Source organism: Patagioenas fasciata, chromosome 19, assembly GCF_037038585.1.
Source record: "Patagioenas fasciata isolate bPatFas1 chromosome 19, bPatFas1.hap1, whole genome shotgun sequence".
In the NCBI taxonomy this organism is placed as follows: domain Eukaryota; kingdom Metazoa; phylum Chordata; class Aves; order Columbiformes; family Columbidae; genus Patagioenas; species Patagioenas fasciata.
The window spans coordinates 3,317,165-3,386,949 of NC_092538.1; the positions used below are offsets into that span (position 1 = coordinate 3,317,165).

General features: G+C 53.2%; 3 protein-coding genes and 1 pseudogene across 3 annotated transcripts; all 4 read left to right on the forward strand.

The window, feature by feature from the left end:
- Positions 1–16,592: 16,592 nt before the first annotated feature.
- On the forward strand, positions 16,593–17,764 carry LOC139829466 (F-box/WD repeat-containing protein 10-like). Its single transcript, XM_071817040.1, has one exon. It carries the CDS (start codon positions 16,763–16,765, stop codon positions 17,672–17,674), a length of 912 nt encoding a protein of 303 aa, XP_071673141.1. The 5' UTR covers positions 16,593–16,762; the 3' UTR covers positions 17,675–17,764.
- A 134-nt stretch (positions 17,765–17,898) lies between these two features.
- On the forward strand, positions 17,899–46,687 carry LOC136110225 (F-box/WD repeat-containing protein 10-like). Its single transcript, XM_071817149.1, has 10 exons — positions 17,899–18,034; positions 38,995–39,122; positions 40,113–40,229; positions 40,738–40,865; positions 41,770–41,970; positions 42,921–43,042; positions 43,389–43,537; positions 44,465–44,607; positions 45,305–45,463; positions 46,446–46,687. Exons 1-10 carry the CDS (start codon positions 17,899–17,901, stop codon positions 46,684–46,686), a joined length of 1,524 nt encoding a protein of 507 aa, XP_071673250.1. The 3' UTR covers position 46,687.
- Positions 46,688–47,777: 1,090 nt separating this feature from the next.
- Positions 47,778–48,726, forward strand: LOC139829433 (F-box/WD repeat-containing protein 10-like). Its single transcript, XM_071816934.1, has one exon. It carries the CDS (start codon positions 47,795–47,797, stop codon positions 48,704–48,706), a length of 912 nt encoding a protein of 303 aa, XP_071673035.1. The 5' UTR covers positions 47,778–47,794; the 3' UTR covers positions 48,707–48,726.
- Positions 48,727–69,710: 20,984 nt separating this feature from the next.
- Positions 69,711–69,785, forward strand: part of LOC136110227 (F-box/WD repeat-containing protein 10-like) — a 10,016-nt pseudogene continuing 9,941 nt past the window's right edge.

Consider the following 69,785-nt stretch of genomic DNA (forward strand, 5'->3'; position numbering starts at 1 on the left):
AAAGAACCTGAGAAAGCTGAGAATGCTAAAGTCGCAAACAATTTTGCCAATTTGTATCTTTTTTTATCGCCTTTTAACCCTCCAGCTTCCACGAGAGAGCAGAAGGAGTCGCTGGAATCCAGCAGTCGGCAATGCGGTCACGCTGATCGTGACGGGAAAGGGGGTGCGCCTGGGGACTCAGGTTATACGAATAGCTATGATGCTAGAAAGTATTGGCGAGAATGTGCACTGTTCCGAACCCCCATGTTCCTAACGATTCTGCAGCACCGCCCGAGTCCGCGTTATCTGATGACTCGGATGAGGACGGGGGTTTGCAGCATTTTCTTCAAAAGTTAACAGGAAAAAGAGTTCGTGTATGTGTTGCCTCGAGATCAGATAAAAACCATGAAAGACTCAAGCAAAATTAGACCTATGCAGTGTAACAGCTGTGGATCATTTAGGACGGAACGATGGGGACTCGTTGAAAGGAGTGGGTATCCCCCAACTCCTGGGACAGACACTAATTGGCACACCACAATTACAGGAGCGATTAGTTCTGAAATCCTGAGGCAGTCAACGGACTTTGCATATCAAGCTATAGTAGAGGTGTCTGAAACCAACAAAGCAGCCAAATCGTTTATAACTATTATCAGGGTCCCAATGAGAATTACATGCAATTTATCGACCATCTTCAAGAGGCCATCAATAAGTAGGTTGAAAACTTAGAAGTTAAGGAAGCGCTGGTGTTGAAATTAGCAGCAGAGAATGCTAATGTTTGCTATCGACGTGTTATCTGCGGGTTTTACAGTACATATTGCATGCTTCTGTGCATTGCCCCGCTGAAAATCAAGCAGCTTGTCAGGAACGCGAGTTCATTGTTTTACTGGTTGTTGTCAGAATTGTTTCTTTGTGCTATAAGTGCACCGTAAGACTTTCTCCCCACTTTTCCCACTCGCGCTGCCAGCAGCCCTGTGCTTCCCCCCTCCCTCTTCTCATGGTCTTTACTTACGAGATGGGGTCGGGAACGGCTGTTTTCATTCGTGTTCCTAAGAAATCGGTATTGGGAGGTGTTTTAAAACATAGGAAAGCACTTGGAAATATGAGGAAGGAAGATCTTGTGAAATATTGTAATTAATGGTGGCTCCTGTATAAGTTAAATGATTGGGAAAAGTGGCCGGAGAATAGAATCTTGAAGTATAACACTTTGTTGCAATTAATGTTGTTTTTAAGGTGAGAAGAGCAGGACAAAAGAAATCTCTACAAGAGATCATTAAATCATTTCAGACAGTTTTACAGATGGAACGGTTTGAACTTCAACAAGCTGAGAGAGTTAACTGATAATACACAGGTCACAGTAAACTTGCTGAACTCCGCAAGATGCTTTCTTTATTAACCTGTTTCCTTTGTAGGTATCTGTTTAAGCATATTACCGTTTAATAGGTCTTTGTCTGTTATATGGTACAGTAAGTTCACAGACTGTTAAATCATGAGAATCCGTTGACTCAAAATGTGCGTTTTGTGATAATACAGAAGATGGTGAGTAAGATCACGGAGCGGGCAGAGCAAACGGCGACCACAGCAAGGGACCACCCTTCTCCGCAGACCCCAGCAGCTGCCAGCCATGGTGGGGGGTGCTGGAGGGGTGTCAGAGGTTCCCTCCCCAACCCACAGCACTCGCGGATCCCAATTTGCTTGGGATGCTCAACCCCACTATGGTTTGCAAGGGGGCTGGGGGGTGCGAGCCCCCGCCACGCTCCCTGCTCTGCTCCCCTCCAGCTGCGGCAGATGCAGGAGATGCTGCAGAAGATCCAGAAGCAGATGAAGGACTCGCACTAGCCCCCTCCTCCTCCTCCTCCTCCTCCTGTTCCTTGCCACCCCCCCAGATCAGAAATGTTTACATCGCGCTCCATCCTGCCCCGGTACCAACGCCGCACCCGCCACCCTGCGCTGCTGCGGTATCGCCTTCGCCAACCGGCCAGCGCCCAGCCCGCGGGGACAGCGAGGGGACAGGCCACCCAGGGGGACAGGCCCCTTGTCTCGGCCAGATGCTGCCCCAGCCACCCCCCGGCGGGCTGGGGACAGCTCTGATCCCCAAGCTTTGGCTTTCTCTGTGCCCCTTGCCGCTCGGGGCAGGGCCACTGGCCAATCTGCTCGCCAATCGTGTCCCTTGTCCCCGTGTCACCTCGAGCTGCCTGCTTTCCACTGTTACGCTCAGCTTGGCCCTGGCTTAAGTGGGGGAGCGATCCCAGCCCCTCCATCTGCCCTGCTGCTGGGGACACAGTTTTGTGTCCCTGTGTCCCCCCAGGATGTCCCCATCCGTGTTGCTGCCCTGCAGAACACTGTGCCGTGTCCCCCGCAGGGGTGTCCCTGGCTATGGGGAGAGATGATGGGACAGCAAAGCTGCAGGGTGGAGGCAGAACTGGGAGCAATGGGATCACTGGGAGCTCCCTAGCGCGGGGACGTGTCCCCTCCCTATCAGAGCCACCTGAGCCGTGGTCCCCGGGGGGTTCACCCCTGAGCGAAGGGGTTTGCACACCAAGGGCTCTGCTGACGGGGGCTGTACTGGGGGTGGGTGCTGCAGGGTGCTGGAGCAGCGTCCGCGTGCGTCACCCATGTCCCCGTGCCAGCCAGAGGGTCCCTTGGCCCCCGCGGGCAGGGACCCCCCTGACACGGCAGGGCCCTGCAGGGTGTATTAGCGCTTTCCTTTTTTTAACGTTGCTATTTTCTTACAGAAGTACCTCCCTTTGCATGACGGTCAGAGAGGCATTTATTCAGGGAGAAGCAGAGTATAGGTTTATACATTCTCACAGAGCTAGTGGAAATATTTTTAATCCCTCCACAACCATTCTCAATAAACACGGCTGACCCGGCTTGACTGCAACCCCAAGTGGCTTCCGTGCGGGCAGGGGCTGACAGTGACCGCTCAGCGGCTTCTGGCTCCTATTTCCTGGAAAAAGGCTTAAAATGGATGTTGGGGGGGGTTCTGCTGCACCCACAGGGGCACCCAGCTTGGAGGGGGGTGGGAGAGCCCTGTGGGACCCCACCTGGGGGCTGAGGCAGCAGCCAAGGGTGAGGGTCCCCCCATGCACTGCCCTGGGGTCCCGCTGGTGTGAGGACCATGATGGGACCTGGGGGAGCAGAGCAGGGATCCTGGCCTGGGGATGCGATTGCTCTTCATGAGTTGCCCCCCAACATCCTTGTGCCCCCCCCATGATGTGGTGAGCCCTGCTGGGATACACCGTGGGCGCTCGCTATGGTTGGTCCCCCACCATGAGCACCAATGCCCAGTTACCGCAGGTTGGCTTCACCAGGAGCTGGTGGGGTGGTGCTGGGATCCATGGACTGTGTTTCTACCTGCCCTCCAGTGGGCGTCATCCATCTGCACCATGCTATTTCTCCCTGCACCCCACTATCCTGTCCTGTACCCCACTATCCTGCCCCTTCACCCTGCAAGCCCCCTCCCAGCCCACCTGCACCCCAATGTCCTCCACATGGTGCTGGTGGATGGATCCAGCTCAGCACGGGGTGGGGTGCCTGACTACTCTTCCAGGTCCCCCCCAAATCCTGCTGTGAACCAGCAGGTCCCAGTACAGCCCAGCACCGCTGTGCCTTCCCAGGGGTGGCAGCCAGTGGGGGGGGTGCCCAGGAGTGGGTGCTGGCAGTTTGGGGGAGCACCCGCCTGGGCCCAGCCCAGGGCAGCGTGTAGGGGCGATCCTGGGTCTCCACACCGTGACACCCAGCAGCAGCCACTACGTGTGTATCACAGGGCTGTGCTTGTCCCCCTGACCCCTGCACGGCTGGGGACACACACACATCCCCAGGCACCTCAGAGCCCCCACCACCCCCTCCCACGGGCATCCCCACCCTGATGCCTTCATTACCCTGAACATCCTCACCTGCACCCCTCTGCTCCTGGACACCAATTTAAGCCCAGCAGCCCCAGTGCTGGGATGTGTCCTGCTCAGCCCTGTTCTCTGTGCCCACTGTGGGGGTTTCTTGCTTTGCCTGCCCCCACTCAGGTCTTTTATTTCCCCTTGATGGGTACTGGATGTGTTGTGGGATCTGCTGCTGCCATGGTTCCCCCTTTGCTGCCTGGGGTGGGGGTGCTGGGGCCACCCGCAGCCCCAGCTTGTTTGCTGTGCTGAGCACCCCACAGGTAGGAAGTCATGTGCAGCTAGGAAGGTAACTCTGGGTTTTCTGAACAGAGCTGGCAGGGTGGGATGTGCTCCTGGTCCCCCTGGCAGGGCTCAGGTTTGGTGTGGAGAGTGACATCTCAGCGCTGGGGCTGGGGGTCTCTGTGAAAGCCAGGAGGCCATGGGTGGTTGTATGAGGGTCTCAGTGCTGGTTTTAGTAGGAGCTGCCCTATCAGGGTGCTTGCACCTTCTTGTGAACATGGAGAAGGGGACAGAATGCAATCTGGCCCAGGGAGAGGTGGCTGCTCCCTCCAGAGCCCTCCTGGAGGTCTGGGGTCTGAGAGCTTCTCTCACCTGGGACAGCAGTGTCTCGGTGCTGGGCGCTGTAATCCCAAATAGACTGTTTTGCTAGAAAATATTATTTATGAGATACCATTAGATATGCAGGAAGGTAGGTAAGAGAAGCATTTTTGTGCGTAGGGAGTAAAACGCATTTCTGGAGGGGTTTGTGATCTGGGCAGAGCTCCAAACTTTGATCTAGTTGAACAAGCACCCAGAGAGACCCCGTAGCAGTGCTTGGTACTGGTGAAAAGGGGTGGATTTGTTCTGAGTAGCTCTTTGGGGCAGGAAAACAACCCAGCGCTGGAGCAATAGCTGAGGCTGGAGCATTGCATTTCTCTGCTTGCTCAGCCCGAGGGCTGTGTTAAAATCCTGCACGGCGAATGTGACCATGGGGATGTGCATGGGATGGTGCCTCGAGTGCTTTGCACAGCGCTGAGATCTCCGCAGGGCAGAGACTGTTGTGCTCCCATCCAGCACCATCGTTTCCACTCCTGCCTAACAGGCACAGCGATAACTCCGAACTTGCTGTGAACAGAGCATGACCCAGGTACGTGTCACTGCTGTCCTGATGCATCTGGGCCTGTCCCTGCAAGGCTGAGGGGAGTCCCTGGGGAGGTACGAGTTCATCCTGGCCTTTGCAGGCTGTTCTGCAGAACTTGATCTTCTTTTCAAAAGGTTTTTTCTAATAATCTAATTAATCCCCCTACCTTCTTCCAAATGATAGATGAACAGGTCTTTAATCTTAATCTACATGCATTTTTGAATCATTAGATGGCTAAGGAAGTGTGGTTTGTTGGTTGTTGTTTTGGAGTGTGTGTGGTGTTTGGCTGTTTTATCTCTCTCTTGTCTCCCACTTCCCTGAGGTCTTTTTACAGCCCCTCTGCTTCACTTTCCAGCTGCCTTGTGCTCCGGGGGCTCTGTGCCCCCTGCCCCGCCGCGGGTTCCCGTGCTCGGCACGGAACGCCGGGCGCTGGCGGGCGGGCGCGGCTGTCGGCAGAACACGGGCGGCGCTCGGAGGTTTCCGTTAAGCGGTTGCCTCCTGGCAACGGGACGCGGCGGGGGCATCGGGGCGGGTGAGCGGGCCCGGGGCCGGTGGGCGCGGGTGGGACCCGGGGACAAAGGGGTTTGTCTGAACCTGGGCCTGGGGGCACCGCTTGATGCTTCATGTGCTGCTTGGAGGGGACCGAAACCTCGCACCGAGGGCAACCAGGCCGGCGCGGTTCGGTGTTCTGGGTGCTGATGCCGTGCTGGTTTTCCCTGTAGTGTTTTTGAGGGTTAAGGGTGTAGGAAAAGCAAATGCTGCTTTGCTGGGGCTTGTGCTGGATTCCCCTGAGCTGCGAAAATCCTCTTGATTTCTCCCAGCTGAGACTTAAAGTGGCTGAATTTAACACAAACTGCAAGCAACTGTGCCCAGGCAGGAAGATGTCGCCTGTCAGCAGCCTGGGTGGCTGTCAGCAGAGCCCCTCCCTGCAGGGCCGGCGGTGGGGAGGAGCAGCACACAGCCCTCCCTCCTCTGGGGAGGGAGCTTTTGTTTGCAGACTAGAACTGGGATTCCGGGCTGTTCGGGAGCCCCTGCCTGCTCCTCGGGACAAAGGGGGGTGGGAAGAGTTGTCATCCCACACACCTCTGCCCCCCAGCCTTGCTGGGTTGAATTGTCCTGCAAGACACTGAGTGTCCAGTGTTTTCCTTTCAACAGTACAATAGTGAAGGGTTTAAGGAAAATCAACCAGCTCTTGCGGTGCACTGCTAACAACAGCATCATTAATAGCCACTGAAGCTCAAGTGCTTACAAAACTGTCAATTCCTCTGTTTCCTAGGTGGTCACCCACCAGCAGTGAGCTGCTGGCCCCACGGCATCAAGTGCCTACCCCGGGAGGGTCCTGATGCAGAGGAGAACTCGCCTGCTGTGCCCCTTAACTGGTCGAGATGAGGCTGTGGGTCCTGCCGCCCACCGGTCACCCTCTAATGTCTTTGGGTGCAAGAACTTAATTAGCTGCCTGCCATCTCACCTGTCCCTGTACATCTTTGGTAAAGCTGCCCTCGTTTTTCCAAGGGTGGTTTCCCCCGAGGGCCGTGGATGGCCTGTAGTGTGGATCTTGGTTGACCATTCTGTCCTTTTAATTCCTCAGGACTTTTGGATGAGAAATCCCTCGAAGCATGTGCGTCTGTGAATAGATTCTGGGCTCATCTGGTTGAAGAAGTCAATAAGGAACGTGAATGTCAAAAAACAATCCAGGAGAGTATCCTATATTTGCAGGTATGATGTCTGGGCTTCTGCCATGATGATGTGCTTTAAAAAGAGGGTTTTTCTGCTACTGCCCAAACCCTTAGATGGAAATGCTTTTACTAGAGGCCGCCTCCCACCTTTGTCCTGTTCTTCCATCTGCAGAGTTAAGCCAGGTTAGATGTTCATACTATCACCAGTAAGCACAACGTAAGAGCCTTTACTGACCTTCAGGGAGCCTGCGACTCTAAAAATGGATCAAAACACTCTTGTAACAAAGAAAACAGGGTTTGGTCAGGAATGCAAATCCTGTATGTCCAGGAGCTGGTGACAATTTGGCAGACCTGCAACAGCTCCCTGAGCTTTATTTGCTCCACCAAGGAAGATGGAAAGATGAGATGACTTTGTGAGAAGTCACAGCTGGCGGTTGGGACACAGTAAAGCAGAACTGCTAGGAAATGCCTGTCCTGCTTAGGACAGACTTGCCATAGAGCAAGCTAAGTGTAAAGGTAAATCCCCAAAGAGAGAAAGTAGGAGATCTTTGTGTGCTTTGATTTGTGAAGAGAGCATTGAAATCTCAGCTCTGGGCCAGCATTTAAAGGCTGTTTCATGTCAGGCTTTGCGCATTACATATGAAACTTAGATATTGCTGAAGATGTTTTGAGAGCCTCTCATCTCAGCGGGTTTGGATTCTGAACCAAGTGAGCGCTCACCAGAGATGAGATGCACTTTCCAACTTTTTTCTGTTGAAATGGAAAAGTTTTGGAGGCTCTTAGAAGCTCAAGACTGGATTTTGGAGGAAAAAAAGAAAGGGCAATGATTTTTCACAACAAGTCAAGTCATATAGCAACAAGGTGGTAAATGCAAGTCAGGTCTCTTAAGGAACAGTAAACCAGTGTGTGCAGTTCAGATTTGCGTGTGGCTTCAGCGTCCCATGGAGATGCTGGAGCACCACCCGTGAGCAGCGTCCTCTGTGTGCTCGGGCTCTGCGGTGACTGTGGTGCCTCTGCCGGTTCATTCCAGGGGTTGTGCCCCAGAAGAGCAGTTCCAACCTATGCCAAAAGAGTCGATGTGACAGTTCCAGTGTTAAACGAAGAGGGGGATGTCATTGAAGGCCATGACTGCGAAAGTAAACCGCAGGTATGTTGAAAGGTGTTTGCCTTCCATGGATCCTGCATTTCAGCATTTGAGGAAGAAGGAGGACACATCTTGGAAGATGTGACAGTGAATTTGGAGTTGCTTTGCTCTTCTGGTTTGTACCATCGTGAGCAACTCCTAAGGACCAGAGCTTGCTCAGCACCTTCTGTCACGAGCAGGAGCCTGCATCCCTAAATCCTGCCTTGTCCTACTGCATCTCGCAGGCGTAGCCTTGGGGCCAGGGCTGCGAGCAGGGTCGGGCAGCATCCCGAGGGCACAGCATTTTCCCCAGAAATCAAGGGTGCAGATGTCAGGCCTTGCATTTTTGCCAAGGAACAACCCTTGTTTCTGCACCAAGCAGGAAGCTCCTGCACTCTGGGTGTTCCTTACCAACACATTCTGTCTCTGGTCTCATCACTATAGTAGGGACCAAGCCTTGATGTTTAATACTGTGGAATAATGCTACCTTCCTCCCTCCATGAGTTACTTTTCCCTGTTTCTCTTTGGACAGAGAGGAGAAAGACGGGAGGAGAAAGACAATCTGCAGGAAGCCTATCGCGATCTGAAAACCGACACAATCCAACTAGAAGAGAGAAATGTCTTCTGTGGCTCCTACAGTGTTCGTGTCCTCATGGACCAGTGAGTAGATTGCCTGGCTGCTCTCTGCACTAACCCTGTAGGGCCCAACTGCAGCTTCTGCAAACCCGTTCTGTTCCCTGTGGTCCTTCTGTGGGAATGTGTGGCTGGAGGGGAGAGTCCCTCAGCATCAGTGTTGAAAAATCCTCAGTGTCAAATCCAGTTTTTAATAAAGATAGCAGGGGAATTTTTGAAGGCTTAAGGGTTGGTGATCCCCAGTGTATCACAAAAGGATACAGAGCACTCTCCCTGTTTTAGAATTACAGAATTGTGTTGATTGGAAAAGACCCTCAAGATCATGGAGTCCAAACATTAACCCACCCCTAGCACTGACCCATGTCCTGAGAACCTCATGTCCGTCTGTCCAGCCCTCCAGGGATGGTGACTCCAGCACTGCCCTGGGCAGCCTGTTTCAATGCCCCACAGCCCTTTGGGGAAGAAATTGTTCCCCACATCCAACCTCAACCTCCCCTGGTGCAACTTGAGGCCGTTTCCTCTGCTCCTGGCGCTTGTTCCTGGGGAGCAGAGCCCGACCCCCCTGGCTCCAAGCTCCTTTCAGGCAGTTCAGAGATCAGAAGGTCTCCCCTCAGCTCCTGTTCTCCAGCTGAACCCCCCAGGTCCCTCAGCCGCTCCCATCACACTTGTGCTCCAGCCCCTCACCAGCTCTGTTCCCTTCTCTCAACTCACTCCAGCACCTATTGAGCTTATTCTCCAGATACAACCTTAAATATGCAGAATTAGGGACCTTGGCTGTGGTGCCCTGCAAAGGATTCACCCATTTAAGTGTGTTGTGTGTCAGGTTGCTCAGTGAAGACCATTAAGCATCAGAGAAATCCCTGTCACAACCTTAGACATGTTGTACCTTGTCACCTGGCTAAAGCTCATCTCAGTCGCTGTTTCTTATCCAGATCAGACCAGAGCAGAATAATCCACTACAGTGGTGGTGACCTGGTAGCCGTTGGCTCTGCAAGCCGAAAAGTGCGGTTCCTTGGCATGCCGGGGACGAAAGAAGTGCCGCCTCTGCTCTCTGGTAGTGCTGGGAGCAAAGCTCTGCTCCTCGATGAGAACAAAGGCTTGGTCCTCAGCACAGGCTTTGATCTCAGCATCAGGTGAGCAGCACAGGGACCGTGCCACGGGATTACCAGCCTCTTGGAATATCCAGGAAAACATTCATCTTTAGTCCTTCCAGCCCATCTTCGGAATCTTCCTTCCCTCACTTTCGTTATAGTAACGAGGAAAGGACAGTAGATAAGGAAACAACCCCCACTCACATAGGACAGCTTCTCTTTTCCGGTTTCACCTGGTGATGCACAGGTCTTCCTAAAGTGCCTCAAAACACCAGATGTTTCCCAAAGGCACTTGCTGTGAGATTCTGGCCTTGCTAAGGTCAGCACTGAGTTCAGCAAGGCTGGGTTTATCTGTGACAGTTTGGCTGAGCAGGTTTAACAGCCTGGTACCCGCTGCACAGCTGCTCCTTTGCAGACACTGCCCCCTCAGACAAGGAGATGCTCAGCTCTTCCGTGTTATTTATCTCTACATCTCAAGAGTATCACAAGGAGGGGTAAAAGCTGAACAGCAGGCTGTCTGGCTCTGGCACAGCAATACCAGAAATTCATGAAAGGCAGCACTTAAAAAGGGAAAGAGTTTACAGTGACTCAGGCTCTGACCCCCCTGCTCTTCCCTGCTCCAAAATGTTGGTTTGAACAGGTTCTGGTGTTCTCCGAGGCCAACAGGAATCACATTGACACCAGCCACTAAAGAAACAATTTTATCTGCAAAGCTCTACATTTTAAGGTTAATTGGAGGTAGCTGTGCCTAAGGTGGAATCTAGACATGTGTTTCCAGGTAGTCTGCAGGTAGAACAAATGATATTGGTAAAAAATTACTACTAATCCTGACTTGATCATTCCAAATACTCTGACACCTTAGTGGAATGACTCCTGGCTTTAGCCTAGTGTGTAGAGGAGAAACGCTGGGCCTGTTAAGTAGGAAATAATAAAATGAATAAGCCATCAATTAAGTTAATCGCTGTATTCCTGTTTTGGTTGGTCCTTTGTAGGTGCTGGAATATCTACAGTGGTGCTTGTGTGAAAGTCTTCGATGGTCACCGTGGGACAGTCACCTGCTTGGATTTACACGAAGAGCAGCTCGTGTCGGGAGCCAGGGATGGGATGGTAAAAGGTGAGACCAGGAGCTTCCAGACAAAGGCCGGGAGTAGCGAGATGGGCAGAGTGCTGGAGGTGTGACGGGTGACACGGGCAGCGTCTGAATAGAGCAAGGGCATCAATTGGAGGGTGGAGTTTAGCATCTCATTTCGATTCCAGAGCAGCCGAAGCTGTGGCCACGTGCACATGCAAGGTCTCTGTGTCACTGCATAAATTCTCGTTACTTCTGCTTTTATTCACTTTTAAAGGTTTTGTGGCTCTAAGGCCACACCAGCTCTCGGGGAAAATGGTATCAGCTTGCAGCTTTGCCAGAAGTTTCTTTACTATTAATTTGTGACCTTTCTCCCCCTTGCTCCCAACAGTGTGGAATCTGAGGAGTGGGCGATGTCTCCAGACCCTGCAGCACAGCAGCGCTGTCTGGGTGGTCAGAACCGACGGTGCCCGCGTTGTCAGCGGGTGCGAGCGAGGGCTGGTCAGAGTCTGGGCTGCGGATACGGGCGCTCTGATCAAAGTGAGTTTCTTCTTAGGTGGATCGTTTTGTGCTAAATGTTTAAAAATCTGTGCTAGTTCATCACAGCCTTTGGTTCTTGCCAAAAATTTTCTGAAGAAAAAAAAAAAGCCCCAAACCAAAGGCAGCCTAAACTGGTAAAAGAAACCACAGATTTATTTGTAAGCAAATAATATAAAACTTGTTTGCAAACAACTGTCAATTTTAATGCAGGGTTTGATGTGCTGTGCCTGACCCCTTCATTCCTGTAGAAACGTTCACCTCTGCTCCTGCAGGAACATTCAGACCCTGGGAAGAGGTTGGGGTCTGACCAACAGCTCTTGGGGTTGGGTCTCACCTGTCAGCCTAAAATATGAAACCTTCACAACTGGTAACAGTTGATGCAGCTGAAGCAGCTGGATGGCTGCTCTGCATTTTAAAGGTCGAGGCTGGAGACTGCTAATTACCTTAGCAGGTGTCCAGAATCAGTGTTAGTCCACATTTGAGAGGAGTGAAGCTCTTTCTGTCTGCAAATTGACAGCAATCTAGCTGCAAATTGAGAGCATCTCAGATGCAGGATTTCCCAGCTCCAGCTGAGCTACATTTGCGATTGTCCCTTTCATTACAGTCAGGGCCATTGGGTCTCTTCTCTCCTGGGTGAGTATTCAATGGATGATAAAGGTCTTGGTGTGGTGACATCTATTGAGCACATAAATAAAGATGGAAAATTAATGTTAATTCCACACCAGCAGCTCTTTATCAGCAGCGAGCCCGAAATATTTCTGGTGACTATAAACCCAACAGTTATCCACAGAGTATATTGGTACATTAGAATAATACCTGATAAAAGTACAATATAGTACATGAGGCTGGTATTGGGAATGCCATAGGATACCTTGGCGTATTTACATCTAGATTACTGAGGGTTACACCTATTTCTTTTACTTTGCAGACATTAGAGGAGCACCAAGGCCCAGTGAAGTGCTTGTCCTTTGACCAGTGGCACCTTGTCACAGGCAGCACCGATGGGAGCGCCCTGGGATGGAGCATGTTGGGAAAGCTGAGCAGATGCCTCATAGCTTTCCACCACCCAAAGTAGGAATCGGATGCGTTTCGAGTTGTATTCAGCAATCTACTAAGTCTGTAAAGAAAACATCTTCCTTATAGAAACACAGAATGCCTCAATTATCAAGCTTAGTATCTGAAATATCCCCACATTCAACAGTCTTCATCTTTAAAAGTGTCAGGCACTATGTGATCATAACCAGTGTTTGTCAGTTAAGACCTATAACAACCTCAAATGCAAATATTGCAACCACTTGTTCAGGAGCAGGGATGGCAGGGCATAGTCTAATAATCCAAGGATCATAACCTGTATGCAAGAGGGTGTCATGCTACCTGGTCAAGAGAAGACACGGTCTATGTCAGAGGTGGCCAAGTTATATGCTGAACCCTGCCAACTGTGTACTATGTTATTTTCTAATACTCATTACAACTGTACCATCAGATTATTTTCTTTTACTTTCCTGGACATAAAAATGCAATTCAAAACACGGCAGATGGCCACAGCCACAGTGGCTGCTCTGAGGATGCGCTGGGTTGGTTGGTTTGGGCAGGGAGGGATTATGAAGGACTTCGCTACCAGGCCTTTGAAATATCTCCATGAGCTTCTTTATTCAGGCTGTTGATGGAGGCAGAGCTCTGCATCTCCTCCGGGACAAAAGAGGGAGCTGATCGCGTCTCCTCGGGAAAGCACGGTGGATGTCCCAGCGCTGCGTGTTGTGTTTCCAGGGAAGTCGTGTCTCTGCAGCTCCTCTATCTCCGGGTCATCAGCGGCTGCGCTGACGGGAACATCCGTATATTTAACTACCTGACTGGGACCTGCCTGAAAGTGCTGACGGCCGATACCAGCGGGGGCCCCATCTCTTCTGTCCATGTGTCAGAAAACAGGTTGGTGAGGGCAGCTGTCGTCTCTGAACTAAACTAGGTAGATAACTTGGTAATTGAAGGAATTAAGCATTTTTCCTTCTCACAAATAAGCTGTAAAGGGCTCTACTGCTTGTTGACTGCTTTAATAACTTGGTTTTGTTAGCAGTGGCTAAAAATAGATTTGCTTACTCCATCCAGCAATTGACAATTTCCCGTTTCTATCCAACTTAAGACACACAGAGGAACTGGCTGCCCGGGCAAGCGGTGGAGTCCCCATCCCCGAAGGTATTTTAAAGATGTGGCACCTCAGGCCGTGGCTCAGCGGTGGACTCGGCAGTGCCGAGTTTATGGTCGACTTCATGATCTTAATGGTTTTTTCCAGCTTAAAAGATTCTATGGACCAACTGTAAAGTTGAATTGAGCACCCAAATTTCTTAGCAGGTTGGGGACTCGAGCCAAGGCCTGACAAAGCCTCTACCTGTTCCCTGCCTTACTGCCTCTTTGTAAAAGCCAACAGTGGAAAGTTCTCCCAGGTGTCCTCACATCTGCACCTCTGAAGTGAAGGTGGTTCCCAGCTTCTGCATAAGCAATGGCTAAAATGCTGGTGTTTTGGTCACAGCTCTGAACCACAGCAAAATATGGGCTGCTATGAAGAAAACTCCATCCCAGCCAGGCCCGCTCCACCCCTCCAATTTCCATTAAATGTCCCTCATAATATGGTGTCTCCAGTTTCTTTTGGCATTGCACTGATCTAGCTCACTCTACTGCTGCAAGTTTTCATCCTAATCATCTTACAACTAAATTTATTATAGAGCTGAATGAAAAGAGCCCCACAGAGCTCACACAGAGGTTGGGTTACAATGTGCAGCACCACCGATGGGGTTAATTGTTCCTGCTCCCTTAAACAAGTGTGGGTCATCTCAGAGGTGTTGAAGTGTCTGCAGGCACTAAGTCCTGGGTTAATGGTATTGGTGCTTTCACAGCTTTTCCTTCCCTCCTTCAGGATGGTGATAAATTCTCCAGCCGTAGTGCTGGTGTTCCAGTTTGAGGACGTCAGCTGGGACTACACCTTGGATGCTGCCCGAGAGGTGGCGGGGAAGACCAACCAGCAGCAGGCGACTTGGAGCAGAACCGCGGTTCCCTGCTGGCGAAGGCTGTACCACGACCGGATGCGCCGCCTGGCTCTGGAACCAGAAGGTGCTGGCGGCTCCTGTTTTCAACCTGGGTCCGCTGCCGGTCACTGAAAGGCTGGGGAACACCTCAAAACATTACAAACGGCCTCTGCAACACGCTGGCGTTTCCTAAAATGAATTTGAAATAATTGCAAGTATATGGCTGCCTTCGTCTTAATCAATATAGAGACTCTGTGCTTTTCAAAAGTGCGGTCTGGGAGGTGTGCTGTTGGTTTCAATGGTTCCATCACTTGTAGGATTTTGTAAAACTGTTGTGCCTTTTTAGAAAGGTTTGGTATAAATTCAAGACATTTGTCCAGACAGTGTGTGCACATCCGCAGGCGTCGCAAGAAGAGCCAGAGGGCACGGGTGTGCTGCAAAGAGCGAGCTTCATTTTAGTTCCCTCTCTACCGGGGGATCTCCGAAGCCTCACGGGAGCTCCCAGCAGAGGTGACACCGGCAGGGACGCAGGCGCTGGTCAGTTCAGCCCTGCTGGGAGCTCTGAGCTGCTGAGCTCACCTGTGCTTCAAGGCTTCAGGCAGGCGCAGCCTCCTGCTCTTTCTCACACCAGAGCAGGAATCTCAGCCATAGTGATGAGGTGCCTGGAGTTCCTCACAGGCCTATGGTATCTAACACAGAGGTTCTGCTCGTCAAGCGCACAAGGTCAGTAAAACAATGAGTGTGATGTGTGTGCTTTTTTACAGACAGGTGCAAGTCACTTGAGCGTATTTACATTTAACTAAGCTCCTCGCCAAATCTTCCGCTATATCCCCATACAGACAGGCACTGTCGTTTTTCCAGCTCAGTAACAGAGAAATCAGTATTATTCACATTATTACAGCTGGTGTGCAGGGAAACAGGCTGCTGGTTCAGTTCTGATTTATTAGAAAATACTCCAGAAAGCCACAGGACACCTGCGTTTGGGATCTGCCATCTGTGGGAAATGCAATTGGACATGAGCAGGCACCTTTTAAATCGTAACACAGTGACTTTTTTTAATCAGCAGTTATTTAATGCAGGATGTATCACAGATCTTCCAGCTCCACAGTCAAACTGTGTATTGCAGGGAAACTGAGAAAGTTTTCATGCTTTTAAGGCCACCGGGTGTTGACCTCACTGATGTGGCTCTACTTGGTAAGGGACGCACAGTTTGTAGAAACAGGAAACAAATAGGAGTGCAGCGTATTGTAATTCTAGTGGCAAAAAAGTACGGGCTGTGTGTACATACTTAATATTTTAAAAGATCTACATTTGCTGTCATCTTTGAATGCTGTGAAGTTTTCTGCTAAACAAATGTGTTTGGATTGTTTCTAATCCCTAGATCTTCGGAAGCTGTGATAAGAGGCGAAACAGTAACCAAAGACTTAAAGCCTGACGGTTATGAACGTTTTATTTACATTTTAAAGGTTGGACACCAGTGAAGTTGAGATTACTTTTTTGTTGTTTTCTAGCTCTCTCCAAGAAACCGATGAAATCAGCGGCTTGCCAGCAGCACCCGCATTTGCTCAAGATGAAGCAGAGTTCTCACGTTCAGGCAGAGCAGCGCAATAAACTGTGTGGTCCTGACACCACACAACCCCGCGCCCTCACCTCGGGAAAACTGGCGAGAGCACGTTCTAGAGGATTCCCGGCAGATATTCCTGGTGAGGACCCTTGGCAGGTAGGCAGGACAGCGATTCCTCAAACGAGTGCACCTCAGATAAACTAAAGAATGAAACACGAGGATCTCTGGAAGCCAGGCCTGCTCGGGATGGAAGGTTTGCAGTGCTCACACGCATCACTGGCAGAGCCTGTGATGGCTGCAGAACCTGCTGTGCATTGAAGACACAGGACAAGTGCTCAGCTCTAGCTGTACGGCTCTACTTCTCTGCTGTCTAGGGGGTTTTGTTATATCCTTGTTCTGTTTTTCATTTCTTTAACAGGTGTAGCAGAATCACACACAAAATTTGAGGAGCTGGTATTTAATCCATAGCAGCAACTCAGAAAATTGTTTAAAAAAATTACGTGTGAATTGTCTCAGCCAACAGTGACACGGCAGCCTGAGACATGAGAATGAGAGACCACTGAGACCGCAAATGTGGCCTGTGACCATACGGCATTTGTCCCAAGTTAATTTTTCTAAAGTCTTATATTCAGAATGTTTTGGGGCCTTGAAGTTGAAGGCAGACTCTGAAATAGAACTTCAGAGAGCTGTGCCCATCAAAAATCTCTAACCCCACATTCCCATGTTTGTAACTAAGAAGCGGGGTCACGTGTATGTGCAGATTAATCAGTTCTAAATTCCGTAAATGAGGAACAAGCACCGCTTTCATTAGTTTGCTTTGCTGTGCTCTGCCTTTCTGCACTGAACTTAATGTTCTCTGAACTATATTTCCAGGGGGCAGAAGTTCCAGCTGGCCAGACTGGAGAAGGAGAATTGTTGTTGCAAAGCACTGACATGGGAATGACATGGCAGAACACAGTGACAAACGTATCACTATGGCAAAGTCCGTGGGGCTGAGCATTTTACACAATCCCCGTCCAGTTCTTAGTCAAGGCCATAATCGCACAACCTGCCAATGATGATCAGAAAAACTATTTTTGACTCCTGCTGTGTTGTATTTTTGGGAACAGGTAGCAGACTCCAACATGGCCCTTCTGTCAATGTACCTGCGCATCTTGACAAGGCAGAATCCACTTGGCAATTTGGAAAGAGAAGAGGTGAAAGTGGTCCCATGTCCGTTGACAAGTTCCTCTTAACGCTCAACACACTGCAGAATGCCCGCAAGGCAGCCGCCCTCAGGTACCCCGTTCATCGCCACGCAGAAGTCAGGGAAGTCTGTGAAAGTGAGCAACACCACCCTGAAAAGGTACAAATACACAAACCCTCCCTGCAACGCAAAAACGATCAGGCAGCCCAGCTCCAACGTGCCAAATTGCACAGTGATTCTCTGACCCCAAGGGTAATCTCTGTGCCCTTTGAAACCAAAATGCTGCAGCTCAAGCTGAAAAACTCTTTGCATGGCCCCACTGTGAAGTCCTCCATCCCTGCTCCCTCTGTTGTGCGGCTCAAGACTTGCTCTGGGTTGCTGAAGGAAAAGAAAGCTCCTGGTGAAGTCATTCAACCCCCTGGAGATGGGGTTCAGGTTGTTGATCCTGTTACAGCTGCTGCTGAGAGGACCAAACCAACGCATGCGACCATTGCACAAACGGGAAACAAAGAGGTTTCCAGGAGAAAAATCTCTTTTTGCACGAGTGCTGCAGACCCTTCCCAGCCTAACGGTGGGTTCAGGCTTCTGACGGAAAAATGGAAGGAGCGGTGCGAGGCAGCTGTTGCAGCTCAGTGTAAGGCAGAGCAGCAGCTCACGGAAGAACGGGAGCGAGCGCGCAGGAAAGCCTGGCTACGGAAAGCGAAAGGCCTGCCGGTGGACTCTTTCACTGGGGAGGGGAAGATACCCGCTCCTGAGCTGGGCTTTAATACATTTATCTGAGCTGATCCCTCAGTCCAACAACCAACCGTTATCTGAGGGTTCTGGCGTCCAGCTGCCACGACCCCTGTAGTTTCTAAGTATAAAAGACGTCTCCCCTGTATGTTTTTTCTGAAGAGATATTCTTGGTGTATTCAGCTGTTTCTCAAGGCAGTGAGTGGACTGAGTCCTGTCCTGGATTTATCCTGCTAGACCTGCTGGTAATACAGACACTAATAAAGCTCGACATGTCTCCAAGGTGTCTCAATGATAATAATAAATCTTATTGGAGATTGTGTGGATTGATTAGAGTTTATAAGCTGAAGAAGTGTGGACCGAGCCTAGGGGTTGGTGATCAGTGTCGCAAAGTCTACGTGGAGGCCGGTAACTAGTGGTGTAGCACACAGGGCAGTCCTGGGTCTGATTTTGTCTGGCATGTTTGTTATAACGATGTGGATGAGGGGGTGCTGTAAGCAGCAGTTTCACTCTGGGAAACTCCCCTTACAGTAGAGTGGTGGTGATTTTTGATTCATTTATTTGAGCGTCATCTTCAACTTCCAAACCCTGTGATTAAGTCAGGCCTCACAGTGAAAAATAATGATAGTTGTCCCTCAAAGAAAAAAATGAATGGGTAATTAAAACTAAGGGTCCATGTAGAACCGTGAAGATGTGGGAGCAGGACTGTTGTAGATCTGGGGATGAGCAAGGCTGAGAGGTTGGGTATTTGCCTCACTGCAGCACATCCGTGGTGTGCTACAGGGATTATGGTGTCTGAGGTGGCTTTGCTGACTTCAGTTTTAGAACAGGAAGCAGCAAGGATTTCACACTTGGCCACAGGATGGCACTTTCTGAAAAGCAATCGGGCTCAATCCCAGCGCAGCCTTTGGCACAGCCCCTGGGGAAAAATCTAATAAAGGGAGACTGGTGGAAAAACATCACAGAAAGACTGATGACTTTTCAGTTGTGCTGAAGTGAGAAGGATTAGTGCTGTCTTCCTATTTGTAGCCAACAAATCAGCATCTCCCCGTGGGTGTGGATGCTCGGGCACTTCTAAGATGCTGCAGCCAACAGAAACAGCAAGAAATGAGTGAAAAGGCAGCGCTGGAGCCAGTCCTGCCCTCGGCTGTAGCTCAGCGCACGATGCGAAGCTGGGACCTGGGCATCTGAGATGCCTTGAAAGGAAATTAACATATGGGAAGATGTCATACATGGTATGTGAAATCACTTATGAAGGTAACTATAAGGAGCTTGTTTTACTATCTTTGCAATTAATTTCTGAATTAAATTGACCTTTCCGTGCACCCAGTCCGTGGGCGAGCAGAGGTGACAGAGGGACACTGGTGTGTGCAGGGCATGATGCGGCCACACACACGGAGATGAAACCAGAGAGATGGCAAGAGAGTTTTGGTGGAGTTCTACTGTAAACAGGTGCCACTTGTGTTGTACTTGTGTCATCCATAAAGTGTAGATAATATAACCCTGATTCAATAATCATAGAATCATTTCAAGATTGAGTCCAACCATGACCCACCCCTGGCACTGCCACATGTCCTGAGAACCTCATCTCTGCATCATTCAAACCCCTCCAGGACTGGTGACTCCAGCACTGCCCGTCAGCATGGGGACGGTCACGTCCTACTGCTGTCTGCTCCCGGAGAGGGCTGGCGGAGCAGGTGGCTCTGCAGGGCCAGCACCGGGCAGGGGGACGTGGCAGATGGGACCTCCCGCTACCTTCCGGGCCATGGCCAGAGCCTGGGCATCCTCCTGCACGGCCTCACACAGGCAGGGGAGCTGCTCCCTGTTCCCACGGAGCTTTTCTTGTTCCTTCTGTGGTCCAACGCTCGCCACCCCACCGGCCACCTTCATGCTCCCACATCCCCACCTAAAAGCACCACCCATGCTCAAAGCCTTGGAGACAGCCCCAAGGTCTGGAGAGAACTCATGGGCTGGGCTCTGCTGGGACACGGAGAGACAGGCGAGGATGGTCAGAAATCCCAACAGGCAGGGGCAGGGACAGTCGCCGTGGGACGCGTCCCCGCTATGATCTCCTACCGTCATCGCTGCTCCTACCGTCTCTCTCTGCAAAGGAAACCATCACGTTCCGAGGATCGCTCGACATGGGGCCACCGCCATTCTCCTCACTTGGGACGGGCCGCCAGGAGGAGCCTGGTGCGGGTCCCCAAAGACCCCAGCAGGGATGGACACCCCACGTACCTCATTGCTCTCATCGAGGATCTTGCACTCAGGGGGCAGGTGGGCTGCCCACTGCTCCAGGTACTGCAGCTTCTGGCCCAAGCACTGGAGCTTCTCCTCCACCCCCCAGGACAGGGTAGAATCATCCTGGAGACAGAACCACCTTGGTGGGCAAAATGAGCCACTTGGGGTGACGGTGGCTGCACCAAGTGTCACCGCGCTGTGTCACTGCACCACCCAGCGCTGGGGGGCTACCTGCCCACCCAGGCGCCTTTGTCCCTTCCTCTGCTCCCTGTGCAGCAGAGTGGCCCGTGAGAGCTCGGGCAGGATGTGCTCCCATGTCCCCCCAGGATGGGACCCTGCCCCACGGTCTCACAGCGAAGAGAGCCTGGAAAGAGGCTTTGCTGTCATCTGCTCTGGGTCGCCCATGGCGTGGCTGGGCTGGGACAAGCAGCAGCCGCCTCCTTCCCCAGGGGAGCTGGAGCTGGTCACATCGTTGTGCAGGTTTTGGCAGTCGTTCTCCTTGCTGGTGTTCTCCAGATGACCTGAATCCCAGAGCACGAAATCTTTCCCATTGATGTTTGTCCTAAACAGACACCGGTGTCAGAGCCGGCGAGCTCCGGAGTGAGAGCTGTGCTGTCCCCGCGCTGTCCTTTGTCCCTGCGTGAGCAGTGAAAGCCTGGCAGCTGTGTGGGGGTGTTATTTTTCTCTGCTAAAGTGGCTGAAGCATTTCAAAGGGTTCCCCAGGTGTGCTTGGCAGAGAGCTAAAGCCAGGCACCTTTCCCTGGTCTCTGCATCACCCAAGAGAATTCAGTTTTGCTTTTCCACCAAACCGAGTGGTGCCGTGGATGCGCTGGAGGGAATGTCAAGGTCTGATTACAAGCTCGCCCTCCCTTGGAGTTAACCCTCGCGGACTCTCAGCTAATGGCGTTTGGCACTCTGATGTTACACGTGTTTCATCTTTTGGCCGTTTGAAATACGTACATGTTTCTATAGATACTTTTTCAGGTACGTTTTGTGCATCTGCACATACAAGTGAGAAAAGTCGAGATGTTCAGCCCCACTGGATCGACTGTTTTGCTATGCTGAGAGTGCCACAACAGATTAAAACTGACAACAGTCCTGGATACACTGCTAGATCCATGCAATAATTTCTATAGCAGTGGGGTGTTTCGCATGTCACAGGTGTTCCACATTCTCCCACTGGACAGGCCATCACTGAACGAGCACATTCCACACTGAAACACATGTTATTAAAACAAAAAAGGGCAAATATGGTGCCTCAAGAACAATCAGACAATGCAATATATGCTTTAAATGTTTTGAATCGTACTGTGCCTCCCTCCTCTATCGCAGCAGCGGAAAAACACTGCCGTGTTCCAGATTCACTGTCTCAGAGACCAAAGGTTTTATAACCGGATCCCCTGCACAACAGTCAGTGGCAAGGGCCTGTAGTTAATCGCCTGGGGAAGGGCTCTGCTTGTGTTCTTCTTCCAACAGGACCAAAGTGGCTTCCTGTGAAATACGTTAAACCTTTCTACGAGCTGGACAAACACGATGCAGGACCTAATGCCAGAGATCCAGCATCTGTCCCTGCGGCAGAGGACAACAAAGAAATAGAAGAGATCAAAGGAAGAGGCACTGCCATATCAGAATGATACAGATTTACATGATGTGGACTGGCGACTAACTGTCGAAAGCACTTTCAATGCATTTATTTTCCTTATTAGTATGGCTAACCAGCTTTCTCCAATATTTGTTAATAACTGTAATTGTTGTAATTTGTATTATTTTGTTGTAGGTTGATTTGCAACAAGAAAATGACACATAAGGTATGACGATCCACAGTAGGCACTCAAACTCACCAACAGAATGCCCCCTTTTGACTTTGGAGGCAAGAGGTGACTGCACCACCACTCCAAAGTAGTTTGCCAGATGACTGTGGTCGCAGGCTGGATTGTGAGGCAGTTACACATTCCCCTGAAATCTGGAGCTTTCAGTGAGGAGGTTGACGGCTCTTTAGCACCTTCTGTGCCCCACTGTGCCTGTCCCCACATACATACACCTAGAATGGTACCAAGGTGTTGTCAATAAACTTCACCTCTACCAACTGATGGGTCAGGAGGGGTGGGACCCTTGGTCAGTCGACAGGGTCCTTAACAAAGGAGATGCCCAGACTCGCTGAGAAGCTTCTGGACTATGTTGTAACGCCCACAGCCACATCTGGCCAAACAATGAAACGGGGTTCCCGCCGAAGACCCCCTTTGAGTGGTCTTCTCGGAGCTGCGGGTCTGTGAACTGGAGTCCTTTCCTTAGACAGGAACAGCGTCTAAGGAAACTTCCTGGGATTAATGACACCCCACTTCTTTATTGGAGTGAGCGACTGTTTCTTGTGAGTACCCTGAAGTAAAAGGCCTCCGGTTTTGTTTCTTGTGAGTGACTGCATGCACGTTGTGGATCCTCATTGTTCTTACAATATTGTATTTAAATAATCTCCTTAGCTGCTATCTGAACCTGTATTTTCTCTTATCAGAGTGCTAAATATGTGTAATACTGTTGAACTTGAATTCTAGTGTTTATGAGTGATATCAAGTAAAATAACAGTCTTTGCTAATGTGCAAGGCCTGATTTAGGATTTAGCCAGTACCCTGCAAATAATTACACAGTTTGTAAGAATTAGGACTGTAAGACAAAATGGCTAACATTATCTCATAGCATAAAGTGATTAGACCCTAAAACTTCACTTTCAGCTCTCAGTCTACGTATATGGGTTTTTGAGGGATTTGGATATGCTTGTGTGATGTTTTTCTTGTAGTCCTTCGAATCATCTGGACAATGATACAGAATGCAAAGAAGAACAAAGCCAGGGTCCTTACTGCACTCATTGAGAACCTGATTTTAAAACAAAAAAGGGGAAAATGTTGGAAAGTCAAATATGGGAGAGCAAGACGTGCGGTTCCAGCCATCTGGATGATAAAGGAAGATCAATACTAACGTGACCATTTGGATGGTCAAAGACATAATACTAACATAATAACATATAAAGGGCCTTGGACAGATTACTTTGTGTACGTTTCTTGTAATTGTAAAAAGTTATAGCCCAGACTTGTGAGAATGGTATCTCGGGCCGGATAACCGCCCCCAAGTGCGTGGGATGTGCGAATGTCCTTGGAGTCCAGCTTTACCAGAGAGAAGTCTTCAACACGTTTTGTGGCTTCTCTGTTCCCCACAGTCCCAGTGCAAAGACCAGACCAAGAGCCTGAAACAACTGGCACCAGGGGAGGCTTTAGATGGGATATAGGGAACAATTTCCTCCCCAAAGGGCTGTGGGGCATTGGAACAGGCTGCCCAGGGCAGTGCTGGAGTCACCATCCCTGGAGGGTTGGACAGACGGAGATGAGGTTCTCAGAGATATGGGGCAGTGCCAGGGGTGGGTTATGGTTGGGCTCCATGATCTGGAGGGTCTTTTCCAACCAAAATGATTAATGAGTTTTTACAGTTTATCTCAAAAGGTGGGAACCCCCAGTTCCAACTCTGCTCTTTACCAAATGCCTTTTAGAGGCTGAAGAGGAAGGAGACGCAACACCTCAGCATATGGAGGGTCTTCCCCAAAGCTTCCCAGTGTCCCTTCTGTCTCCTCTGCACATCAGGGCAGGGCACAAGGGACAAAGTACCACCAGCACGCTCTGAAAGGTCATCATTTCTACCAGCTGCAACCTGATCTGGGTGAAGATGTCCCTGCTCATGGCAGAGGTTGGACTGGAGGAGCTTTGAAGGTCCCTTCCAACCCAAACTGTTCTGTGAGTCTGATTCTGGGATTCCATGATTTTCTCTATGACCTTCAGGCTGTCAGAATACCTGGAACTGGACATTCCCAGCTGTTGACCAACAGACTCTGGCTCTTGGATTCGGTGATGTCACTGCTGAGAAGTGGGTTTCTTGGTTACCTGAGGCTTTGGCAGATGTTTGTGGACACACAGTGGCCCACTGGTGCACTCAGAGCCGTCTGGGGGACAGAGGTCCCAGGAAGTTGCTGGCTCCACAGCATCAAGTGGGGAAAAGCCAGGCTGCCCCCGGCTTTCCTCTGGCCAGGAACGCCGTCCCCACCCCAGCCCATCCCCAGCTCTGCGAGGAGAACAGCTGGGTGAGGGCCAGGGCGATGGGGCTGCCTCCAAACCCAGGTGAGTGCTCCTCAAGGTTTGACCCTCACGCGTCCCGGGTGACAGAAGTGACCTAGGACCCCCCATTGCAGCTTGACCACAGGTTTGGGAGGAACGAAAAAGATCTGCTTTATTAAACCTGTTGGAGAAAGGGTACAAGGGGTGGTGGGAGAATACAGGGTCAAGTGGATGGTCTGGGCCATCCAAAACACAGGGGTAGTGGGGGCATCCAAAGAACAAGGGGTGGGCGGGGGCATCCAAAGCTCTCGTGGAGCGGTTGCTACTTTTCGATGGCTTTTTTGTGTCTTTGGATCAGCAGCTGCCCCTCCCTCTTGATGTCTTCCCGAGTGGGGACGTGCTCGCCATCTTCGTCCTCCTTCTCTTCAGAGGATTCAGAGGATTCTGGAGGAGCGAACAGAGAGAAATGGGCTGGGGAGGGTCTGCAGGGCCACCTCCGCTGTGCCGGTGTCACCAGGGAGAGCCAGCACGTTTTGGAGGGCTGGTGGCATCCCAGTGAGCTTTCCTGCCAAGCCCTGGCTCTTCCTGCCCAGCATCCCAGGCTGACCTGCAGGGCCTGGCAGTGCCGCTGCTGTGGCCCATCCCCAGCTGCTGGGGCTTCCCAGAAAGGTCTGGAGCCACGCGGTGCTGGACGCCGCTCCAGCTTCATTCAAAAGAGGTGGCAAGCTCCAAAAACTCAGTGGCTCCTCCAAGAGCATCCAAGAGGAAGAGGCCACAGACAGACCCCAGCACTGGTTATTCTTCGAAACCAGGTGATTTTGAAGACAAGGCTCTCCCTCCCTCCCCCATAGCATCTTTTCTTGTTCCTTCTGTGGTCCAACGCTCGCCACCCCACCGGCCACCTTCATGCTCCCACATCCCCACCTAAAAGCACCACCCATGCTCAAAGCCTTGGAGACAGCCCCAAGGTCTGGAGAGAACTCATGGGCTGGGCTCTGCTGGGACAGGGAGAGACAGGCGAGGATGGTCAGAAATCCCAACAGGCAGGGGCAGGGACAGTCGCCGGGGGACGCGTCCCCGCTGTGTTCTCCTACCATCAGCGCTGCTGTCTCTCTCCTCGAAGGAAACCATCACGTTCCGAGGATCGCTTGACATTTTCTTCTCTAGAAAATCCCTGGCCTTCACAAAAATCTGTGAAACACACCCTGGGTTAGTTGTTGAAGGGGAGGTGGGTGTTACAACCCAAGGGATGCCCTTGATGATCCCCTGGCAACAACGCCCTGCAGTGCCCAGTGCCACCTGGAGCTGAGCTGCTCCACGGGGCCACCGCCATTCTCCTCACTTGGGACGGGCCATCAGGAGGAGCCTCCTGGTGCGGGTCCCCAAAGACCCCAGCAGGGATGGACACCCCACGTACCTTGCTGCTCTCGTCCAGGATCTTGTACTCAGGGGGCAGGTGGGCCACCCGCTGCTCCAGGTACTGCCACTTCTGGACCAGGCACTGGAGCTTCTCCTCCAGCCCCCGGGACAGGAGAGAATCATCCTGGAGACAGAGAGAACAACCTTGGTGGGCAAAATGAGCCACCTGGGGTGACGGTGGCTGCGCCAAGTGTCACCGCGCTGTGTCACTGCACCACCCAGCGCTGGGGGGTTACCTGGCCGGGCACGGTGATGTCACGCACACGGAAGAGGAGGTGGTCGATTCTGTTCTCAATCTGAAAGAGGAGCTCCTCGTTCTTCAGCATCTGGGCTCGCGACCGGTCCCGCCGGGCCTCTTGCTCCTGCAGTTTCGCCCTCAGCTCCTTCTCCAGCATCCTGCAGCCAACCACAGCCACATGCATACAACTGCACAGGGGTGCAGAGACACCACAAATCATTGCAAAAGCTGCTCAGGTTGCAACCCACCCCCCCCTGCCATGAGCGGGGACATCTTCACCAGCTCAGGTTGCTCAGAGCCCCGTCCAGCCTGGCCTGGGATGTCTCCAGGGATGGTTCATCCACCACCTCTCTGGCCAACATGGGACAGGCTCTCGCCACCCTAATCCTAACAAGTGATAGGACAAACAGAAATGGCCTCAAGTTGCGCCAAGGGATGTTGAGCTTGGATCTGGGGCACAGTTTCTTCCCCAAAGGGCTGTGGGGCATTGGAACAGGCTGCCCAGGGCAGTGCTGGAGTCACCATCCCTGGAGGGTTGGACAGACGGACATGAGGTTCTCAGGGACATGGGGCAGTGCCAGGGGTGGGTTGATGGTTGGACTCAGTGATCTTGAGAGTCTTTTCCAACCAAAGCGAGTCTGTGATTCTATGACACGGCTGTCCCGAGGCCAGCAGCACCTGGTTTTGTTGGGGGCCGGTTGAAACAGGAGCAAAGCCTTCTTCAGCTCCAGATCCCTCAGTTTTTTCTTCAGCTCCTCCTGCAGCTCTTCCTGCTCCTTGATGTACTTCTCCAGGTCCTCCAAGGTTGAGTCCTGTGTCAGGAGCTTGCTGGGGACGTTCTAACCAAGGGACAGCACGAGAACTCAGCCCACAGTGCTCATGCAGGGTGCAGGAGCTGGCCCGTGGCCTCAGGGAGGTTTCTGCACCAGGGACCACTGCAGGCTCAAGGCGTGGAGAAACACAGCTCCATCCTTGCCCACACATAGGGGCTCTGGGCTCTCCAGGCCCACATGAGAGCTGAGAACCCCTCAAGAAAACAAAGCGAGCTGAGAGGTCTCGGCTCCCTGTGGCTACGAGCAGCCTCAGGTTTTTGGGGAGATGGCTTGTTCCGTTACCCAGAGGCGGGAGCACTGTACTGCAGCCTTGGCCGCCTCCATCGTCTCGCTTATCCTGGCCTCGCGGTCTCTCTGGGACTCGGCGGCCTCCAGTTCGGTGGCTGAGGCGGGAGAAAAGCGGCAGAGAGGGATGCCCGGAGCTGCCCCCGCGTCCCACCCCACTGCACCCCGCCAAGCACTCACCCACCACTGGGTCCTGCTGGGTCGAGACGTCCGTGCTGGGCTCGGACTTGGCTGCCTGTAAGGACGTTCATGGTCACCCCCCGAGCTGCTGGCACCCTGGGGAGCTGGCCCTGCCACCCCCACCCATGGGGCTCGGTGCTGCTGCTTTCCCCTCAGCTCACCGCTGGCACTTTCTTTTCGCTCAGTTCCCTCAGCCACAGCCTCTCCATGGGAACCTTCTGGGTGTCCAGGGAGCGCTCCGCAAGGAACTCGGCTTCCCTCTTGGCCAGCTCCTTCTGGAGGGTATCAGAGAAGAGAGAAGTGGCTGCAGAAGCTGGGACCACAGAATCATGGAATCATTTGGCTTGGAAAAGCCCCTCAAGATCATCGAGTCCGACCGTCAACCCACCCCTGGCACTGCCCCATGTCCCTAAGAACCTCATGTCCGTCTGTCCAGCCCTCCAGGGATGGTGACTCCAGCACTGCCCTGGGCAGCCTGTTCCAATGCCCCACAGCCCTTTGGGGAAGAAATTGTTCCCCACATCCAACCTCAACCTCCCCTGGCGCAACTTGAGGCCGTTTCCTCTGCTCCTGGCGCTTGTTCCTGGGGAGCAGAGCCCGACCCCCCTGGCTCCAAGCTCCTTTCAGGCAGTTCAGAGATCAGAAGGTCTCCCCTCAGCTCCTGTTCTCCAGCTGAACCCCCCAGGTCCCTCAGCCGCTCCCATCACACTTGTGCTCCAGCCCCTCACCAGCTCTGTTCCCTTCTCTCAACTCGCTCCAGCACCTCAAGGGCTTTCTTGTTCTGAGGATGGACCTCTGTGAGCCAGCTGAGCTTCTGAGATGGCCAGTGTCATAAATGACCCCCCGTGTAAATGGGCTGGGTAGGAAAGCGAGCAGGATGGAGGGCAGGGAGGGCTGGAGGGTGGAGAGTGCTACTTTCACCATGGCTGTTGCTTTGGGCACGTTGTCCCCAGCCCTAGGGCATCCTGGCCCAAGAATGAGACGTGAGAGGAGCTCCAGAGGATCTAGGTGCCGTGGGCCAGCCCAGCTTAGTCTCTTTTGTTCTTCATTGCAGGAAGATCCACCAGCCTGGGTGCATGGTGCTGTCTGTGGGCTCTGGAGGGTGGCAGTGGGCCCCAGGGTGCCCTGGCTGATCTCACCTGGGCTCTCTCAGCAGCTTTGCGGGCCTCCTCGGCCCTGGCCTCCATGTCCTTCAGCTCCATGTCGTCCAGCTCGGACTCCCTGCACATGCGCTCCACGTCTCTAGTCAGCTGGCTCACCTCCTGGGACACAGGGAACCACAGCGTGTCACCCCACTGAGCCCTGGGGGTCCCCACACTGTGACAATGGATGGAATCACAGAATCCTAGAATAGCTGGGGTTGAAGGGACCTTCCCAGCTCCCCCAGTGCCACCCCTGCCATCAGCGGGGACGTCTTCACCAGCTCAGGTTGCTCAGAGCCCACTCCAGCCTGGCCTGGGATGTCTCCAGGGATGGTTCCTCCACCACCTCTCTGGGCAACCCGGGCCAGGCTCTCACCACTTCATGGAGGGGAGCAGAAGGACCTCGCTGAGCCAGGAGGACGTCCCTCCAGCACAGTCCCTGGGGCACCTCGCTGCCTTTGCAGGGGGAGCAGGTGGGACGATGGCCCGCTGAGGAGGGGCTCACCTTCTGCAGGGCATCATACACCCGCTCGTACACGGTGCCCACTTTCTCTGCAGCGCGGAGTTTGGCGCGCATCTTGTCAAGCTCCTTCTCCAGCTGGCGAATCATCTGGGGCAGAGATGGGGGGGACACATGGGCTGACACCACCTGCTGAACCCAGCACCTACCCAGGGGCTGCAGGGCTTGGGTTCAAGCCTCCCATGGGTGCAGCCACCCCAGGAAGAGGGGTCCTGGGTACCCGCTTTTGCTTCTTGGTCTCATCTGACTCCTCCTCCTGCAGCCGCAGCAGCTGCTGCTGCAGCTTGTCCCGGGTCTGGCAGCGCTGCCTCAGCTGGTAGTCCAGCATGTTGAGCGTGTTCGCCTGTTTGTAGATTGTGGCCCGGAGCTTCTCCCGGGCCTCCTGGATGGGCAAGCCAGAGGTCACCAAGCTGGAGGCAGCGCTTGCTGGGCACCCGCGGGAGAAGGGGGTCCTGCCTGGGAAACTCCCCCCACCGTAGAGCCGGGGACGCTGGGACGTTGCTCCAGGACATTGTCACTCCCTTGGAAGGATGGGGACTGGGAGAGCTTTGCTCTGGGGGGTGGGTGGGGTAAGGCAGAGGTGACATCAACACCTCAGGGCTGGGGGACTCTGCGTCAGACAGCCCAGGAGAGGCAGGCTGGAAGGGCCAGGAGCTCTGCTGGGGCAAGGGATCTGCTCCGGGAGCTAAAGGAGGACCTTGCACGGATGCGTCCTGCGGTGGAAAGGGACCCGTGGGACACAGGTGAACACCCCGTGTCTCACCACACCAGCCCTGTGGGCTTGTCCTTGTGCCGGCACCGGGTCCCTCCACGGCGCACCCTGTTCCCAGCGTCCCTTGAGCCCCAGCCCCCGCACCAGCCCGTGCCCACCAGAGCCCGTTACCTCCACCGTCAGCCCGGCCAGATCGGGGGGCAAGTTGTGCGCCCTGAGGACCTCGGGGGCCAGGACGGGCTTGTGCTGCGGGCAGAGAGAACGTCCCCGTCAGCATGGGGACGGTCACGTCCTACTGCTGTCTGCTCCCGGAGAGGGCTGGCGGAGCAGGTGGCTCTGCAGGGCCAGCACCGGGCAGGGGGACGTGGCAGATGGGACCTCCCGCTACCTTCCGGGCCGTGGCCAGAGCCTGGGCATCCTCCTGCACGGCCTCACACAGGCGGGGGAGCCGCTCCCTGTTCCCACGGAGCTTTTTCTCGCAGGACTGCGTGAAAAACTCACTCCCTTGCTCTGGGGGACACGAAGGCGCCGTTGGTGCGGGACAACGGGGGGAGCGAGAGCCCCAGCCCGTCCCCGCCAAGCCCAAGGGGCAGCACCTTGCACGGCGGTGGCGGCGCGCAGCTCCTGGGCGCGCCGGCTCAGCCGTGTCTTCTGGCCCCGCACGGTGGCAGTCGCGTCCCGGTCCCCCGGCCCCGCCGCAGCCATGGCCGCTCCACCGCCTGCCGGAGCCGCCGCCGGCACCGCCTGTGGAACCGGGTGTCCGTTGCCTGCGGAACCGTTGCCGCGGCAGCTCCAACGGCCACGCGGCAGCTCCAACGGCCACACGGCCGCTCACAGCCAAAACACGCGCACACGGACACACAACACAGCAGCGCTCGCCCGGGAGCTGCCAGCTCGCTCCAAGTGCCAGGAGGAGTCTGTCACTCCCTGCACATCCTCCTTCCCAAATTCCACCTCATTGGTCAGGACACGCTTGCGCAGGGAGTTCTTCAAACCCGCACACGGAAACCAGCCGCCAATACTGATCTTTATTTGGATGCTTACCATACATTCCTGCTGAAGGACAACTATGACAACAACTGCAAGCATGTGCATTGATGTGTTAATAGATCAAATGAAGCTCCCCCTACCAGAGAAAACACTTAACATTTCATTTGCAGAAAAAACAGACTTGATAAGGAAATTGCCTTCCTAGCATCAAGCGCGTAAATTGGCTTAGATGAAGTTTCTGTAACAGAAGCTCTTTGACCTGCAGCCGTCCTCTTGTGCCCTGCGTGTTGGGATGTAGAAAACAAACGGCGGGATTAGGAAATCGAGTATTACTGACACAACATCATCGGAGGCTCTTCCTCAGCGTCTCACTCGCACATTCATGAATTGAATGTTAGCGCTAATTGCCAGGGACAAGCTAAATATCAACGTTACCATCCTCAGCGCTTCACAAAGCACGCATGAAGAGATGGGCGTCTGAAAAGCACGGATTGTACACGCGAGGAATCTTACCGATCTGTCCACGGAGAGATTTCCACACTGAGGCTGTGGCCACACAGCAAATAGAATCATTATGCCACTGAACTTTCCTAGGCAGCATTTAAACACCGCGGAAGATTAGCCTGGGGGCAGGAGAAAGTGTTCAAGAATCTCCATTGCAGTGGCCCTCAGCAAAACTCAGAGTCTATAGTGGCAAATACTTTGAAAATATTCCTAAAGAAACTTAACCCAGCCTTGCACGAGCTCCCGTAAATCGGCCGCCGCAGAAATCAGCTTCCAAGAGCATCCAGTCCCGCAGACTCTCCACACCCCACACGTCAAAGCTCCTCCCGTTGACATCAGCTCTCCCTGCTTCGATTCTACACAATTCACACCGCGTTAATGGCACAAAGGCAAAGGTCGTGTCAGGAGCACAAAGCAGAGCTCTGTTTAATCGTCACGGAGCGGGCAGAGCAAACGGCGACCACAGCAAGGGAGCACCCTTCCCGCAGCATCCCAGCAGCTGCCAGCCGTGGTGGGGGATGTAAATCAACAGGCCTATCAGCAGTGAGACTCGGGCCCGTGGACAGCTCGTGAACACGGACAACATCCAATCGGCCCGTGCACGCCTGGAGCGTGGACGCGTGATCAGGAAATAACTGCATATATAAAGAGGCTTGTTTCTCTAATAAATGGCTTCGCTTGAATTCATATTGAATTGTGTGGAGTCCATGAGTTTTCGCCCCCGCAAGTGGAGACCCCGACGTGACCCATAAGGAGAATTTACGGCAGGGGGACGGTCGCTGCGGGGAGCGAGCCCCAGCTGGAACGGCTCGGCTGGACCGTGACCGGGACGCGGTCTGCGGGCTGCGTGACTCCTGATTGATCGCTACAGAAGCGACAGAGGAGGGATAAAGAATCCGATATCCTTGCAACGGACACCCAAAGAGGTGGGCAGCTGGGGGCGGGAGGAGACGGGGCAGAATATTTTTAAAGAAGAAGAAATACTGCGGCTCCTCTCGCATATTCTCTCTAAGAGAGGGGTGAAGTATGAGGAGAGTAACCTCAAAAGACTATTAATTTGGTGCAGAGGCAATGGGTTTCCTGCTGATCTCTTAGGAGTTTTTCAAAGAGAGACTTGAGAAAAAGTGGGAACGGTGTTGTGGAAGGCAATTAGTCGCAGTGAAAAACATATTCTCGGCCTTGTAACCGCCTGGAAACTGATAATTACTACAGCGAAGCAATTAAAACCTGAAAAGACTGTTATGAGCATTAGTGACTTAAACTTGAACTTTGGGACGACACAGGGCAGAAATTATGGGATAAAGTCAGCAATGGAGATAAAGAAACTAAATCATTAGCAACTACATGGAAGCTTATAATTAGCACCTTAAAAGATCTTAAGGCTGAACGGTCTGCTGCTGCCGGAATTTTTGCAGCGTTGCAGCCTGATAAGTATCCTGAAAGTCGCTGTGGAGTTCACCCGGTTCGTGTCTTTGATTCCCTCCCTACTCCATCCCCTGCTGTGCTTTCGGCACCCCCGATAGCTCAGCAGTCCGGGGCGGGGGGAGGAAAAATGCCGAGCGGGTGGGCTCCTGTACCATTGCCCAACCCTGGTGAGAACAGCAAGTCCAGAGGATTGGAGTCGGACAACTTGCCCAAAGAACCTGAGAAAGCTGAGAATGCTAAAGTCGCAAACAATTTTGCCAATTTGTATCTTTTTTTATCGCCTTTTAACCCTCCAGCTTCCACGAGAGAGCAGAAGGAGTCGCTGGAATCCAGCAGTCGGCAATGCGGTCACGCTGATCGTGACGGGAAAGGGGGTGCGCCTGGGGACTCAGGTTATACGAATAGCTATGATGCTAGAAAGTATTGGCGAGAACGTGCACTGTTCCGAACCCCCATGTTCCTAACGATTCTGCAGCACCGCCCGAGTCCGCGTTATCTGATGACTCGGATGAGGACGGGGGTTTGCAGCATTTTCTTCAAAAGTTAACAGGAAAAAGAGTTCGTGTGTGTGTTGCCTCGAGATCAGATAAAAACCATGAAAGACTCAAGCAAAATTAGACCTATGCAGTGTAACAGCTGTGGATCATTTAGGACGGAACGATGGGGACTCGTTGAAAGGAGTGGGTATCCCCCAACTCCTAGGACAGACACTAATTGGCACACCACAATTACAGGAGCGATTAGTTCTGAAATCCTGAGACAGTCAACGGACTTCGCATATCAAGCTATAGTAGAGGTGTCTGAAACCAACAAAGCAGCCAAATCGTTTATAACTATTATCAGGGTCCCAATGAGAATTACATGCAATTTATCGACCATCTTCAAGAGGCCATCAATAAGTAGGTTGAAAACTTAGAAGTTAAGGAAGCGCTGGTGTTGAAATTAGCAGCAGAGAATGCTAATGTTTGCTATCGACGTGTTATCTGCGGGTTTTACAGTACATATTGCATGCTTCTGTGCATTGCCTCGCTGAAAATCAAGCAGCTTGTCAGGAACGCGAGTTCATTGTTTTACTGGTTGTTGTCAGAATTGTTTCTTTGTGCTATAAGTGCACCGTAAGACTTTCTCCCCACTTTTCCCACTCGCGCTGCCAGCAGCCCTGTGCTTCCCCCCTCCCTCTTCTCATGGTCTTTACTTACGAGATGGGGTCGGGAACGGCTGTTTTCATTCGTGTTCCTAAGAAATCGGTATTGGGAGGTGTTTTAAAACATAGGAAAGCACTTGGAAATATGAGGAAGGAAGATCTTGTGAAATATTATAATTAATGGTGGCTCCTGTATAAGTCAAATGATTGGGAAAAGTGGCCGAAGAATAGAATCTTGAAGTATAACACTTTGTTACAATTAATGTTGCTTTTAAGGCGAGAGGAACAGGACAAAAGAAATCTCTACAAGAGATCATTAAATCATTTCGGACAGTTTTACAGGCGGAACGGTTTGAACTTCAACAAGCTGAGAGAGTTAACTGATAACACACAGGTCACAGTAAACTTGCTGAACTCTGCAAGATGCTTTCCTTATTAACCTGTTTCCTTTGTAGGTATCTGTTTAAGCATATTACCGTTTAATAGGTCTTTGTCTGTTATATGGTACAGTAAGTTCACAGACTGTTAAATCATGAGAATCCGTTGACTCAAAATGTGCGTTTTGTGATAATACAGAAGATGGTGAGTAAGATCACGGAGCGGGCAGAGCAAACGGCGACCACAGCAAGGGACCACCCTTCCCGCAGACCCCAGCAGCTGCCAGCCATGGTGGGGGGTGCTGGAGGGGTGTCAGAGGTTCCCTCCCCAACCCACAGCACTCGCGGATCCCAATTTGCTTGGGATGCTCAACCCCACTATGGTTTGCAAGGGGGCTGGGGGGTGCGAGCCCCCGCCACGCTCCCTGCTCTGCTCCCCTCCAGCTGCGGCAGATGCAGGAGATGCTGCAGAAGATCCAGAAGCAGATGAAGGACTGGCACTAGCCCCCTCCTCCTCCTCCTTCTCCTCCTTGCCACCCCCCAGATCAGAAATGTTTACATCGCGCTCCATCCTGCCCCGGTACCAACGCCGCACCCGCCACCCTACGCTGCTGCGGTATCGCCTTCGCCAAGCGACCAGCGCCCAGCCCGCGGGGACAGCGAGGGGACAGGCCACCCAGGGGGACAGGCCCCTTGTCTCGGCCAGATGCTGCCCCAGCCACCCCCTGGCGGGCTGGGGACAGCTCTGATCCCCAAGCTTTGGCTTTCTCTGTGCCCCTTGCCGCTCGGGGCAGGGCCACTGGCCAATCTGCTCGCCAATCGTGTCCCTTGTCCCCGTGTCACCTCGAGCTGCCTGCTTTCCACTGTTACGCTCAGCTTGGCCCTGGCTTAAGTGGAGGAGCGATCCCAGCCCCTCCATCTGCCCTGCTGCTGGGGACACAGTTTTGTGTCCCTGTGTCCCCCCAGGATGTCCCCATCCGTGTTGCTGCCCTGCAGAACACTGTGCCGTGTCCCCCGCAGGGGTGTCCCTGGCTATGGGGAGAGATGATGGGACAGCAAAGCTGCAGGGTGGAGGCAGAACTGGGAGCAATGGGATCACTGGGAGCTCCCTAGCGCGGGGACGTGTCCCCTCCCTATCAGAGCCACCTGAGCCGTGGTCCCCGGGGGGGTCACCCCTGAGCGAAGGGGTTTGCACACCAAGGGCTCTGCTGACGGGGGCTGTACTGGGGGTGGGTGCTGCAGGGTGCTGGAGCAGCGTCCGCGTGCGTCACCCATGTCCCCGTGCCAGCCAGAGGGTCCCTTGGCCCCCGCGGGCAGGGACCCCCCTGACACGGCAGGGCCCTGCAGGGTGTATTAGCGCTTTCCTTTTTTTAACGTTGCTATTTTCTTACAGAAGTACCTCCCTTTGCATGACGGTCAGAGAGGCATTTATTCAGGGAGAAGCAGAGTATAGGTTTATACATTCTTACAGAGCTAGTGGAAATGTTTTTAATCCCTCCACAACCATTCTCAATAAACACGGCTGACCCGGCTTGACTGCAACCCCGAGTGGCTTCCGTGCGGGCAGGGGCTGACAGTGACCGCTCAGCGGCTTCTGGCTCCTATTTCCTGGAAAAAGGCTTAAAATGGATGTTGGGGGGGGTTCTGCTGCACCCACAGGGACACCCAGCTGGGAGGGGGGTGGGAGAGCCCTGTGGGACCCCACCTGGGGGCTGAGGCAGCAGCCAAGGGTGAGGGTCCCCCCATGCACTGCCCTGGGGTCCCGCTGGTGTGAGGACCGAGATGGGACCTGGGGGAGCAGAGCAGGGATCCTGGGCTGGGGGTGTGATTGCTCTTCATGAGTTGCCCCCCAACATCCTTGTGCCTCCCCCATGATGTGGTGAGCCCTGCTGGGATACACCGTGGGCGCTTGCTATGGCTGGTCCCCCACCATGAGCACCAATGCCCAGTTACCGCAGGTTGGCTTCACCAGGAGCTGGTGGGGTGGCCTGGGATCCATGGACTGTCTTTCTACCTGCCCTCCAGTGGGCGTCATCCATCTGCACCCTGCTATTTCTCCCTGCACCCCACTATCCTGTCCTGTACCCCACTATGCTGCCCCTTCACCCTGCAAGCCCCCTCCCAGCCCACCTGCACCCCAATGTCCTCCACATGGTGCTGGTGGATGGATCCAGCTCAGCATGGGGTGGGGTGCCTGACTACTCTTCCAGGCCCCCCCCAAATCCTGCTGTGAACCAGCAGGTCCCAGTACAGCCCAGCACCGTTGTGCCTGCCCAGGGGTGGCAGCCAGTGGGGGGGGTGCCCAGGAGTGGGTGCTGGCAGTTTGGGGGAGCACCCGCCTGGGCCCAGCGCAGGGCAGCGTGTAGGGGCGATCCTGGGTCTCCACACCGTGACACCCAGCAGCAGCCACTACGTGTGTGTTACAGGGCTGTGCTTGTCCCCCTGTCCCCTGCACGGCTGGGGACACACACACATCCCCAGGCACCTCAGAGCCCCCAACACCCCCTCCCACGGGCATCCCCACCCTGATGCCTTCATTACCCTGAACATCCTCACCTGCACCCCTCTGCTCCTGGACACCAATTTAAGCCCAGCAGCCCCAGTGCTGGGATGTGTCCTGCTCAGCCCTGTTCTCTGTGCCCACTGTGGGGGTTTCTTGCTTTGCCTGCCCCCACTCAGGTGTTTTTTTTCCCCCTGATGGGTACTGGATGTGTTGTGGGATCTGCTGCTGCCATGGTTCCCCCTTTGCTGCCTGGGGTGGGGGTGCTGGGGCCACCTGCAGCCCCAGCTTGTTTGCTGTGCTGAGCACCCCACAGGTAGGAAGCCATGTGCAGCTAGGAAGGTAACTCTGGGTTTTCTGAACAGAGCTGGCAGGGTGGGATGTGCTCCTGGTCCCCCTGGCAGGGCTCAGGTTTGGTGTGGAGAGTGACATCTCAGCGCTGGGGCTGGGGGTCTCTGTGAAAGCCAGGAGGCCATGGGCGGTTGTATGAGGGTCTCAGTGCTGGTTTTAGTAGGAGCTGCCCTATCAGGGTGCTTGCACCTTCTTGTGAACATGGAGAAGGGGACAGAATGCAATCTGGCCCAGGGAGAGGTGGCTGCTCCCTCCAGAGCCCTCCTGGAGGTCTGGGGTCTGAGAGCTTCTCTCACCTGGGACAGCAGTGTCTCGGTGCTGGGTGCTGTTATCCCAAATGGACTGTTTTGCTAGAAAATATTATTCATGAGATACCATTAGATATGCAGGAAGGTAGGTAAGAGAAGCATTTTTGTGCGTAGGGAGTAAAACGCATTTCTGGAGGGGTTTGTGATCTGGGCAGAGCTCCAAACTTTGATCTAGTTGAGCAAGCACCCAGAGAGACCCCGTAGCAGTGCTTGGTACTGGTGAAAAGGGGTGGATTTGTTCTAAGTAGCTCTTTGGGGCAGGAAAACAACCCAGCGCTGGAGAAATAGCTGAGGCTGGAGCATTGCATTTCTTTGCTTGCTCAGCCCGAGGGCTGTGTTAAAATCCTGCACGGCGAATGTGACCATAGGGATGTGCATGGGATGGTGCCTCGAGTGCTTTGCACAGCGCTGAGATCTCCGCAGGGCAGAGACTGTTGTGCTCCCATCCAGCACCATCGTTTCCACTCCTGCCTAACAGGCACAGCGATAACTCCAAACTTGCTGTGAACAGAGCATGACCCAGGTACGTGCCACTGCTGTCCTGATGCATCTGGGCCTGTCCCTGCAAGGCTGAGGGGAGTCCCTGGGGAGGTACGAGTTCATCCTGGCCTTTGCAGGCTGTTCTGCAGAACTTGATCTTCTTTTCAAAAGGTTTTTTCTAATAACCTAATTAACCCCCCTACCTTCTCCCAAATGATAGATGAACAGGTCTTTAATCTTAATCTACATGCATTTTTGAATCATTAGATGGCTAAGGAAGTGTGGTTTGTTGGTTGTTGTTTTGGAGTGTGTGTGGTGTTTGGCTGTTTTACCCCTCTCTTGTCTCCCACTTCCCTGAGGTCTTTTTACAGCCCCTCTGCTTCACTTTCCAGCTGCCTTGTGCTCCGGGGGCTCTGTGCCCCCTGCCCCGCCGCGGGTTCCCGTGCTCGGCACGGAACGCCGGGCGCTGGCGGGCGGGCGCGGCTGTCGGCAGAACACGGGCGGCGCTCGGAGGTTTCCGTTAAGCGGTTGCCTCCTGGCAACGGGACGCGGCGGGGGCATCGGGGCGGGTGAGCGGGCCCGGGGCCGGTGGGCGCCGGTGGGACCCGGGGACAAAGGGGTTTGTCTGAACCTGGGCCTGGGGGCACCGCTTGATGCTTCATGTGCTGCTTGGAGGGGACCGAAACCTCGCACCGAGGGCAACCAGGCCGGCGCGGTTCGGTGTTCTGGGTGCGGATGCCGTGCTGGTTTTCCCTGTAGTGTTTTTGAGGGTTAAGGGTGTAGGAAAAGCAAATGCTGCTTTGCTGGGGCTTGTGCTGGATTCCCCTGAGCTGCGAAAATCCTCTTGATTTCTCCCAGCTGAGACTTAAAGTGGCTGAATTTAACACAAACTGCAAGCAACTGTGCCCAGGCAGGAAGATGTCGCCTGTCAGCAGCCTGGGTGGCTGTCAGCAGAGCCCCTCCCTGCAGGGCCGGCGGTGGGGAGGAGCAGCACACAGCCCTCCCTCCTCTGGGGAGGGAGCTTTTGTTTGCAGACTAGAACTGGGATTCCGGGCTGTTCGGGAGCCCCTGCCTGCTCCTCGGGACAAAGGGGAGTGGGAAGAGTTGTCATCCCACACACCTCTGCCCCCCAGCCTTGCTGGGTTGAATTGTCCTGCAAGACACTGAGTGTCCAGTGTTTTCCTTTCAACAGTACAATAGTGAAGGGTTTAAGGAAAATCAACCAGCTCTTGTGGTGCACTGCTAACAACAGCATCATTAATAGCCACTGAAGCTCAAGTGCTTACAAAACTGTCAATTCCTCTGTTTCCTAGGTGGTCACCCACCAGCAGTGAGCTGCTGGCCCCACGGCATCAAGTGCCTACCCCGGGAGGGTCCTGATGCAGAGGAGAACTCGCCTGCTGTGCCCCTTAACTGGTCGAGATGAGGCTGTGGGTCCTGCCGCCCACCGGTCACCCTCTAATGTCTTTGGGTGCAAGAACTTAATTAGCTGCCTGCCATCTCACCTGTCCCTGTACATCTTTGGTAAAGCTGCCCTCGTTTTTCCAAGGGTGGTTTCCCCCGAGGGCCATGGATGGCCTGTAGTGTGGATCTTGGTTGACCATTCTGTCCTTTTAATTCCTCAGGACTTTTGGATGAGAAATCCCTCGAAGCATGTGCGTCTGTGAATAGATTCTGGGCTCATCTGGTTGAAGAAGTCAATAAGGAACGTGAATGTCAAAAAACAATCCAGGAGAGTATCCTATATTTGCAGGTATGATGTCTGGGCTTCTGCCATGATGATGTGCTTTAAAAAGAGGGTTTTTCTGCTACTGCCCAAACCCTTAGATGGAAATGCTTTTACTAGAGGCCGCCTCCCACCTTTGTCCTGTTCTTCCATCTGCAGAGTTAAGCCAGGTTAGATGTTCATACTATCACCAGTAAGCACAACGTAAGAGCCTTTACTGACCTTCAGGGAGCCTGCGACTCTAAAAATGGATCAAAACACTCTTGTAACAAAGAAAACAGGGTTTGGTCAGGAATGCAAATCCTGTATGTCCAGGAGCTGGTGACAATTTGGCAGACCTGCAACAGCTCCCTGAGCTTTATTTGCTCCACCAAGGAAGATGGAAAGATGAGATGACTTTGTGAGAAGTCACAGCTGGCGGTTGGGACACAGTAAAGCAGAACTGCTAGGAAATGCCTGTCCTGCTTAGGACAGACTTGCCATAGAGCAAGCTAAGTGTAAAGGTAAATCCCCAAAGAGAGAAAGTAGGAGATCTGTGTGTGCTTTGATTTGTGAAGAGAGCATTGAAATCTCAGCTCTGGGCCAGCATTTAAAGGCTGTTTCATGTCAGGCTTTGCGCATTACATATGAAACTTAGATATTGCTGAAGATGTTTTGAGAGCCTCTCATCTCAGTGGGTTTGGATTCTGAACCAAGTGAGCGCTCACCAGAGATGAGATGCACTTTCCAACTTTTTTCTGTTGAAATGGAAAAGTTTTGGAGGCTCTTAGAAGCTCAAGACTGGATTTTGGAGGAAAAAAAGAAAGAGCAATGATTTTTCACAACAAGTCAAGTCATATAGCAACAAGGTGGTAAATGCAAGTCAGGTCTCTTAAGGAACAGTAAACCAGCGTGTGCAGTTCAGATTTGCGTGTGGCTTCAGCGTCCCATGGAGATGCTGGAGCACCACCCGTGAGCAGCGTCCTCTGTGTGCTCAGGCTCTGCGGTGACTGTGGTGCCTCTGCCGGTTCATTCCAGGGGTTGTGCCCCAGAAGAGCAGTTCCAACCTATGCCAAAAGAGTCGATGTGGCAGTTCCAGTGTTAAACGAAGAGGGGGATGTCATTGAAGGCCATGACTGCGAAAGTAAACCGCAGGTATGTTGAAAGGTGTTTGCCTTCCATGGATCCTGCATTTCAGCATTTGAGGAAGAAGGAGGACACATCTTGGAAGATGTGACAGTGAATTTGGAGTTGCTTTGCTCTTCTGGTTTGTACCATCGTGAGCAACTCCTAAGGACCAGAGCTTGCTCAGCACCTTCTGTCACGAGCAGGAGCCTGCATCCCTAAATCCTGCCTTGTCCTACTGCATCTCGCAGGCGTAGCCTTGGGGCCAGGGCTGCGAGCAGGGCCGGGCAGCATCCCAAGGGCACAGCATTTTCCCCAGAAATCAAGGGTGCAGATGTCAGGCCTTGCATTTTTGCCAAGGAACAACCCTTGTTTCTGCACCAAGCAGGAAGCTCCTGCACTCTGGGTGTTCCTTACCAACACATTCTGTCTCTGGTCTCATCACTATAGTAGGGACCAAGCCTTGATGTTTAATACTGTGGAATAATGCTACCTTCCTCCCTCCATGAGCTACTTTTCCCTATTTCTCTTTGGACAGAGAGGAGAAAGACGGGAGGAGAAAGACAATCTGCAGGAAGCCTATCGCGATCTGAAAACCAACACAGTCCAACTAGAAGAGAGAAATGTCTTCTGTGGCTCCTACAGTGTTCGTGTCCTCATGGACCAGTGAGTAGATTGCCTGGCTGCTCTCTGCACTAACCCTGTAGGGCCCAACAGCAGCTCCTCCAAACCCGTTCTGTTCCCTGCGGTCCTTCTGTGGGAATGTGTGGCTGGAGGGGAGAGTCCCTCAGCATCAGTGTTGAAAAATCCTCAGTGTCAAATCCAGTTTTTAATAAAGATAGCAGGGGAATTTTTAAAGGCTTAAGGGTTGGTGATCCCCAGTGTATCAGAAAGGATACAGAGCACCCCGGCCGTTTTAGAATTACAGAATTGTGTTGATTGGAAAAGACCCTCAAGATCATGGAGTCCAAACATTAACCCACCCCTAGCACTGACCCATGTCCTGAGAACCTCATGTCCGTCTGTCCAACCCTCCAGGGATGCTGACTCCAGCACTGCCCTGGGCAGCCTGTTCCAATGCCCCACAGCCCTTTGGGGAAGAAATTGTTCCCCACATCCAACCTCAACCTCCCCTGGTGCAACTTGAGGCCGTTTCCTCTGCTCCTGGCTCTTGTTCCTGGGGAGCAGAGCCCGACCCCCCTGGCTCCAAGCTCCTTTCAGGCAGTTCAGAGATCAGAAGGTCTCCCCTCAGCTCCTGTTCTCCAGCTGAACCCCCCAGGTCCCTCAGCTGCTCCCATCACACATGTGCTCCAGCCCCTCACCAGCTCCGTTCCCTTCTCTCAACTCGCTCCAGCACCTATTGAGCTTATTCTCCAGACACAATCTTGAATATGCAGAATTAGGGACCTTGGCTGTGGTGCCCTGCAAAGGATTCACCCATTTAAGTGTGTTGTGTGTCAGGTTGTTCAGTGAAGACCATTAAGCATCAGAGAAATCCCTGTCACAACCTTAGACATGTTGTACCTTGTCACCTGGCTAAAGCTCATCTCAGTCGCTGTTTCTTATCCAGATCAGACCAGAGCAGAATAATCCACTACAGTGGTGGTGACCTGGTAGCCGTTGGCTCTGCAAGCCGAAAAGTGCGGTTCCTTGGCATGCCGGGGACGAAAGAAGTGCCGCCTCTGCTCTCTGGTAGTGCTGGGAGCAAAGCTCTGCTCCTCGATGAGAACAAAGGCTTGGTCCTCAGCACAGGCTTTGATCTCAGCATCAGGTGAGCAGCACAGGGACCGTGCCACGGGATTACCAGCCTCTTGGAATATCCAGGAAAACATTCATCTTTAGTCCTTCCAGCCCATCTTCGGAATCTTCCTTCCCTCACTTTTGTTATAGTAACAAGGAAAGGACAGTAGATAAGGAAACAACCCCCACTCACATAGGACAGCTTCTCTTTTCCGGTTTCACCTGGTGACGCACAGGTCTTCCTAAAGTGCCTCAAAACACCAGATGTTTCCCATAGGCACTTGCTGTGAGATTCTGGCCTTGCTAAGGTCAGCACTGAATTCAGCAAGGCTGGGTCTATCTGTGACAGTTTGGCTGAGCAGGTTTAACAGCCTGGTACCCGCTGCACAGCTGCTCCTTTGCAGACACTGCCCCCTCAGACAAGGAGATGCTCAGCTCTTCCGTGTTATTTATCTCTACATCTCAAGAGTATCACAAGGAGGGGTAAAAGCTGAACAGCAGGCTGTCTGGCTCTGGCACAGCAATACCAGAAATTCATGAAAGGCAGCACTTAAAAAGGGAAAGAGTTTACAGTGACTCAGGCTCTGACCCCCCTGCTCTTCCCTGCTCCAAAATGTTCGTCTGAACAGGTGCTGGTGTTCTCCGAGGCCAACAGGAATCACATTGACACCAGCCACTAAAGAAACAATTTTATCTGCAAAGCTCTACATTTTAAGGTTAATTGGAGGTAGCTGTGCCTAAGGTGGAATCTAGACATGTGTTTCCAGGTAGTCTGCAGGTAGAACAAATGATATTGGTAAAAAATTAATACTAATCCTGACTTGATCATTCCAAATACTCTGACACCTTAGTGGAATGACTCCTGGCTTTAGCCTAGTGTGTAGAGGAGAAACGCTGGGCCTGTTAAGTAGGAAATAATAAAATGAATAAGCCATCAATTAAGTTAATCGCTGTATTCCTGTTTTGGTTGGTCCTTTGTAGGTGCTGGAATATCTACAGTGGTGCTTGTGTGAAAGTCTTCGATGGTCACCGTGGGACAGTCACCTGCTTGGATTTACACGAAGAGCAGCTCGTGTCGGGAGCCAGGGATGGGATGGTAAAAGGTGAGACCAGGAGCTTCCAGACAAAGGCCGGGAGTAGCGAGATGGGCAGAGTGCTGGAGGTGTGACGGGTGACACGGGCAGCGTCTGAATAGAGCAAGGGCATCAATTGGAGGGTGGAGTTTAGCATCCCATTTCGATTCCAGAGCAGCCGAAGCTGTGGCCACGTGCACATGCAAGGTCTCTGTGTCACTGCATAAATTCTCGTTACTTCTGCTTTTATTCACTTTTAAAGGTTTTGTGGCTCTAAGGCCACACCAGCTCTCGGGGAAAATGGTATCAGCTTGCAGCTTTGCCAGAGGTTTCTTTACTATTAATTTGTGACCTTTCTCCCCCTTGCTCCCAACAGTGTGGAATCTGAGGAGTGGGCGATGTCTCCAGACCCTGCAGCACAGCAGCGCTGTCTGGGTGGTCAGAACCGACGGTGCCCGCGTTGTCAGCGGGTGCGAGCGAGGGCTGGTCAGAGTCTGGGCTGCGGATACGGGCGCTCTGATCAAAGTGAGTTTCTTCTTAGGTGGATCGTTTTGTGCTAAATGTTTAAAAATCTGTGCTAGTTTATCACAGCCTTTGGTTCTTGCCAAAAATTTTCTAAAAAAAAAAAAAAGCCCCAACCCAAAGGCAGCCTAAACTGGTAAAAGAAACCACAGATTTATTTGTAAGCAAATAATATAAAACTTGTTTGCAAACAACTGTCAATTTTAATGCAGGGTTTGATGTGCTGTGCCTGACCCCTTCATTCCTGTAGAAACGTTCACCTCTGCTCCTGCAGGAACATTCAGACCCTGGGAAGAGGTTGGGGTCTGACCAACAGCTCTTGGGGTTGGGTCTCACCTGTCAGCCTAAAATATGAAACCTTCACAACTGGTAGCAGTTGATGCAGCTGAAGCAGCTGGATGGCTGCTCTGCATTTTAAAGGTCAAGGCTGGAGACTGCTAATTACCTTAGCAGGTGTCCAGAATCAGTGTTAGTCCACATTTGAGAGGAGTGAAGCTCTTTCTGTCTGCAAATTGAGAGCAATCTAGCTGCAAATTGAGAGCATCTCAGATGCAGGATTTCCCAGCTCCAGCTGAGCTACATTTGCGATTGTCCCTTTCATTACAGTCAGGGCCATTGGGTCTCTTCTCTCCTGGGTGAGTATTCAATGGATGATAAAGGTCTTGGTGTGGTGACATCTATTGAGCACATAAATAAAGATGGAAAATTAATGTTAATTCCACACCAGCAGCTCATTATCAGCAGCGAGCCCGAAATATTTCTGGTGACTATAAACCCAACAGTTATCCACAGAGTATATTGGTACATTAGAATAATACCTGATAAAAGTACAATATAGTACATGAGGCTGGTATTGGGAATGCCATAGGATACCTTGGCGTATTTACATCTAGATTACTGAGGGTTACACCTATTTCTTTTACTTTGCAGACATTAGAGGAGCACCAAGGCCCAGTGAAGTGCTTGTCCTTTGACCAGTGGCACCTTGTCACAGGCAGCACCGATGGGAGCGCCCTGGGATGGAGCATGTTGGGAAAGCTGAGCAGATGCCTCATAGCTTTCCACCACCCAAAGTAGGAATCGGATGCATTTCGAGTCGTATTCAGCAATCTACTAAGTCTGTAAAGAAAACATCTTCCTTATAGAAACACAGAATGCCTCAATTATCAAGCTTAGTATCTGAAATATCCCCACATTCAACAGTCTTCATCTTTAAAAGTGTCAGGCACTATGTGATCATAACCAGTGTTTGTCAGTTAAGACCTATAACAGCCTCAAATGCAAATATTGCAACCACTTGTTCACGAACAGGGATGGCAGGGCATAGTCTAATAATCCAAGGATCATAACCTGTATGCAAGAGGGTGTCATGCTACCTGGTCAAGAGAAGACACGGTCTATGTCAGAGGTGGCCAAGTTATATGCTGAACCCTGCCAACGGTGTACTATGTTATTTTCTAATCCTCATTACAACTGTACCATCAGATTATTTTCTTTTACTTTCCTGGACATAAAAATGCAATTCAAAACACGGCAGATGGCCACAGCCACAGTGGCTGCTCTGAGGATGCACTGGGTTGGTTGGTTTGGGCAGGGAGGGATTATGAAGGACTTCGCTACCAGGCCTTTGAAATATCTCCATGAGCTTCTTTATTCAGGCTGTTGATGGAGGCAGAGCTCTGCATCTCCTCCAGGACAAAAGAGGGAGCTGATCGCGTCTCCTCGGGAAAGCACGGTGGATGTCCCAGCGCTGCCGTGTTGTGTTTCCAGGGAAGTCGTGTCTCTGCAGCTCCTCTATCTCCGGGTCCTCAGCGGCTGCGCTGACGGGAACATCCGTATATTTAACTACCTGACTGGGACCTGCCTGAAAGTGCTGACGGCCGATACCAGCGGGAGCCCCATCTCTTCTGTCCATGTGTCAGAAAACAGGTTGGTGAGGGCAGCTGTCGTCTCTGAACTAAACTAGGTAGATAACTTGGTAATTGAAGGAATTAAGCATTTTTCCTTCTCACAAATAAGCTTTAAAGGGCTCTACTGCTTGTTGACTGCTTTAATAACTTGGTTTTGTTAGCAGTGGCTAAAAATAGATTTGCTTACTCCATCCAGCAATTGACAATTTCCCGTTTCTATCCAACTTAAGACACACAGAGGAACTGGCTGCCCGGGCAAGCGGTGGAGTCCCCATCCCCGAAGGTATTTTAAAGATGTGGCACCTCAGGCCGTGGCTCAGCGGTGGACTCGGCAGTGCCGAGTTTATGGTCGACTTCATGATCTTAATGGTTTTTTCCAGCTTAAAAGATTCTATGGACCAACTGTAAAGTTGAATTGAGCACCCAAATTTCTTAGCAGGTTGGGGACTCAAGCCAAGGCCTGACAAAGCCTCTACCTGTTCCCTGCCTTACTGCCTCTTTGTAAAAGCCAACAGTGGAAAGTTCTCCCAGGTGTCCTCACATCTGCACCTCTGAAGTGAAGGTGGTTCCCAGCTTCTGCATAAGCAATGGCTAAAATGCTGGTGTTTTGGTCACAGCTCTGAACCACAGCAAAATATGGGCTGCTATGAAGAAAACTCCATCCCAGCCAGGCCCGTTCCACCCCTCCAATTTCCATTAAATGTCCCTCATAATATGGTGTCTCCAGTTTCTTTTGGCATTGCACTGATCTAGCTCACTCTACTGCTGCAAGTTTTCATCCTAATCATCTTACAACTAAATTTATTATAGAGCTGAATGAAAAGAGCCCCACAGAGCTCACACAGAGGTTGGGTTACAATGTGCAGCACCACCGATGGGGTTAATTGTTCCTGCTCCCTTAAACAAGTGCAGGTCATCGCAGAGCTGTTGAAGTGTCTGCAGGCACTAAGCCCTGGGTTAATGGTATTGGTGCTTTCACAGCTTTTCCTTCCCTCCTTCAGGATGGTGATAAATTCTCCAGCCGTAGTGCTGGTGTTCCAGTTTGAGGACGTCAGCTGGGACTACACCTTGGATGCTGCCCGAGAGGTGGCGGGGAAGACCAACCAGCAGCAGGCGACTTGGAGCAGAACCGCGGTTCCCTGCTGGCGAAGGCTGTACCACGACCGGATGCGCCGCCTGGCTCTGGAACCAGAAGGTGCTGGCGGCTCCTGTTTTCAACCTGGGTCTGCTGCCGGTCACTGAAAGGCTGGGGAACACCTCAAAATATTACAAACGGCCTCTGCAACACGCTGGCGTTTCCTAAAATGAATTTGAAATAATTGCAAGTATATGGCTGCCTTCGTCTTAATCAATATACAGACTCTGTGCTTTTCAAAAGCGCGGTCTGGGAGGTGTGCTGTTGGTTTCAATGGTTCCGTCACTTGTAGGCTTTTGCAAAACTTTTGTGCCTTTTTAGAAAGGTTTGGTATAAATTCGAGACATTTGCCAAGACAGTGTGTGCACATCCGCAGGCGTCGCAAGAAGAGCCAGAGGGCACGGGTGTGTTGCAAAGAGCGAGCTTCATTTTAGTTCCCTCTCTACCGGGGGATCTCCGAAGCCTCACGGGAGCTCCCAGCAGAGGTGACACCGGCAGGGACGCAGGCGCTGGTCAGTTCAGCCCTGCTGGGAGCTCTGAGCTGCTGAGCTCACCTGTGCTTCGAGGCTTCAGGCAGGCGCAGCCTCCTGCTCTTTCTCACACCAGAGCAGGAATCTCAGCCATAGTGATGAGGTGCCTGGAGTTTCTCACAGGCCTATGGTATCTAACACAGAGGTTCTGCTCGCCAAGCACACAAGGTCAGTAAAACAATGAGTGTGATGTGTGTGCTTTTTTACAGACAGGTGCAAGTCACTTGAGCGTATTTACATTTAACTAAGCTCCTCGCCAAATGTTTTGCTGTATCCCCATACAGACAGGCACTGTTGTTTTTCCAGCTCAGTAACAGAGAAATCAGTATTATTCACATTATTACAGCTGGTGTGCAGGGAAACAGGCTGCTGGTTCAGTTCTGATTTATTAGAAAATACTCCAGAAAGCCACAGGACACCTGCATTTGGGATCTGCCATCCGTGGGAAATGCAATTGGACATGAGCAGGCACCTTTTAAATCGTAACACAGTGATTTTTTTTAATCAGCAGTTATTTAATGCAGGACGTATCACAGATCTTCCAGCTCCACAGTCAAACTGTGTATTGCAGGGAAACTGAGAAAGTTTTCATGCTTTTAAGGCCACCGGGTGTTGACCTCACTGATGTGGCTCTACTTGGTAAGGGACGCACAGTTTGTAGAAACAGGAAACAAATAGGAGTGCAATGATGATCAGAAAAAGTATTTTTGACTCCTGCTGTGTTGTATTTTTGGGAACAGGTAGCAGACTCCAACATGGCCCTCCTATCAATGTACCTGCGCATCTTGACAAGGCAGAATCCACTTGGCAATTTGGAAAGAGAAGAGGTGAAAGTGGTCCCATGTCCGTTGACAAGTTCCTCTTAACGCTCAACACGCTGCAGAATGCCCGCAAGGCAGCCGCCCTCAGGTACCCCGTTCATCGCCACGCAGAAGTCAGGGAAGTCTGTGAAAGTGAGCAACACCACCCTGAAAAGGTACAAATACACAAACCCTCCCTGCAACGCAAAAACGATCAGGCAGCCCAGCTCCAACGTGCGAAATTGCACAGTGATTCTCTGACCCCAAGGGTAATCTCTGTGCCCTTTGAAACCAAAATGCTGCAGCTCAAGCTGAAAAACTCTTTGCATGGCCCCACTGTGAAGTCCTCCATCCCTGCTCCCTCTGTTGTGCGGCTCAAGACTTGCTCTGGGTTGCTGAAGGAAAAGAAAGCTCCTGGGGAAGTCATTCCTCCCCCTGGAGATGGGGTTCAGGTTGTTGATCCCGTTACAGCTGCTGCTGAGAGGACCAAACCAACGCATGCGACCATTGCACGAATGGGAAACAAAGAGGTTTCCAGGAGAAAAATCTCTTTTTGCACGAGTGCTGCAGACCCTTCCCAGCCTAACGGTGGGTTCAGGCTTCTGACGGAAAAATGGAAGGAGCGGTGCGAGGCAGCTGTTGCAGCTCAGTGTAAGGCAGAGCAGCAGCTCACGGAAGAACGGGAGCGAGCGCGCAGGAAAGCCTGGCTACGGAAAGCGAAAGGCCTGCCGGTGGACTCTTTCACTGGGGAGGGGAAGATACCCGCTCCTGAGCTGGGCTTTAATACATTTATCTGAGCTGATCCCTCAGTCCAACAACCAACCGTTATCTGACGGTTCTGGCGTCCAGCTGCCACGACCCCTGTAGTTTCTAAGTATAAAAGACGTCTCCCCTGTATGTTTTTTTCTGAAGAGATATTCTTGGTGTATTCAGCTATTTCCCAAGGCAGTGAGTGGACTGAGTCCTGTCCTGGATTTATCCTGCTAGACCTGCTGGTAATACAGACACTAATAAAGCTCGACATATGTCTCCAAGGTGTCTCAATGATAATAATAAATCTTATTGGAGATTGTGTGGATTGATTAGAGTTTATAAGCTGAAGAAGTGTGTACCGAGCCTACGGGTTGGTGATCAGTGTCGCAAAGTCTACGTGGAGGCCGGTAACTAGTGGTGTAGCACACAGGGCAGTCCTGGGTCTGATTTTGTCTGGCATGTTTGTTATAACGATGTGGATGAGGGGGTGCTGTAAGCAGCAGTTTCACTCTGGGAAACTCCCCTTACAGTAGAGTGGTGGTGATTTTTGCTTCATTTATTTGAGCGTCATCTTCAACTTCCAAACCCTGTGATTAAGTCAGGCCTCACAGTGAAAAATAATGATAGTTGTCCCTCAAAGAAAAAAATGAACGGGTAATTAAAACTAAGGGTCCATGTAGAACCGTGAAGATGTGGGAGCAGGACTGTTGTAGATCTGGGGATGAGCAAGGCTGAGAGGTTGGGTATTTGCCTCACTGCAGCACATCCGTGGTGTGCTACAGGGATTATGGTGTCTGAGGTGGCTTTGCTGACTTCAGTTTTAGAACAGGAAGCAGCAAGGATTTCACACTTGGCCACAGAATGGCACTTTCTGAAAAGCAATCGGGCTCAATCCCAGCGCAGCCTTTGGCACAGCCCCTGGGGAAAAATCTAATAAAGGGAGACTGGTGGAAAAACATCACAGAAAGACTGATGACTTTTCAGTTGTGCTGAAGTGAGAAGGATTAGTGTTGTCTTCCTATTTGTAGCCAACAAATCAGCATCTCCCCGTGGGTGTGGATGCTCGGGCACTTCTAAGATGCTGCAGCCAACAGAAACAGCCAGAAATGAGTGAAAAGGCAGCGCTGGAGCCAGTCCTGCCCTCGGCTGTAGCTCAGCGCACGATGCGAAGCTGGGACCTGGGCATCTGAGATGCCTTGAAAGGAAATTAACATATGGGAAGATGTCATACATGGTATGTGAAATCACTTATGAAGGTAACTATAAGGAGCTTGTTTTACTATCTTTGCAATTAATTTCTGAATTAAATTGACCTTTCCGTGCACCCAGTCCGTGGGTGAGCAGAGGTGACAGAGGGACACTGGTGTGTGCAGGGCATGATGCGGCCACACACACGGAGATGAAACCAGAGAGCTGGCAAGAGAGTTTTGGTGGAGTTCTACTGTAAACAGGTGCCACTTGTGTTGTACTTGTGTCATCCATAAAGTGTAGATAATATAACCCTGATTCAATAATCATAGAATCATTTCAAGATTGAGTCCAACCATGACCCACCCCTGGCACTGCCACATGTCCTGAGAACCTCATCTCTGCATCATTCAAACCCCTCCAGGACTGGTGACTCCAGCACTGCCCGTCAGCATGGGGACGGTCACGTCCTACTGCTGTCTGCTCCCAGAGACGACTGGTGGAGCAGGTGGCTCTGCAGGGTCAGGACCAGGCAGGGGGACGTGGCAGATGGGACCTCCCGCTACCTTCCGGGCCGTGGCCAGAGCCTGGGCATCCTCCTGCACGGCCTCACACAGGCGGGGGAGCTGCTCCCTGTTCCCACGGAGCTTTTCTTGTTCCCTCTGTGGTCCAATGCTTGCCACCCCACCGGCCACCTTCATGCTCCCACATCCCCACCTAAAAGCGCCACCCGTGCTCAAAGCCTTGGAGACAGCCCCAAGGTCTGGAGAGAACTCATGGGCTGGGTTCTGCTGGGACAGGGAGAGACAGGCAAGGATGGTCAGAAATCCCAACAGGCAGGGGCAGGGACAGTCGCCGTGGGACGCGTCCCCGCTATGCTCTCCTACCATCATCGCTGCTCCTACCGTCTCTCTCCGCAAAGGAAACCATCACGTTCCGAGGATCGCTCGACATGGGGCCACCGCCATTCTCCTCACTTGGGACGGGCCGCCAGGAGGAGCCTGGTGCGGGTCCCCAAAGACCCCAGCAGGGATGGACACCCCACGTACCTCATTGCTCTCATCGAGGATCTTGCACTCAGGGGGCAGGTGGGCTGCCCACCGCTCCAGGTACTGCAGCTTCTGGCCCAAGCACTGGAGCTTCTCCTCCAGCCCCCAGGACAGGGTAGAATCATCCTGGAGACAGAACCACCTTGGTGGGCAAAATGAGCCACTTGGGGTGATGGTGGCTGCACCAAGTGTCACTGCGCTGTGTCACTGCACCACCCAGTGCTGGGGGGCTACCTGCCCACCCAGGCGCCTTTGTCCCTTCCTCTGCTCCCTGTGCAGCAGAGTGGCCCGTGAGAGCTCGGGCAGGATGTGCTCCCATGTCCCCCATGGATGGGACCCTGCCCCATGGTCTCACAGCGAAGAGAGCCTGGAAAGAGGCTTTGCTGTCATCTGCTCTGGGTCGCCCATGGCGTGGCTGGGCTGGGACAAGCAGCAGCCGCCTCCTTCCCCAGGGGAGCTGGAGCTGGTCACATCGTTGTGCAGGTTTTGGCAGTCGTTCTCCTTGCTGGTGTTCTCCAGATGACCTGAATCCCAGAGCACGAAATCTTTCCCATTGATATTTGTCCTAAACAGACACGGGTGTCAGAGCCGGCGAGCTCCGGAGTGAGAGCCGTGCTGTCCCCGCGCTGTCCTTTGTCCCTGCGTGAGCAGTGAAAGCCTGGCAGCTGTGTGGGGGTGTTATTTTTCTCTGCTAAAGTGGCTGAAGCATTTCAAAGGGTTCCCCAGGTGTGCTTGGCAGAGAGCTAAAGCCAGGCAGCTTTCCCTGGTCTCTGCATCACCCAAGAGAATTCAGTTTTGCTTTTCCACCAAACCGAGTGGTGCCGTGGATGCGCTGGAGGGAATGTCAAGGTCTGATTACAAGCTCGCCCTCCCTTGGAGTTAACCCTCGCGGACTCTCAGCTAATGGCGTTTGGCACTCTGATGTTACACGTGTTTCATCTTTTGGCCGTTTGAAATACGTACATGTTTCTATAGATACTTTTTCAGGTACGTTTTGTGCATCTGCACATACAAGTGAGAAAAGTCGAGATGTTCAGCCCCACTGGATCGACTGTTTTGCTATGCTGGGAGTGCCACAACAGATTAAAACTGACAACAGTCCTGGATACACTGCTAGATCCATGCAATAATTTCTATAGCAGTGGGGTGTTTCGCATGTCACAGGTGTTCCACATTCTCCTACTGGACAGGCCATCACTGAACGAGCACATTCCACACTGAAACACATGTTATTAAAACAAAAAAGGGCAAATATGGTGCCTCAAGAACAATCAGACAATGCAATATATGCTTTAAATGTTTTGAATCGTACTGTGCCTCCCTCCTCTATCGCAGCAGCGGAAAAACACTGCCGTGTTCCAGATTCACTGTCTCAGAGACCAAAGGTTTTATAACCGGATCCCCTGCACAACAGTCAGTGGCAAGGGCCTGTAGTTAATCGCCTGGGGAAGGGCTCTGCTTGTGTTCTTCTTCCAACAGGACCAAAGTGGCTTCCTGTGAAATACGTTAAACCTTTCTACGAGCTGGACAAACACGATGCAGGACCTAATGCCAGAGATCCAGCATCTGTCCCTGCGGCAGAGGGCAACAAAGAAATAGAAGAGATCAAAGGAAGAGGCACTGCCATATCAGAATGATACAGATTTACATGATGTGGACTGGCGACTAACTGTCGAAAGCACTTTCAATGCATTTATTTTCCTTATTAGTATGGCTAACCAGCTTTCTCCAATATTTGTTAATAACTGTAATTGTTGTAATTTGTATTATTTTGTTGTAGGTTGATTTGCAACAAGAAAATGACACATAAGGTATGACGATCCACAGTAGGCACTCAAACTCACCAACAGAATGCCCCCTTTTGACTTTGGAGGCAAGAGGTGACTGCACCACCACTCCAAAGTAGTTTGCCAGATGGCTGTGGTCGCAGGCTGGATTGTGAGGCAGTTACACATTCCCCTGAAATCTGGAGCTTTCAGTGAGGAGGTTGACGGCTCTTTAGCACCTTCTGTGCCCCACTGTGCCTGTCCCCACATACATACACCTAGAATGGTACCAAGGTGTTGTCAATAAACTTCACCTCTACCAACCGATGGGTCAGGAGGGGTGGGACCCTTGGTCAGTCGACAGGGTCCTTAACAAAGGAGATGCCCAGACTCGCTGAGAAGCTTCTGGACTATGTTGTAACGCCCACAGCCACATCTGGCCAAACAATGAAACGGGGTTCCCGCCGAAGACCCCCTTTGAGTGGTCTTCTCGGAGCTGCGGGTCTGTGAACTGGAGTCCTTTCCTTAGACAGGAACAGCGTCTAAGGAAACTTCCTGGGATTAATGACACCTCACTTCTTTATTGGAGTGAGCGACTGTTTCTTGTGAGTACCCTGAAGTAAAAGGCCTCCGGTTTTGTTTCTTGTGAGTGACTGCATGCACGTCGTGGATCCTCATTGTTCTTACAATATTGTATTTAAATAATCTCCTTAGCTGCTATCTGAACCTGTATTTTCTCTTATCAGAGTGCTAAATATGTGTAATACTGTTGAACTTGAATTCTAGTGTTTATGAGTGATATCAAGTAAAATAACAGTCTTTGCTAATGTGCAAGGCCTGATTTAGGATTTAGCCAGTACCCTGCAAATAATTACACAGTTTGTAAGAGTTAGGACTGTAAGACAAAATGGCTAACATTATCTCATAGCATAAAGTGATTAGACCCTAAAACTTCACTTTCAGCTCTCAGTCTACGTATATGGGTTTTTGAGGGATTTGGATATGCTTGTGTGATGTTTTTCTTGTAGTCCTTCGAATCATCTGGACAATGATACAGAATGCAAAGAAGAACAAAGCCAGGGTCCTTACTGCACTCATTGAGAACCTGATTTTAAAACAAAAAAGGGGAAAATGTTGGAAAGTCAAATATGGGAGAGCAAGACGTGCGGTTCCAGCCATCTGGATGATAAAGGAAGATCAATACTAACGTGACCATTTGGATGGTCAAAGACATAATACTAACATAATAACATATAAAGGGCCTTGGACAGATTACTTTGTGTACGTTTCTTGTAATTGTAAAAAGTTATAGCCCAGACTTGTGAGAATGGTATCTCGGGCCGGATAACCGCCCCCAAGTGCGTGGGATGTGCGAATGTCCTTGGAGTCCAGCTTTACCAGAGAGAAGTCTTCAACACGTTTTGTGGCTTCTCTGTTCCCCACAGTCCCAGTGCAAAGACCAGACCAAGAGCCTGAAACAACTGGCACCAGGGGAGGCTTTAGATGGGATATAGGGAACAATTTCCTCCCCAAAGGGCTGTGGGGCATTGGAACAGGCTGCCCAGGGCAGTGCTGGAGTCACCATCCCTGGAGGGTTGGACAGACGGACATGAGGTTCTCAGAGATATGGGGCAGTGCCAGGGGTGGGTTATGGTTGGGCTCCATGATCTGGAGGGTCTTTTCCAACCAAAATGATTAATGAGTTTTTACAGTTTATCTCAAAAGGTGGGAACCCCCAGTTCCAACTCTGCTCTTTACCAAATGCCTTTTAGAGGCTGAAGAGGAAGGAGACGCAACACCTCAGCATATGGAGGGTCTTCCCCAAAGCTTCCCAGTGTCCCTTCTGTCTCCTCTGCACATCAGGGCAGGGCACAAGGGACAAAGTACCACCAGCACGCTCTGAAAGGTCATCATTTCTACCAGCTGCAACCTGATCTGGGTGAAGATGTCCCTGCTCATGGCAGAGGTTGGACTGGAGGAGCTTTGAAGGTCCCTTCCAACCCAAACTGTTCTGTGAGTCTGATTCTGGGATTCCATGATTTTCTTCTCTATGACCTTCAGGCTGTCAGAATACCTGGAACTGGACATTCCCAGCTGTTGACCAACAGACTCTGGCTCTTGGATTCGGTGATGTCACTGCTGAGAAGTGGGTTTCTTGGTTACCTGAGGCTTTGGCAGATGTTTGTGGACACACAGTGGCCCACTGGTGCACTCAGAGCCGTCTGGGGGACAGAGGTCCCAGGAAGTTGCTGGCTCCACAGCATCAAGTGGGGAAAAGCCAGGCTGCCCCCGGCTTTCCTCTGGCCAGGAACGCCGTCCCCACCCCAGCCCATCCCCAGCTCTGCGAGGAGAACAGCTGGGTGAGGGCCAGGGCGATGGGGCTGCCTCCAAACCCAGGTGAGTGCTCCTCAAGGTTTGACCCTCATGCGTCCCGGGTGACAGAAGTGACCTAGGACCCCCCATTGCAGCTTGACCACAGGTTTGGGAGGAACGAAAAAGATCTGCTTTATTAAACCTGTTGGAGAAAGGGTACAAGGGGTGGTGGGAGAATACAGGGTCAAGTGGATGGTCTGGGCCATCCAAAACACAGGGGTAGTGGGGGCATCCAAAGAACAAGGGGTGGGCGGGGGCATCCAAAGCTCTCGTGGAGCGGTTGCTACTTTTCGATGGCTTTTTTGTGTCTTTGGATCAGCAGCTGCCCCTCCCTCTTGATGTCTTCCCGAGTGGGGACGTGCTCGCCATCTTCGTCCTCCTTCTCTTCAGAGGATTCAGAGGATTCTGGAGGAGCGAACAGAGAGAAATGGGCTGGGGAGGGTCTGCAGGGCCACCTCCGCTGTGCCGGTGTCACCAGGGAGAGCCAGCACGTTTTGGAGGGCTGGTGGCATCCCAGTGAGCTTTCCTGCCAAGCCCTGGCTCTTCCTGCCCAGCATCCCAGGCTGACCTGCAGGGCCTGGCAGTGCCGCTGCTGTGGCCCATCCCCAGCTGCTGGGGCTTCCCAGAAAGGTCTGGAGCCACGCGGTGCTGGACGCCGCTCCAGCTTCATTCAAAAGAGGTGGCAAGCTCCAAAAACTCAGTGGCTCCTCCAAGAGCATCCAAGAGGAAGAGGCCACAGACAGACCCCAGCACTGGTTATTCTTCGAAACCAGGTGATTTTGAAGACAAGGCTCTCCCTCCCTCCCCCATAGCATCTTTTCTTGTTCCTTCTGTGGTCCAACGCTCGCCACCCCACCGGCCACCTTCATGCTCCCACATCCCCACCTAAAAGCACCACCCATGCTCAAAGCCTTGGAGACAGCCCCAAGGTCTGGAGAGAACTCATGGGCTGGGCTCTGCTGGGACAGGGAGAGACAGGCGAGGATGGTCAGAAATCCCAACAGGCAGGGGCAGGGACAGTCGCCGGGGGACAGGTCCCCGCTGTGTTCTCCTACCATCAGCGCTGCTGTCTCTCTCCTCGAAGGAAACCATCACGTTCCGAGGATCGCTTGACATTTTCTTCTCTAGAAAATCCCTGGCCTTCACAAAAATCTGTGAAACACACCCTGGGTTAGTTGTTGAAGGGGAGGTGGGTGTTACAACCCAAGGGATGCCCTTGATGATCCCCTGGCAACAACGCCCTGCAGTGCCCAGTGCCACCTGGAGCTGAGCTGCTCCACGGGGCCACCGCCATTCTCCTCACTTGGGACGGGCCATCAGGAGGAGCCTCCTGGTGCGGGTCCCCGAAGACCCCAGCAGGGATGGACACCCCACGTACCTTGCTGCTCTCGTCCAGGATCTTGTACTCAGGGGGCAGGTGGGCCACCCGCTGCTCCAGGTACTGCCACTTCTGGACCAGGCACTGGAGCTTCTCCTCCAGCCCCCGGGACAGGAGAGAATCATCCTGGAGACAGAGAGAACAACCTTGGTGGGCAAAATGAGCCACCTGGGGTGACGGTGGCTGCGCCAAGTGTCACCGCGCTGTGTCACTGCACCACCCAGCGCTGGGGGGTTACCTGGCCGGGCACGGTGATGTCACGCACACGGAAGAGGAGGTGGTCGATTCTGTTCTCAATCTGAAAGAGGAGCTCCTCGTTCTTCAGCATCTGGGCTCGCGACCGGTCCCGCCGGGCCTCTTGCTCCTGCAGTTTCGCCCTCAGCTCCTTCTCCAGCATCCTGCAGCCAACCACAGCCACATGCATACAACTGCACAGGGGTGCAGAGACACCACAAATCATTGCAAAAGCTGCTCAGGTTGCAACCCACCCCCCCCTGCCATGAGCGGGGACATCTTCACCAGCTCAGGTTGCTCAGAGCCCCGTCCAGCCTGGCCTGGGATGTCTCCAGGGATGGTTCATCCACCACCTCTCTGGCCAACATGGGACAGGCTCTCGCCACCCTAATCCTAACAAGTGATAGGACAAACAGAAATGGCCTCAAGTTGCGCCAAGGGATGTTGAGCTTGGATCTGGGGCACAGTTTCTTCCCCAAAGGGCTGTGGGGCATTGGAACAGGCTGCCCAGGGCAGTGCTGGAGTCACCATCCCTGGAGGGTTGGACAGACGGACATGAGGTTCTCAGGGACATGGGGCAGTGCCAGGGGTGGGTTGATGGTTGGACTCAGTGATCTTGAGAGTCTTTTTCAACCAAAGCGAGTCTGTGATTCTATGACACGGCTGTCCCGAGGCCAGCAGCACCTGGTTTTGTTGGGGGCCGGTTGAAACAGGAGCAAAGCCTTCTTCAGCTCCAGATCCCTCAGTTTTTTCTTCAGCTCCTCCTGCAGCTCTTCCTGCTCCTTGATGTACTTCTCCAGGTCCTCCAAGGTTGAGTCCTGTGTCAGGAGCTTGCTGGGGACGTTCTAACCAAGGGACAGCACGAGAACTCAGCCCACAGTGCTCATGCAGGGTGCAGGAGCTGGCCCGTGGCCTCAGGGAGGTTTCTGCACCAGGGACCACTGCAGGCTCAAGGCGTGGAGAAACACAGCTCCATCCTTGCCCACACATAGGGGCTCTGGGCTCTCCAGGCCCACATGAGAGCTGAGAACCCCTCAAGAAAACAAAGCGAGCTGAGAGGTCTCGGCTCCCTGTGGCTACGAGCAGCCTCAGGTTTTTGGGGAGATGGCTTGTTCCGTTACCCAGAGGCGGGAGCACTGTACTGCAGCCTTGGCCGCCTCCATCGTCTCGCTTATCCTGGCCTCGCGGTCTCTCTGGGACTCGGCGGCCTCCAGTTCGGTGGCTGAGGCGGGAGAAAAGCGGCAGAGAGGGATGCCCGGAGCTGCCCCCGCGTCCCACCCCACTGCACCCCGCCAAGCACTCACCCACCACTGGGTCCTGCTGGGTCGAGACGTCCGTGCTGGGCTCGGACTTGGCTGCCTGTAAGGACGTTCATGGTCACCCCCCGAGCTGCTGGCACCCTGGGGAGCTGGCCCTGCCACCCCCACCCATGGGGCTCGGTGCTGCTGCTTTCCCCTCAGCTCACCGCTGGCACTTTCTTTTCGCTCAGTTCCCTCAGCCACAGCCTCTCCATGGGAACCTTCTGGGTGTCCAGGGAGCGCTCCGCAAGGAACTCGGCTTCCCTCTTGGCCAGCTCCTTCTGGAGGGTATCAGAGAAGAGAGAAGTGGCTGCAGAAGCTGGGACCACAGAATCATGGAATCATTTGGCTTGGAAAAGCCCCTCAAGATCATCGAGTCCGACCGTCAACCCACCCCTGGCACTGCCCCATGTCCCTAAGAACCTCATGTCCGTCTGTCCAGCCCTCCAGGGATGGTGACTCCAGCACTGCCCTGGGCAGCCTGTTCCAATGCCCCACAGCCCTTTGGGGAAGAAATTGTTCCCCACATCCAACCTCAACCTCCCCTGGCGCAACTTGAGGCCGTTTCCTCTGCTCCTGGCGCTTGTTCCTGGGGAGCAGAGCCCGACCCCCCTGGCTCCAAGCTCCTTTCAGGCAGTTCAGAGATCAGAAGCTCCTGTTCTCCAGCTGAACCCCCCAGGTCCCTCAGCCGCTCCCATCACACTTGTGCTCTAGCCCCTCACCAGCTCTGTTCCCTTCTCTCAACTCGCTCCAGCACCTCAAGGGCTTTCTTGTTCTGAGGATGGACCTCTGTGAGCCAGCTGAGCTTCTGAGATGGCCAGTGTCATAAATGACCCCCCGTGTAAATGGGCTGGGTAGGAAAGCGAGCAGGATGGAGGGCAGGGAGGGCTGGAGGGTGGAGAGTGCTACTTTCACCATGGCTGTTGCTTTGGGCACGTTGTCCCCAGCCCTAGGGCATCCTGGCCCAAGAATGAGACGTGAGAGGAGCTCCAGAGGATCTAGGTGCCGTGGGCCAGCCCAGCTTAGTCTCTTTTGTTCTTCATTGCAGGAAGATCCACCAGCCTGGGTGCATGGTGCTGTCTGTGGGCTCTGGAGGGTGGCAGTGGGCCCCAGGGTGCCCTGGCTGATCTCACCTGGGCTCTCTCAGCAGCTTTGCGGGCCTCCTCGGCCCTGGCCTCCATGTCCTTCAGCTCCATGTCGTCCAGCTCGGACTCCCTGCACATGCGCTCCACGTCTCTAGTCAGCTGGCTCACCTCCTGGGACACAGGGAACCACAGCGTGTCACCCCACTGAGCCCTGGGGGTCCCCACACTGTGACAATGGATGGAATCACAGAATCCTAGAATAGCTGGGGTTGAAGGGACCTTCCCAGCTCCCCCAGTGCCACCCCTGCCATCAGCGGGGACGTCTTCACCAGCTCAGGTTGCTCAGAGCCCACTCCAGCCTGGCCTGGGATGTCTCCAGGGATGGTTCCTCCACCACCTCTCTGGGCAACCCGGGCCAGGCTCTCACCACTTCATGGAGGGGAGCACAAGGACCTCGCTGAGCCAGGAGGACGTCCCTCCAGCACAGTCCCTGGGGCACCTCGCTGCCTTTGCAGGGGGAGCAGGTGGGACGATGGCCCGCTGAGGAGGGGCTCACCTTCTGCAGGGCATCATACACCCGCTCGTACACGGTGCCCACTTTCTCTGCAGCGCGGAGTTTGGCGCGCATCTTGTCAAGCTCCTTCTCCAGCTGGCGAATCATCTGGGGCAGAGATGGGGGGGACACATGGGCTGACACCACCTGCTGAACCCAGCACCTACCCAGGGGCTGCAGGGCTTGGGTTCAAGCCTCCCATGGGTGCAGCCACCCCAGGAAGAGGGGTCCTGGGTACCCGCTTTTGCTTCTTGGTCTCATCCGACTCCTCCTCCTGCAGCCGCAGCAGCTGCTGCTGCAGCTTGTCCCGGGTTTGGCAGCGCTGCCTCAGCTGGTAGTCCAGCATGTTGAGCGTGTTCGCCTGTTTGTAGATTGTGGCCCGGAGCTTCTCCCGGGCCTCCTGGATGGGCAAGCCAGAGGTCACCAAGCTGGAGGCAGCGCTTGCTGGGCACCCGCGGGAGAAGGGGGTCCTGCCTGGGAAACTCCCCCCACCGTAGAGCCGGGGACGCTGGGACGTTGCTCCAGGACATTGTCACTCCCTTGGAAGGATGGGGACTGGGAGAGCTTTGCTCTGGGGGGTGGGTGGGGTAAGGCAGAGGTGACATCAACACCTCAGGGCTGGGGACTCTGCGTCAGACAGCCCAGGAGAGGCAGGCTGGAAGGGCCAGGAGCTCTGCTGGGGCAAGGGATCTGCTCCGGGAGCTAAAGGAGGACCTTGCACGGATGCGTCCTGCGGTGGAAAGGGACCCGTGGGACACAGGTGAACACCCCGTGTCTCACCACACCAGCCCTGTGGGCTTGTCCTTGTGCCGGCACCGGGTCCCTCCACGGCGCACCCTGTTCCCAGCGTCCCTTGAGCCCCAGCCCCCGCACCAGCCCGTGCCCACCAGAGCCCGTTACCTCCACCGTCAGCCCGGCCAGATCGGGGGGCAAGTTGTGCGCCCTGAGGACCTCGGGGGCCAGGACGGGCTTGTGCTGCGGGCAGAGAGAACGTCCCCGTCAGCATGGGGACGGTCACGTCCTACTGCTGTCTGCTCCCGGAGAGGGCTGGCGGAGCAGGTGGCTCTGCAGGGCCAGCACCGGGCAGGGGGACGTGGCAGATGGGACCTCCCGCTACCTTCCGGGCCGTGGCCAGAGCCTGGGCATCCTCCTGCACGGCCTCACACAGGCGGGGGAGCCGCTCCCTGTTCCCACGGAGCTTTTTCTCGCAGGACTGCGTGAAAAACTCACTCCCTTGCTCTGGGGGACACGAAGGCGCCGTTGGTGCGGGACAACGGGGGGAGCGAGAGCCCCAGCCCGTCCCCGCCAAGCCCAAGGGGCAGCACCTTGCACGGCGGTGGCGGCGCGCAGCTCCTGGGCGCGCCGGCTCAGCCGTGTCTTCTGGCCCCGCACGGTGGCAGTCGCGTCCCGGTCCCCCGGCCCCGCCGCAGCCATGGCCGCTCCACCGCCTGCCGGAGCCGCCGCCGGCACCGCCTGTGGAACCGGGTGTCCGTTGCCTGCGGAACCGTTGCCGCGGCAGCTCCAACGGCCACGCGGCAGCTCCAACGGCCACACGGCCGCTCACAGCCAAAACACGCGCACACGGACACACAACACAGCAGCGCTCGCCCGGGAGCTGCCAGCTCGCTCCAAGTGCCAGGAGGAGTCTGTCACTCCCTGCACATCCTCCTTCCCAAATTCCACCTCATTGGTCAGGACACGCTTGCGCAGGGAGTTCTTCAAACCCGCACACGGAAACCAGCCGCCAATACTGATCTTTATTTGGATGCTTACCATACATTCCTGCTGAAGGACAACTATGACAACAACTGCAAGCATGTGCATTGATGTGTTAATAGATCAAATGAAGCTCCCCCTACCAGAGAAAACACTTAACATTTCATTTGCAGAAAAAACAGACTTGATAAGGAAATTGCCTTCCTAGCATCAAGCGCGTAAATTGGCTTAGATGAAGTTTCTGTAACAGAAGCTCTTTGACCTGCAGCCGTCCTCTTGTGCCCTGCGTGTTGGGATGTAGAAAACAAATGGCGGGATTAGGAAATCGAGTATTACTGACACAACATCATCGGAGGCTCTTCCTCAGCGTCTCACTCGCACATTCATGAATTGAATGTTAGCGCTAATTGCCAGGGACAAGCTAAATATCAACGTTACCATCCTCAGCGCTTCACAAAGCACGCATGAAGAGATGGGCGTCTGAAAAGCACGGATTGTACACGCGAGGAATCTTACCGATCTGTCCACGGAGAGATTTCCACACTGAGGCTGTGGCCACACAGCAAATAGAATCATTATGCCACTGAACTTTCCTAGGCAGCATTTAAACACCGCGGAAGATTAGCCTGGGGGCAGGAGAAAGTGTTCAAGAATCTCCATTGCAGTGGCCCTCAGCAAAACTCAGAGTCTATAGTGGCAAATACTTTGAAAATATTCCTAAAGAAACTTAACCCAGCCTTGCACGAGCTCCCGTAAATCGGCCGCCGCAGAAATCAGCTTCCAAGAGCATCCAGTCCCGCAGACTCTCCACACCCCACACGTCAAAGCTCCTCCCGTTGACATCAGCTCTCCCTGCTTCGATTCTACACAATTCACACCGCGTTAATGGCACAAAGGCAAAGGTCGTGTCAGGAGCACAAAGCAGAGCTCTGTTTAATCGTCACGGAGCGGGCAGAGCAAACGGCGACCACAGCAAGGGAGCACCCTTCCCGCAGCATCCCAGCAGCTGCCAGCCGTGGTGGGGGATGTAAATCAACAGGCCTATCAGCAGTGAGACTCGGGCCCGTGGACAGCTCGTGAACACGGACAACATCCAATCGGCCCGTGCACGCCTGGAGCGTGGACGCGTGATCAGGAAATAACTGCATATATAAAGAGGCTTGTTTCTCTAATAAATGGCTTCGCTTGAATTCATATTGAATTGTGTGGAGTCCATGAGTTTTCGCCCCCGCAAGTGGAGACCCCGACGTGACCCATAAGGAGAATTTACGGCAGGGGGACGGTCGCTGCGGGGAGCGAGCCCCAGCTGGAACGGCTCGGCTGGACCGTGACCGGGACGCGGTCTGCGGGCTGCGTGACTCCTGATTGATCGCTACAGAAGCGACAGAGGAGGGATAAAGGATCCGATATCGTTGCAACGGACACCCAAAGAGGTGGGCAGCTGGGGGCGGGAGGAGACGGGGCAGAATATTTTTAAAGAAGAAGAAATACTGCGGCTCCTCTCGCATATTCTCTCTAAGAGAGGGGTGAAGTATGAGGAGAGTAACCTCAAAAGACTATTAATTTGGTGCAGAGGCAATGGGTTTCCTGCTGATCTCTTAGGAGTTTTTCAAAGAGAGACTTGAGAAAAAGTGGGAACGGTGTTGTGGAAGGCAATTAGTCGCAGTGAAAAACATATTCTCGGCCTTGTAACCGCCTGGAAACTGATAATTACTACAGCGAAGCAATTAAAACCTGAAAAGACTGTTATGAGCATTAGTGACTTAAACTTGAACTTTGGGACGACACAGGGCAGAAATTATGGGATAAAGTCAGCAATGGAGATAAAGAAACTAAATCATTAGCAACTACATGGAAGCTTATAATTAGCACCTTAAAAGATCTTAAGGCTGAACGGTCTGCTGCTGCCGGAATTTTTGCAGCGTTGCAGCCTGATAAGTATCCTGAAAGTCGCTGTGGAGTTCACCCGGTTCGTGTCTTTGATTCCCTCCCTACTCCATCCCCTGCTGTGCTTTCGGCACCCCCGATAGCTCAGCAGTCCGGGGCGGGGGGAGGAAAAATGCCGAGCGGGTGGGCTCCTGTACCATTGCCCAACCCTGGTGAGAACAGCAAGTCCAGAGGATTGGAGTCGGACAACTTGCCCAAAGAACCTGAGAAAGCTGAGAATGCTAAAGTCGCAAACAATTTTGCCAATTTGTATCTTTTTTTATCGCCTTTTAACCCTCCAGCTTCCACGAGAGAGCAGAAGGAGTCGCTGGAATCCAGCAGTCGGCAATGCGGTCACGCTGATCGTGACGGGAAAGGGGGTGCGCCTGGGGACTCACGTTATACGAATAGCTATGATGCTAGAAAGTATTGGCGAGAATGTGCACTGTTCCGAACCCCCATGTTCCTAACGATTCTGCAGCACCGCCCGAGTCCGCGTTATCTGATGACTCGGATGAGGACGGGGGTTTGCAGCATTTTCTTCAAAAGTTAACAGGAAAAAGAGTTCGTGTGTGTGTTGCCTCGAGATCAGATAAAAACCATGAAAGACTCAAGCAAAATTAGACCTATGCAGTGTAACAGCTGTGGATCATTTAGGACGGAACGATGGGGACTCGTTGAAAGGAGTGGGTATCCCCCAACTCCTAGGACAGACACTAATTGGCACACCACAATTACAGGAGCGATTAGTTCTGAAATCCTGAGACAGTCAACGGACTTCGCATATCAAGCTATAGTAGAGGTGTCTGAAACCAACAAAGCAGCCAAATCGTTTATAACTATTATCAGGGTCCCAATGAGAATTACATGCAATTTATCGACCATCTTCAAGAGGCCATCAATAAGTAGGTTGAAAACTTAGAAGTTAAGGAAGCGCTGGTGTTGAAATTAGCAGCAGAGAATGCTAATGTTTGCTATCGACGTGTTATCTGCGGGTTTTACAGTACATATTGCATGCTTCTGTGCATTGCCTCGCTGAAAATCAAGCAGCTTGTCAGGAACGCGAGTTCATTGTTTTACTGGTTGTTGTCAGAATTGTTTCTTTGTGCTATAAGTGCACCGTAAGACTTTCTCCCCACTTTTCCCACTCGCGCTGCCAGCAGCCCTGTGCTTCCCCCCTCCCTCTTCTCATGGTCTTTACTTACGAGATGGGGTCGGGAACGGCTGTTTTCATTCGTGTTCCTAAGAAATCGGTATTGGGAGGTGTTTTAAAACATAGGAAAGCACTTGGAAATATGAGGAAGGAAGATCTTGTGAAATATTATAATTAATGGTGGCTCCTGTATAAGTCAAATGATTGGGAAAAGTGGCCGAAGAATAGAATCTTGAAGTATAACACTTTGTTACAATTAATGTTGCTTTTAAGGCGAGAGGAACAGGACAAAAGAAATCTCTACAAGAGATCATTAAATCATTTCGGACAGTTTTACAGGCGGAACGGTTTGAACTTCAACAAGCTGAGAGAGTTAACTGATAACACACAGGTCACAGTAAACTTGCTGAACTCTGCAAGATGCTTTCCTTATTAACCTGTTTCCTTTGTAGGTATCTGTTTAAGCATATTACCGTTTAATAGGTCTTTGTCTGTTATATGGTACAGTAAGTTCACAGACTGTTAAATCATGAGAATCCGTTGACTCAAAATGTGCGTTTTGTGATAATACAGAAGATGGTGAGTAAGATCACGGAGCGGGCAGAGCAAACGGCGACCACAGCAAGGGACCACCCTTCCCGCAGACCCCAGCAGCTGCCAGCCATGGTGGGGGGTGCTGGAGGGGTGTCAGAGGTTCCCTCCCCAACCCACAGCACTCGCGGATCCCAATTTGCTTGGGATGCTCAACCCCACTATGGTTTGCAAGGGGGCTGGGGGGTGCGAGCCCCCGCCACGCTCCCTGCTCTGCTCCCCTCCAGCTGCGGCAGATGCAGGAGATGCTGCAGAAGATCCAGAAGCAGATGAAGGACTGGCACTAGCCCCCTCCTCCTCCTCCTTCTCCTCCTTGCCACCCCCCAGATCAGAAATGTTTACATCGCGCTCCATCCTGCCCCGGTACCAACGCCGCACCCGCCACCCTATGCTGCTGCGGTATCGCCTTCGCCAAGCGACCAGCGCCCAGCCCGCGGGGACAGCGAGGGGACAGGCCACCCAGGGGGACAGGCCCCTTGTCTCGGCCAGATGCTGCCCCAGCCACCCCCTGGCGGGCTGGGGACAGCTCTGATCCCCAAGCTTTGGCTTTCTCTGTGCCCCTTGCCGCTCGGGGCAGGGCCACTGGCCAATCTGCTCGCCAATCGTGTCCCTTGTCCCCGTGTCACCTCGAGCTGCCTGCTTTCCACTGTTACGCTCAGCTTGGCCCTGGCTTAAGTGGAGGAGCGATCCCAGCCCCTCCATCTGCCCTGCTGCTGGGGACACAGTTTTGTGTCCCTGTGTCCCCCCAGGATGTCCCCATCCGTGTTGCTGCCCTGCAGAACACTGTGCCGTGTCCCCCGCAGGGGTGTCCCTGGCTATGGGGAGAGATGATGGGACAGCAAAGCTGCAGGGTGGAGGCAGAACTGGGAGCAATGGGATCACTGGGAGCTCCCTAGCGCGGGGACGTGTCCCCTCCCTATCAGAGCCACCTGAGCCGTGGTCCCCGGGGGGGTCACCCCTGAGCGAAGGGGTTTGCACACCAAGGGCTCTGCTGACGGGGGCTGTACTGGGGGTGGGTGCTGCAGGGTGCTGGAGCAGCGTCCGCGTGCGTCACCCATGTCCCCGTGCCAGCCAGAGGGTCCCTTGGCCCCCGCGGGCAGGGACCCCCCTGACACGGCAGGGCCCTGCAGGGTGTATTAGCGCTTTCCTTTTTTTAACGTTGCTATTTTCTTACAGAAGTACCTCCCTTTGCATGACGGTCAGAGAGGCATTTATTCAGGGAGAAGCAGAGTATAGGTTTATACATTCTTACAGAGCTAGTGGAAATGTTTTTAATCCCTCCACAACCATTCTCAATAAACACGGCTGACCCGGCTTGACTGCAACCCCGAGTGGCTTCCGTGCGGGCAGGGGCTGACAGTGACCGCTCAGCGGCTTCTGGCTCCTATTTCCTGGAAAAAGGCTTAAAATGGATGTTGGGGGGGGTTCTGCTGCACCCACAGGGACACCCAGCTGGGAGGGGGGTGGGAGAGCCCTGTGGGACCCCACCTGGGGGCTGAGGCAGCAGCCAAGGGTGAGGGTCCCCCCATGCACTGCCCTGGGGTCCCGCTGGTGTGAGGACCGAGATGGGACCTGGGGGAGCAGAGCAGGGATCCTGGGCTGGGGGTGTGATTGCTCTTCATGAGTTGCCCCCCAACATCCTTGTGCCTCCCCCATGATGTGGTGAGCCCTGCTGGGATACACCGTGGGCGCTTGCTATGGCTGGTCCCCCACCATGAGCACCAATGCCCAGTTACCGCAGGTTGGCTTCACCAGGAGCTGGTGGGGTGGCCTGGGATCCATGGACTGTCTTTCTACCTGCCCTCCAGTGGGCGTCATCCATCTGCACCCTGCTATTTCTCCCTGCACCCCACTATCCTGTCCTGTACCCCACTATGCTGCCCCTTCACCCTGCAAGCCCCCTCCCAGCCCACCTGCACCCCAATGTCCTCCACATGGTGCTGGTGGATGGATCCAGCTCAGCATGGGGTGGGGTGCCTGACTACTCTTCCAGGCCCCCCCCAAATCCTGCTGTGAACCAGCAGGTCCCAGTACAGCCCAGCACCGTTGTGCCTGCCCAGGGGTGGCAGCCAGTGGGGGGGGTGCCCAGGAGTGGGTGCTGGCAGTTTGGGGGAGCACCCGCCTGGGCCCAGCGCAGGGCAGCGTGTAGGGGCGATCCTGGGTCTCCACACCGTGACACCCAGCAGCAGCCACTACGTGTGTGTTACAGGGCTGTGCTTGTCCCCCTGTCCCCTGCACGGCTGGGGACACACACACATCCCCAGGCACCTCAGAGCCCCCAACACCCCCTCCCACGGGCATCCCCACCCTGATGCCTTCATTACCCTGAACATCCTCACCTGCACCCCTCTGCTCCTGGACACCAATTTAAGCCCAGCAGCCCCAGTGCTGGGATGTGTCCTGCTCAGCCCTGTTCTCTGTGCCCACTGTGGGGGTTTCTTGCTTTGCCTGCCCCCACTCAGGTGTTTTTTTTCCCCCTGATGGGTACTGGATGTCTTGTGGGATCTGCTGCTGCCATGGTTCCCCCTTTGCTGCCTGGGGTGGGGGTGCTGGGGCCACCTGCAGCCCCAGCTTGTTTGCTGTGCTGAGCACCCCACAGGTAGGAAGCCATGTGCAGCTAGGAAGGTAACTCTGGGTTTTCTGAACAGAGCTGGCAGGGTGGGATGTGCTCCTGGTCCCCCTGGCAGGGCTCAGGTTTGGTGTGGAGAGTGACATCTCAGCACTGGGGCTGGGGGTCTCTGTGAAAGCCAGGAGGCCATGGGCGGTTGTATGAGGGTCTCAGTGCTGGTTTTAGTAGGAGCTGCCCTATCAGGGTGCTTGCACCTTCTTGTGAACATGGAGAAGGGGACAGAATGCAATCTGGCCCAGGGAGAGGTGGCTGCTCCCTCCAGAGCCCTCCTGGAGGTCTGGGGTCTGAGAGCTTCTCTCACCTGGGACAGCAGTGTCTCGGTGCTGGGTGCTGTTATCCCAAATGGACTGTTTTGCTAGAAAATATTATTCATGAGATACCATTAGATATGCAGGAAGGTAGGTAAGAGAAGCATTTTTGTGCGTAGGGAGTAAAACGCATTTCTGGAGGGGTTTGTGATCTGGGCAGAGCTCCAAACTTTGATCTAGTTGAGCAAGCACCCAGAGAGACCCCGTAGCAGTGCTTGGTACTGGTGAAAAGGGGTGGATTTGTTCTAAGTAGCTCTTTGGGGCAGGAAAACAACCCAGCGCTGGAGAAATAGCTGAGGCTGGAGCATTGCATTTCTTTGCTTGCTCAGCCCGAGGGCTGTGTTAAAATCCTGCACGGCGAATGTGACCATAGGGATGTGCATGGGATGGTGCCTCGAGTGCTTTGCACAGCGCTGAGATCTCCGCAGGGCAGAGACTGTTGTGCTCCCATCCAGCACCATCGTTTCCACTCCTGCCTAACAGGCACAGCGATAACTCCGAACTTGCTGTGAACAGAGCATGACCCAGGTACGTGCCACTGCTGTCCTGATGCATCTGGGCCTGTCCCTGCAAGGCTGAGGGGAGTCCCTGGGGAGGTACGAGTTCATCCTGGCCTTTGCAGGCTGTTCTGCAGAACTTGATCTTCTTTTCAAAAGGTTTTTTCTAATAACCTAATTAACCCCCCTACCTTCTCCCAAATGATAGATGAACAGGTCTTTAATCTTAATCTACATGCATTTTTGAATCATTAGATGGCTAAGGAAGTGTGGTTTGCTGGTTGTTGTTTTGGAGTGTGTGTGGTGTTTGGCTGTTTTACCCCTCTCTTCTCTCCCACTTCCCTGAGGTCTTTTTACAGCCCCTCTGCTTCACTTTCCAGCTGCCTTGTGCTCCGGGGGCTCTGTGCCCCCTGCCCCGCCGCGGGTTCCCGTGCTCGGCACGGAACGCCGGGCGCTGGCGGGCGGGCGCGGCTGTCGGCAGAACACGGGCGGCGCTCGGAGGTTTCCGTTAAGCGGTTGCCTCCTGGCAACGGGACGCGGCGGGGGCATCGGGGCGGGTGAGCGGGCCCGGGGCCGGTGGGCGCCGGTGGGACCCGGGGACAAAGGGGTTTGTCTGAACCTGGGCCTGGGGGCACCGCTTGATGCTTCATGTGCTGCTTGGAGGGGACCGAAACCTCGCACCGAGGGCAACCAGGCCGGCGCGGTTCGGTGTTCTGGGTGCGGATGCCGTGCTGGTTTTCCCTGTAGTGTTTTTGAGGGTTAAGGGTGTAGGAAAAGCAAATGCTGCTTTGCTGGGGCTTGTGCTGGATTCCCCTGAGCTGCGAAAATCCTCTTGATTTCTCCCAGCTGAGACTTAAAGTGGCTGAATTTAACACAAACTGCAAGCAACTGTGCCCAGGCAGGAAGATGTCGCCTGTCAGCAGCCTGGGTGGCTGTCAGCAGAGCCCCTCCCTGCAGGGCCGGCGGTGGGGAGGAGCAGCACACAGCCCTCCCTCCTCTGGGGAGGGAGCTTTTGTTTGCAGACTAGAACTGGGATTCCGGGCTGTTCGGGAGCCCCTGCCTGCTCCTCGGGACAAAGGGGAGTGGGAAGAGTTGTCATCCCACACACCTCTGCCCCCCAGCCTTGCTGGGTTGAATTGTCCTGCAAGACACTGAGTGTCCAGTGTTTTCCTTTCAACAGTACAATAGTGAAGGGTTTAAGGAAAATCAACCAGCTCTTGTGGTGCACTGCTAACAACAGCATCATTAATAGCCACTGAAGCTCAAGTGCTTACAAAACTGTCAATTCCTCTGTTTCCTAGGTGGTCACCCACCAGCAGTGAGCTGCTGGCCCCACGGCATCAAGTGCCTACCCCGGGAGGGTCCTGATGCAGAGGAGA

Coding starts and splice junctions, on each gene's coding strand:
- LOC136110225 (XM_071817149.1), top strand. CDS start 17,899: ATGTCTCCAAGGTGTCTCAATGATAATAATAAATCTTATTGGAGATTG. Junction 40,866..41,769: donor GTTCGTGTCCTCATGGACCA/GTGAGTAGATTG, acceptor TTTCTTATCCAG/ATCAGACCAGAGCAGAATAA. Junction 41,971..42,920: donor GGCTTTGATCTCAGCATCAG/GTGAGCAGCACA, acceptor GGTCCTTTGTAG/GTGCTGGAATATCTACAGTG.
- LOC139829466 (XM_071817040.1), top strand. CDS start 16,763: ATGATGATCAGAAAAACTATTTTTGACTCCTGCTGTGTTGTATTTTTG.
- LOC139829433 (XM_071816934.1), top strand. CDS start 47,795: ATGATGATCAGAAAAAGTATTTTTGACTCCTGCTGTGTTGTATTTTTG.